The sequence below is a fragment of the Micromys minutus genome, assembly GCF_963924665.1.
Source record: "Micromys minutus genome assembly, chromosome: 18".
NCBI lineage: Eukaryota > Metazoa > Chordata > Mammalia > Rodentia > Muridae > Micromys > Micromys minutus.
In genome coordinates this window covers 29,852,565-29,924,653 of record NC_137953.1, presented here as the reverse complement: position 1 = coordinate 29,924,653, position 72,089 = coordinate 29,852,565, and positions in this window count along the sequence as shown.

Genomic DNA, 72,089 nt, shown 5'->3' with positions numbered 1-72,089 from the left:
CATGGGGTGGCACCATTTGAAGGTGTGGCCTTGTTGGAGGAAGTGTGTCACTGTGGGCAGGGGATTTAAGACCCTAGCCTTCTGGAAGCCAGTGTTCTCTTAGCCTCCAGATGAAGATGTAGAACTCTCAGCTCCTGCTCCATGCCTGCCTGGACACTGGCATGCACCCAACTTGATGACAATAGACTGAACCTCTGAACCTGTAAGCTGGGCCCAATTAAATATTGTCCCTTGGTCATGGTGTCTCTTCACAGCAGTTAAACCCTGAGACACCGCTCTTCAGTCCCTGTCATCCAAGGTGGGCAATTTACAACTGCTTATAATTTCAGGTCCAGGGGAATCCATGCTACTGGCCTCTCAGGACACTGATAATCATGTGCATGCACCCACAGACTTGTAATTAAAATAAGCTTAAAAGTCCTTAAGGGGTATCTGAGTACACAGGGAGCTTTTAGAACTTTTTTTTTCATTTTGAAATTCAATGTTATCTAAAACCCTAGAGTTTATCAAAAACAAACCAATCAAACAAAGACAGTGGTCCAATGGCACAGTGACCTTTGTTCCTCACTCTTCTGGTACCTTCCAGAACCATGCCCACAGCTCCCAACCTTTGCATTTGAGAATAAAAATGCTTGTTCAATAATGAAAGGCTACTGGTGTTCCATGACATATGTATAATCCAGGGGCACCTTCAGTTATTTTACTGGAGATGAAAAAGGGTCTGGGCCATGTAAATTGGGTTGCTGGAGACAGTACTAGTTACTGGCTCAGCAAGCTAGGTTAAAATCACAGATATAGCCTTTCCGGCATTGCCTGTCCACTGTTCCTTGCTATGCTAACCACCCTTCCCTGATGGTGGCACTGCCAACCTCTAACATGAGAATGAAATCCAGAACCAAGATTTCAGCGGTTTTGCTCACAGCTGTACCCTGGCAACTAACCCCAGATGCTCAGTTGGTAACAAGGTTCTGGTTGCTCAATGACTAAGGGTGGTGAGAGTGAGCCAGCTTCTCAGCACACCCAGCCTGCTGGTTTCCCTAGACACTACTCCGGGCATGCACAACACCAGCAGAAGCCACGAAACCTTCTTGTCTGGCTGGCCCTTTAACTCACTCATGGCCGTAAGTAGGAGACAAAGCAAGACTTTTAACCAAATCATTTTTATAATGAGGTAAAACCATTGACCCAAATGAGGGAGTCCAAACCTGGCTCTTTCTTGATGGTAAAGCCCTGACCTACACCTTTGCATGGATGGTCAGCCCTTCACCCTGTCAGCCCCCAAAGGGTCACCTGCATCCTCATTCAAAATTGGTTACCTCTTGTGAGAATTCAGTGGTTTCATAGTATCTTGTGGACACATCTCTTCACAAAAACTGAGAAAGAAAATCCTCCTTACCAGGAAGCATACATTGTATCTCAAATGAAAAAGAAAAGAACCCGAGTTTGGATCACTTTATTTAAGTGCACAAATAAAATCAAGCTACCTTTTGGGTAGAGAGCTGAAGCGATGAAGTTCAGTGGTCACTGGCGGGAAGGAAGGAGACTGGGTGCAGCTAACAGTCTCAGAAGAGCGCCTTCCGTCAGGCTCCAAAAGTTTTCCCATTCCCCCTTCCGCCATTATCTCCACTCCAACTGAAATGTGCTCAGAAGATCAAGACTTCCCAGAGACACAATACAGGTGACCCCGGGGCTTCTGAAGCTCTCTACAAATGGTTTCTTCCAGAACTGACTTGTCTGTGAGCAACACAGGAGGCTTCATTTCTTTCTTTCTTTTTTTGCTCATCACTAGGTGTCACGGCCTGGCACTCGGACATGCATGTGCTGGGTAAGTGCCTTTGTTAGCGATGGTCTTGTAATTCCTTGACTCTATCAGCTCTCCAGCCACGCTCATAAAAATCACAAGAGGGCAATGGCTCAGGAACAGGATCGAGTTCAATGCCAGGTGCTGCCCCCTGCAGGGCACACTATTGACTGCAACTTGCCAACCACAGCCCACATTCCATTAGGGTCCAGGAGAGCAGTTTCTCTGTGCAGTATCTCATAGCCTCAAAGTAAAAACACTAACCTCATAAATGACTGTCAAAATGCTTTCTTAGAAAAGGTACTTCCTTTCCATTAACAAACCCACTTAAAACACACACACACACACACACACACACACACACACACACACACACACACACACGAAAAAAAGTGAACTGGGCCTAAATCAGACTCAGAACTGAAACTAAATCCCCAAACCCAGTCCTTGAAGGCTCATTTATCTAACAGGACAGTTGAGTAAATGCAGTATTATCTGTGGCTTTGGCACAGATGCATTTCCTTCTTTTAGGGTACAGTTTAAACATACCAACACACTCATCAATAAACTTGTGGTCCTCCTCTCCTTGCTCAATAAGTGAAGCCAGACTTGGCATTTTAAAAATAACCTTGAAAAATACTCAATCAGAAGTCCACCAGGGTGAGAAGAAAATGGGGGGGGGGGGTAGTTACTCTTTATGTGATCTAACCAACTGATTTTAAAGGAGTTTGTCAAGTTCTTCGCAAAACATTTGTCCCCCCCTGGGCTGCCCCTCCCCCAAAAGAAAGGTGCAACGACGTGGCCAACAGGGCCACCAGCTTGGCGTGTCCAGGCCCTCGCGGGGAGGCGGCGACCACAGCCTCTAGAGACAAAGTTCTGTAGTGCACTGACTGCTATCATACTCAGAGTCGGAGTGTCTCAGAACTTTGTCTCAAAAGACCAAACTGGCTGTCTTCCTCTGGAAGTTTCGTCCTGCAGGTGTGCTCCCCGCCACCCCGCCTTGCCCCCAGCGAAGGCAAAGAATAACTGATTAGAAGCAATTTAGCTCAGGATAAGACCAATAGTGGGACCGGTCGTTAATTATGGAAAATTACTGCCAACAGTCAGCAGGAGTAAAAGTTCAGTAGAAAGGGTGTCCTAATACACTCTGGTGGCAATGTCACAGCAAACGGACCGGTGAAATCACACAATGCCCTTCCTACCCACCCTGCACAAGAATCCATGGCCGATCCAGCCCTCACCTCCTCCGGCCCGGTCACTAAACCTTGGCCAGAAGGGAATCCACTCTACTTAAGTTGTGGTAACTTTTTTACCTTCCCATCTGGAAAGTTGGTGAGGGCGAGGAGGACCGCGTAAGGACAAATTCCCAGAGCAGGGAGTCAAAGCCGGCGATCACAAACCGAGGGAGCAGTTTCCCCGCAGATGGGACGTCCCGGGAAAGCCAGGCTTTTCGCGGCCTCCCCTTCCCCCAGCCATTCTCACCACGCTACTCCAGTTATCCAGCTGCCCGCGCACAGACCAGGGAATCCGCGTCCACGCAGCCCTGGCCCCTCGGTGCCACCCACCCACTCTCCCGGTTTCCTTCTGCCCGTGAGGCAGCGCCTCCGCAGCCGATCTGCATGCAGTCCACGACACAGGCCCGGCGCCCCTAGCCCGTCCAGCTCGGACCACAGTGCGGGGTCCCGCACGCCTCCCCACACGCTGCGCGCAAGCAGCTGTTGCGCGCGTGCAACAGGTCCTCAGAGCGCAGTCCCCATCCTGCCCGGTGGGTGCGCGTGGCCGACAGAACCGGGATCCAGAGCTCCGGAGCTGCGGCCGGGGGTTGCATCGGCCTGTCTGGCCTGGCCACCCTCCCAAGGGCCCCCCGCGCACCGCAGCCGGGCCCTCTACAACCCCGGGCCGCTAAGCCAAGCTTCCAGTGGGCGCTCCGCTCCGCTCCCTTCCATCTTGACTTTTGCCGACGTGGAAATTTTGGGTTTGGAGACGACCTGCGCTCTTATTGGCTGCCGGCGGGCGGGGTCGGAGGTCACGGCTGTTCTTGCTATTCCGCGCCAAGGGGAGCTGCAAAACGGCTTGTGTCAAGTCAGCAGGTTCCCTCCGCCTCCCCGGGGTCACGTGCGCGCTGGGCGGGGCGGGGAGCCGCCTCCTTATGCAAATAGAGCGACAGAGGGGGGCCCCCCAGAAGGGAGGGGGCGGAGCCGGCAGATCAAGGGGCGGGGCCTGGGCCGGGCGGGGCGCGACACTCCAGGTGGCCACCTGGCTCCAAGTACGGCCCCACCGGGCCTCTGGGTGCAGCCCCATGGTGGCAATCTCGGTAGACGTGGTCTCCCGCCCGCCCTCGTGCAAGAAGACGCTGAGCACAGCTTTGCCCTCAGCCCCTTCCGCTAGGCCGGGCCAGGGCCCAGTTCGGGCCTGGGTCTCTGCTGGTTTGGGTTGCTTAATTAGAGTGGGAAATGGAAACCTTGAGGAGGACACTTTGCCTCCCCTCTGGCTGAGTGTTACAAGAAACGACAGAGGAATTCTCGGTAAGAGAATTATAGAACAAAGCTAAATCAAGAAGTTAAAAAGCCATCCTTTGGAATTAGCTGCCCACTGTAAGTAAGAAGAGGCCAAGAGCTACCTAAAAGTATCAAAAAATACCAGTTTCTTTTGTAAGGACTACAAGAACTAACTCAAAGATCGGTCTGTCTGCACTCTGACCCCTACTGGACATTAGGCACGGGGTGCGGGGGTGTGGGAGGGGGCGGCATGGAACCTGAAGTCAAGGTCTCCTGCATCTGAGGTGTAACTCAAGGTGCTCAGAATTGCCCATATCCACTATCTGCCCGTGGTTCCCCAAGCACATATGGAGGAAGGTTTTTGTAGAAGAAAGGGGATTGATGAGAGGCTACAACACTAGATGTCTTCCTTCCCTTCTCCCTCCCCAAACAGAAGATAGCATTGTCAACATATAGGTAGAGCCCAGGTTATGGTGAAAACCACAGCCTCTGCCCACCGAAGAAAACGAGCTGCATCCTTTAAAATAAGATATTTCTCAGAATAGGCCTGGTTTTTCTTTGTGATAAAACGTCTGTATCTTTTTTTTTAAATCTTAAGTCTGGCTGGATGATACAGAAAATGAAAGATACATTTTCATGGGGAGGTTCTTACCTGGAAAATTCTTCCCTTCCTGTCTTCTTAATTTACTCGTCCCTTCTCCCCCATTACCCCCTATGGAAAGATAAATCCTTGCTCCTTCCAACTGTTTATCCTCAGGGATCTTTCCACTTGCACACTTGCGTGTTTATCTGACCCTTCCGGGTTTGGGGGTGGGGGGCTGTCCCAGGCATTGTTTCCTCCAGCCTCCCACCCCCTGCTCAACCAAGATCTGCCAGCCGTGCTCCATGGGCCTCAGAGTTGGTCTGGGCTCTGCCGCAGGTTCTGTTGTGTGAGCTGGAATATTGATTTTTTTCAGTGCGTGTGTGCCGCTCTGTAAAAAAAATCAATATTTCAGTAGCTCAAGCACAGCGCAGGGCAGTGTAATGGAGCCAGCCTGCTGATGTAACGTGCGGGGTCCACCCTCAGCGATTAAGGTCAGTCAGAGACTGGCAGTGCGTTTTCCTATTTCATTGTTCGTTTCATGGACAGGGAGGGGGTTGGCCTATGTTTGTGCACATCAGATGCTGAGCTCCTGGGTTGCACCAGAACCAGGTTAGGAAAAACAAAAGGTGATCATTGCAAATTTCCTATTCTCCATTTATGTGAGAACTCTTATGTAAAACATTAGATGACCTGGAGTTATTCTCAGCCATGGGTTTGCCAAACTTCACAATGAGCAAAAAGAAAATAGGCTTGCTCCAGGATGAGTGTAGAGTTTATCTTTTAATTAGTATTGGCTATCTGGCCTCTTATCCTTCTGTCCTGAAATGTGCCTCTGTTTGTAAAGACAACAGATTTCTCACATAATTTCAAAGGGGAAAACAGGTCAAGAAGCAGTGCCTTAGGGCTATCTTGGTGACCCCTGCAGCTGATGGGGCAAACTCTGAACCTCAGTGAGGCATGTGGGTCCTCCAAGCATCCTCACTAGGTGAGCCCAGGTATATCTGTTCACTCACCATCCTCTCCGCTGGTACCCGTAACACTGAGGGTTAATTCAGTGTACAGTTCTACAGAAGAAAGGATGATATACCTAAAGACAAAAACATAATTATATTGAGTGTGGATCTTAGATATAAAAATGAATTAATACCAAGAATGGTATAGAAGCAGAAGGCAGATCATTCCAACTCCAGTTGTCTTTGTTTTAAATTTCATTTCATTGCAATCTTTTTGGATTTGGCCATTTTTAAAAACACACTCCTTTTTTTAAAAATCTAGCTTCTCTCATTCTAAGAGAGTTTCCTTAAAAATAGTACTATTACTTAAAAACAAGTTACTTACAACTTCGTACCATTGAAACAAGCACTGGAAACAACTTAGCAACGTGGGACCTATCACATAAAATACACTAGTGTCCGTTGCATTCAGTGGGGTGCATATATGTCATAGTGGTGCTGACTAAGGTGATGTTCGCACTTGCGGACATGCATGTCACTGGAATCTCTGTCTGTCCAGGAGTGTGTCCCAGTGACCAGGGAAATGGGCTCTGGGAAATCCCATCTTCATCACTAGAGGCCTCACTACATTGGCTCTAAACCAAGTACGTTGGTCTCCTGTTGCCTGTGAAAAGCAGCACAAATGCATAGGCTTGAAGTAGCGCCACTTTGTATCTTATGAGAACAGCTACTGGAAGGCCAAAGAGGGTTTTCCTGGGTAAGAAAGAGGTCAGGACTCTCTCCCTCCAAGGACAACCCACTTCTTTATCTTTTCAGAACGCCTCTAGAACCTGCCGGCTACAGGGTAAGGGGGGTGCGGAGCTCTGATCTCTGATTCTGTCATTTCTTCGCCTACCTCTCACCCTCCTACCTGCTCCAGGAAGGAGCCTTGTGCTTGTGCTGGAACCAGGTCACCTGGATAATCAAGTCGTCTCCGCTAACTCAAGATTCTCTTGTGATCACCACGTTAGCCATCGTTGGGGCTTGTAGCCGTCCTTGAGCTAACATGGAGATGTGTGCAGTACTCACTATATTTCCTTTTCTGAGAACTCCTGAAGTCCCTGATCAGTCAGAGGCTGCTCACATTTCCTCGGCGTTTGGCCGGCAATGGGGGCAACTCCTCTCCATGCCTCAGTCCCCCAGACACTGATTCTTCTACCCCAGTTCCTTTACCCTCGAGATCATGTTGGGCCCAGATAGAAACATTGAGGATGATCTCCATGTTTTAAGGTCAATCAAATATCAAACTTATATCTATTTGCAACCTTATAATTCCTATGTCACATAACGAGTAACCTGACACAATCACGTGTCCCTGGGCTAAGATACAAACACCTGTGGCAGTGGTGGTACTCCCCTTAGACTCCACAGGTGAGTTTGAGGCCAGCCAGGGCTATAAAGTGAGACCCTGTCTGTGTTGGCTGCTTTTGTGTCAAGCTGGAGTTATTACAGAGAAAGGAGCCTCAGTTGAGGAAATGCCTCCATGAGATCCAGCTGTAAGGCATTTTCTCTACCAGTGATCTAGAGGGGAGGGCCAGCCCACTGTGGGTGGTGCCATCCCTGAGGTGGTGATCCTGAGTTCTATAAGAAAGCAGGCTGAACAAGCCAGGGGGAGCAAGCCAGTAAGTAACATCCCTCCATAACTTCTGTCCGCATCAGCTCCTGCTTCCTGACCTGCTTGGGTTCCAGTCCTGACTTCCTTTGGTGATAAACGGCAATGTGGAAGTGTAAGATGAATAGACCCTTTCCTCCCCAACTTGCTTCTTTGTCATGATGTTTGTGCAGGAATAGAAATAAAATTTCAAAAAAGAGAAAGAAATGAATAAAGGACAAAAATATCTTAGGATTGTCTGCCACACTCAAGATAATGGTGATAATCCCTCTTAGAGCGTTGTGAGACAAAATGGTATGAAATATGTAAATGTTTGGCATCAATCATGATAGCACTACATAGTAGTTGTCACACAGCAAGCGTTTCAAGATGACTCTCTGTCTAGTATCACCTGGAAAGGAAACTCTGACTGTGCCGGTAGCATCTGGTAGATAGAGTAATTAAAACTGGTTTACATTTCCTCGTTTTGTAAATGTTTTTTTTCCCCTTTTCCTCTTTTCTACCATGAACATTAAATTTCATTAAATTACCACAAACATCAAAAAGTTTAATGAAATTTGGCTGGGCAATGGTGGCACACACCTTCAATCCCAGCACTCGGGAGGCAGGCACAGCCAGATCTCTCTTGACTTTGAGCAGAGCCTGGTCTACAGAGTTGCAGGACAGCCTGAGATACACAGAAAAATCCTGTTTCTACAATTTAAAAACAAAATGAAAAAAAAAGAAGCAAATAAAGTTATGACAGTATAATAGCAAAACAGTTGAAGCAGGGTCTGAGAGGCCCAGGTGCCAGCCTTGGTCTGGATGCAGAACACAAGTGTGACATCAGCCATGTTTCCTCCCCACCCTCATTTTCTTCTTGGGTAAATCTGAGGGAATGTGAGGGAAGGATTGACATCTTTGAAAAAGATCTTTCTAGTTCTAAATGCAGTACTTCTTTAAAAAAAATTAAAGATCAATAAAGACAACAAAAAATGAAGCATTGCTATTAAAAGTAATCCTATAGTATGAAAAAGATATTCCTATAGATAAAACGATACAGCCTTATAGAGACCAAAAACAAAAAAACAAAAAACAAAAAACAAAAACAAATGGCAAATAAGCATAAAGACGGTCACTAAACCTTGTCAGTGACAAGGAAATGCAAGTTAAAACTTCAGTGAAGCCATGATGCTAGCTCAGACCTGTAATCACAGCAGGAAGTGGAGACAGGAGGATCACAAGTTACAGCCAGCTCAGGTGACATGGTTAGATCCTGTCTCCAAAAAAAAAAAAAAAAAAAAGGATTAAATATTCTATTCTCACCAGGTTAGCCAAAATGCACAAATCTGGAATCAAAACCAGACAAGCATGATGTAGGACAGTTGCTGTTGACATTTCTTTACCCAGCAGGTCACTAACTGACAGCACACCGAATGGCAGTTTCTCACACCATCAGGACTGGGGCTTAGGGACATGATGGAGGACAACAGGGAACAAGCTTTTGCTATCTCTATAAAGCTCAACCACGAGCAAAACTAAGTATGTGCTTGAGGCCCTCAGGAAGTGAAAGCAAAGCAGGAAAACAGTCAGGAGAACATCCAGGAATGTGGCTAGTGGTGGGATTTGGAGAGCAGATCATGAGGATGGAGTACACTAGGTGCAACTGGTTAGGCTCTGATTGACAGCTGGATGGAACACTTATGTGCCTCCGTGCTCACTGCATTATGCCTCCAAAGTGCATTCTTGGTAGAAGGGGAGGGGTGAGAGAATCGTGGTCTTAGGGGTCTCAGCGGATCCAGCATCCTGCTATTAGCATTTATCTATGGAGATGAAATGCTACAGATGCTCCCGAGGGCTGGGTGAAGTGCTAGGCTTCCAACACTCACCAGTAAAGGGGGAATGGCCCCCCAATCATTTACAAGCCACTTTGTAAGAGATCCTCCACTTCGGAAACAAGGTTGTGGTTGTTAACTTTTAAAAACCTTTAGATGAAGCTGGAACAATAGCTCAGCAGATAAGAGCATACACTGCTTCTGCAGAAGACTAGACTAACATTCAGGGGTTCACGAACACCCATAACTCTAGCTCGTGGTTTGTTCTACCCCCATACTCACCTGTGCTCACAGTTACATACCTACACACTGATGTGTAACTAAAAATACATTTAGAAAAAAAATTTTTTTTGCAATCAAAAATTGTCAGAACTCAAAAAGAAACGGATTCAGTCTCAGTATATCCTACAAAAGAGACATAAAATTGTGCAGGGGTTATATTAGGGTTTCTATTGCTGTGACAATGACAATAAGCAAATTGGGGAGCAGAAGGGTTATTTTAGCTTATACTCCCATATCACAGTCTAACACTGAGGGAAGTCAAGACAGGAACTCAAACAGGGCAGGAACCTGGAGGAAGGAGCTGATACAGAGGCCGTGGAGGGGTGCTGCCTACAGCTTACTCTCCATGGCTTCCTTAGCCTGTTTTCTTCTAGCATCTGGGACAATGGGCCCATGGGTAGCACCACCCACAATGGGCTGCCCACCCGTATAAATCATTAAATAAGCAAATGCCCAAAGGCTTGTCTACTGGCCAATCTGATAGGGGTGTTTTCTCAATTGAAATCCCCTTCTCTCAGATAACTCTTAGCTTGTGTGAAGTTGACATAAAAAGTATCCAGCACAGGGGTATAAAGAAATCCGTCACTCGATTTCAGCAACCATTAATGCAGATGCTCACTGGCGCTTCCCCAATCCCCATATTACACTGTGAGGATGTGCTCCCATGAGAGGATCATCAACGGCACCAGCAGCACTACTAAGACATTATCAAAAACTATTTTAATCACACAGATGAGGATGTTCAAGTTGTTTATACTTGAAACTTCCTCTAATGTCTCAGAGGGTGCGTTCCTCAAGTTCAACACAAGAGAAACCAGTGCCAGGGTTGGATGACCGGGAGGAGGGGCCTGAACTTTCTCAGCTTCTGTTTCTTCAGTCCCATCATTAACGGAGTATTGGGAGTTAATGAAATGGCACCAGTCCTACTGCAGTTGTCTTGTTAGTGATGCAAGTTGCTGGTGTTAACTTCCTACAGCCTAACTTTCACCATTGTTTCTATAAACACAAGTGTGCTGGCTAGCTTTTGCCAACTTGACACAAACTAGAGACATGTTGGAGAAAAGGAACACTCATTAAGGAATTGCTCCCATCAGATTAGCCTGCAGACACGTCTGTGGGGAATTTTCTTAATGATTGATGTGGGAGAGACCAGCCCACTGTGGGTGATACCATCCCTGGGCAAGTCGTCCTGGGTGCCCTGAGCAAAGTAAGTAGAGCAAGCCATGGGGAGCAAGGCAGTAACCAGTGCTGCTCTGTGGCCTCTGTGTCGGTTCCTGCCTCCAGGTTCCTGCCTAAGGTCCTGCCTTTGTTTCCCTTGATGACAGACTGTTGAGTGTAAGTTTGAAATAAATGCTTTTCTTCCCAAGTCATTTTTGTCAGGATTTTAGCACAGCAACAGTGAAGCAAAGCAGGATGATGAATGTGTATCATATACAAAGCTTTGTACTAATTTCTGGAGAAGATTCAAAGATGGACTAGATAGAACCACTGTTCCACAATAAGGAAGTTGATTGTTCTCCATGGTAGGCTACTTGACCACACATGAGTAGCTAATGGCTTCGAATGGAGAAAACTGGTCACTATGAAAGGACCAACCATGTGACCAGAGGATTGGGCCTTGTACATGGTGATATAAATCCACTTCCAGGCAAGGAGGAGGAGCTGGAGATTGAGTTCAGTCATGCCACCCAAGATTTACTCAAATGCTGTGATGATTCATCTTGATTGTCAACACAGCAAGATTTAAAAATCACTGAGCATGTCTAGATTAGTGGGGAGTGGGAAGACCACCTAAATGAGAGAGGTACCATTCTGTCATCCCTCCTAGCTCTCTCTGCCTCATAATTCTATCTCAAGATGCGAGCTTTCGGCTACTGCTCTAGAACAATGTCTGCCCATCTGCTGCCGTGCTCGTCACGGTGACCTTGGACTCTATTACTCTGAAACCATAAGCCACCAATAAATTCTTCCTCCTATGTGCTGCCTTGGTCACAGTGTCATATCACAGCATAGGAAAGTAAAACACCAGAGGGAGGAAGGATTACTTACCTCATGTCATTCTAGAGCACAGGACCTGGCTTGGAGCCTTTGAAGATGAATGAGATTAAACGCACAAAAGTCATAGTAAAATATGGCATCTGTTGATAAACATTATAACAAACATACATGCTTGTGTTAGTCATGAACTAAGATGATTAACTTACAAAGAAGGAAGGTCTGGGCACATGGTTGTAGGGGTTCTAGCCTGTGACTGGATATACACAAGGCGTTGGCTCTCTGGTAGGAGCGTGAGAAGGCATTGACAGGGAGGACATGGCGGAGCGATTTGTTCAAACCATGGTTACAGAGCAAAATCGCAAATAGGAAGGATCCAGGATCCCCAAATCCTTTTTGAGCGCATGCTTACATTAGTCCAGTGTCCAGTCGCTGGGCTTCACCTCCTAACGATCCCACCCCCCTTCCACAGTTACCATTCTGCAACACAAGCTAATAACAAAAGAATTAAGCAGAAATAGATGGGCAAGTACTATAGGCACAAGAAATGAGCAGTAACATTAGGTTGGTGAGGTCCAGTCCAAAGACAGACCTTGCCTTAACAGGCAGTGAAAAACCAAAGGTTCTTAGTGTTGGAGTTTTATGGTGGACTTCTGGGCTTCAAGAGACTACAGTGGTGTGAGGAATTAGCATGTTAAAGCATGGTCCCAGCTTCCATCCAGACAGCTGCTCCCCACACACCAATCCCCTGAAGAACAGCACTTTCCATCTGTGCTCATGCTGTGGCACACACCCCACGTGCCAAGGAGAACCTACGTCATTCTCATGTTTTAATCTCCCATGGAAATTGGCTTAATACTCACTTCAGACACTTGAGACTTTGGCTGAATAAGTGGGTTTTAAACTACGTAAAATGATATCAAATCATTGATATTTGACCCTTTTGACCTACAAAATAGCAATCCATTATGGCCTCATTCCGTTTTAAAAGTTGTATTACAGTCATGCTGCAGAGACAGCCTAATAGAGAAATTCAAGTACATACCATGAAAGGGAGTGAAGTGGCAGTTAGAAACTGTAAGCAACCATTCTTTACTTTCAAAGTGCAGATAGAAACTAGCAATAACACATACATACATACATACATACATACATACATACATACATACATACTACACACACACATATATATACACATACAAACATACATACATATACACACACAAACACATATACATACATATATATGCACACAGATGCATACACACATACAAACATACATACATACACACATATACAAACATACATACACACACATACAAACATACATACGTACATAAAGAGCCATGCATATGAAGAGAGACATGGAAGCCTGTCGGTAAGGTTTCCTCTACAAGGATTATAACCATGCAGGATGATCCTGATGTCAAATGGTAAGCTCAAATTCTATTTGAAATGGGTTTATAAGCTTCAGATAAAACTCAGTACAGTAGATCTGATATGAATGAAGGACCTAGGGAAACAGGACAAAGAGAAAGACTATCCGGCAGAACGGAGCGATGGATGAGCAATGGATCATTTTTTAGGCTTCAACCAAGAAGTTAGGTAATTGTGAAAGCTGAGTGTGGGTTACATTAGAGATAGTGCTATCGATGAAAGGGAGAAGACAAGCTTATGTAGGTGTCTTTCTTAAAGCATGAGAACTGTCTACATTAACCCACGGCCTCTTCCCCTTGAGGCCTCTCACTGAGCTAATGGCCAGTTCTATACAAGTCCAAGTTACTCCCCAAAGGATGCCTGTTGCCTATGCAGCTTAAACAGAGGAAGGAGCCAGTGAGCGGAGTTCTACATGGGAACAGAGGGTGCCTGAACACAGTGAACCTATCTTATCTCGTGTTTGTCCAGTGTGACCAAGTAGCAGAGCATTAAGGAAGTTTATTCCTGAAGTAGCCCAGACATGCTTGTTTGCTGACTCTTCTGAAACAGCCCTGGGAACGATTTTTCCTAAAGGTTCTATACAGAATAGAGTGCTCTGAAAGGTCTGTGCCGTGAAGAGTATTATGCCCCACCATAGGCAGTAGATGATCAGGGTTAGAAGAGAGAACCCCACGGCTCTCAGATCTATCCTCTGAGGGTACAGGGTCCCCTGAGACGTGATGTGAAAAACTGTCCACATGGGAAAACATAGACCTTACATTTACAAGCCACATGGAAGTGCCTTGAGAAATGTTAGGCTATTTTGCTTTCCCAATACAGCCTTCTGACTTGTGTGACTCCTTCAATACTAATCACATAAGCAGTCTGCAAAGAAGCCTACTAACCACTCTGCAAGAAGAGACAGGCAGTCCTGCCAGAAGTGTTGGGAGATGCCACCCACCATTGAGGGCCACAACATACATCATCCTTTGACATTCTTTGACCCATCCAGGACAACTCTACTAACATCACCCTCTCATTCTGGGTTTCATTGTGACCCTGGCAGTCTGCTTGACAAGGGAAGAGAGACTGTGCTCTTAAAACCAGGACACCAGCTGCTGGGTCCTCTTAGTCACTGCAAGTTATACAAAACAGTGCCATACCTGGCTCTGCAGTCTGTGCCTGGAGTCTCCTCTGTGTTCCTCCTCCTAGAACTGGAGGGGGAGACACATTTCACTTGCAGCTTCTTCTTCCAGAGGACATCCAGAACTGCCATGGACCCTTAAGAAGTCACAGGCTAGGCTGGAGAGATGGCTCAGTGGTTAAGAGCACCTGCTGTTCTTCCAGAGGACCCAAGTTCAATTCCCAGTACCCACATGGTGGCTCACAACTGTCTGTAATTCCAATTCCAGGGATCCAGTGCCCTCTTCTGGCCTCCTTGGACACCAGGTAAGCACATGGTGCATATACATATATGCACACACACACATATAGAACACCCATACATATAGAATAAAATAATTTTTAAAAAAGAAGAAGAAAACCCAGTCCGTCATAAGGGAAGACCCTTGGCACCCTTGTCTCTGCTTCTGGTCAGTCTGTTGTCTGGGTTCCTTTTCCAGCCTCCCCTAGTGCTCCAGGTCTGAATGAGGCTCATTTCCTGAATACTCTTCTCTCACTTCCCAAACACACACTTACTTCCCATCTTTAGTTTAAAAAATATTTTTAATTATTTATGTGAGTGTGACGGAACTCACCACACCCCTAACCTCACAGCTCACAACCTGACACTCCAGTCTTTGTCTGTAGTCCCTGCTGTCCCCAGGACTGTAAGCTCCCTGAGGACAGGACTTTTAGAACAGGATGTATTACATCTTTAAGACAGCCCCACATACATCATAGAGACTTCCTAATGTTTGGTGGCTGGATAACTGCAATTCCAGAAGGTAAAAAGGAAGGGAGTGAAGGACAAACTTGCACAAATCAGCTTTGCAGATCTTTTTCTGTGAAAAGATAAAATCTTGATAGGGTTGGAGGGGTTGGAAAACTACCCGAGAAGCGCTAAAACTGTTGGGAACATACTGGTCCTGACCGGCAGTGTAGTAAGGGGGAGGAAAATCTACTTTTGCCTTTAAATATATACTGCAACCTGGCATTCTTTGTGGAGATGTTCTATATATGGAACCATCTTATTTAAGACCAAGTTAGGCCACCAAACTCTGGTTCTCCTTTCTTTGTATGATATGCCTCAACCAACATCGAGCTGATGTACCTCTTGGTTTGTTTATCCTTCTGAACAAGGTTCACCCTCAACAAAGTTAACATTCCTTCTTTTGGGCAGTATTACCTCAAATGCATAGTGCTCAGTCCGATGGTGCTTTTCTAAGAGATTCTAAATGAGAAGATGGTTTGTTTTCCTCAAACAGTACAAGGGCCCATAATCTGCCCCCACAGTTCACATTTCCTAATGCTGTCTCCCCACACTCTGTGAAGCTCTGAGCAGAGAGCGTCAGAGTAGCCTGGAGTTGCTCAATCTCACATTAGAACAGCCAGGCTCTCTGATCAGCCCCGTCAGCATAGGGTCAGTTTCTAATGTCAAATGTGAGGGTTAATGGAGGCTCAATACTGATCAATTACTTCTTCTTGTGGGTGGGACTTTGATTATGATAGTCATAGACATCAAACTTCAACCCCACCCCACCTCCCAAAAAAAGCAAAAAAAAAAAACCTGTCAAATTGATACAGAGCTCAGAATGTTCCAGACACTTGGCCTTGGCTCCTCCTGCCAGGAATCCAGACACACCCACCCACCAGGCCACACCCACTGCTTTCCTCCAGGGACCCCTTCCAACAAGTCTTCCTCCAGCCCCACCACAGGGCTTTGTCACCCAAAATTTACCCGTAGGCCCACTGCTAACTCATGTGGCCCATGTGTCAATCAGAGCAAGATACCATTCCACATTGGAGAGTTAAGAAAGATGAAAGAGCACTGGCATCTTTTACTTGATTTAGAAAGAAAATTAGAACAAGAAGGACGTTCATCTTCCCTCCTTGCAGGCTAATACCTATAACTTGACACAAGAGACTCGCTTGGCACTCACAAAAGCGGCTGCTTAGTCTAGTTGCCAGATGCATATTGTTAACGGCAGCGGTGACCATCAAGACAAAATGTCTTCTAGAACAGAGAAACCAGGTCATTGATCTGTGTGAGAAATGCGTCTTTCTGTGTCAGCTACCCACTGATGGCTTACATTTTAAAGAAGGCTGGTTATCGACCGTGATGATGGTTGATCCTGGGGTCTCTGTGAGAGATGGTGTGAGACCATCAAGGTAACCATTTGTCATTTCTCCCGTGTGGAGAGAGACAGCGGAAGGGAGAGGGGAAGAAAGGAAAGAGAGTATTGCTACAGGGGGTCTCAGCAACCCCCTGAAAATGCAGCGTGAGGGTACTGGAGGCCCTCCTCCCTGGCCTCGGCTGAACAAGCAATAGAACATGTTCCCTCTCTGGATGGTACCCCTTCTGCAGCTGAGCTCTTCCTCACGATCCTGTACGGGTTCCACTTTCTTTTCAATCCTGCCCTGAGCAGTTTGTCATAGATACTAACATCCTGGTGAGGTTGCTGCTTCAGGGAACCCACCTTGGAACCTGAGGGGACCCAGGGTTCTCTCTTGTGGTCCTTTCAAACTTTCAAAAGTTGAGACAATGTTTTCACAGAGCAGGCATACCTGTAGGCACACCTATATTTGCATATCTGAAATGCACCTTTTCAGAAATAATGGGTCACTCAGACACAGTATGCACCCCAACACTTTTTATTCTATTCCTCTTTTTTAATGTTGAGTTCAACTTACTGAGTTGCTATTGCGATTTCTTATGAGTCGGAAATGGAAGTTTGATACTCACTGGTTCATGCCAACGGTCTTAGGTTTCAGAGCAGGAAATTGAAGTTAAGAAAGGTTAAGTGATCTGGTCAAGGTCACACAGCTACTGCCTAGTATCAGAGCCAGTACAGAACACAGGTATCCAGATTGTTAATAATATATTATTATTTGTTAAAAGGCTCTCTCCTCAAACAGCAATATCCCAAGACTGTGAAGGGTACATGCCATCAACTACAAAAACACGTGTGTTTTTTATTAGTGGAAAATGAAAGTTGCCTAAAGTAAAATTAAATAGGCTCTCCATCCCTGATCCTCATGTACACTTCGGTTTCAAGCTCAATGTCAAGAGAACTGTCTATATAAATATATAGAGAGTCTGTTTATTTTACAAATGTTTTCAATTATGCCTGTAATTTGGCTCCAGTACGCTGGTTTGTGCCAAGTCTCTCCCTGTCTTCTCTAACAGGAGAGGCAAGACCTCACAGCCAGTTCTTCCGAAAATGGTGGGCTCGGTCTGCTTGCTCCCAGGAGGGTCAGTGGACACCTTTGTGACAAGAGGGGTCTCTCCGTTGTTTCTCAGCTGCTCAGGGCTGGGTTTGGTTTACATCTACAGCAGGAGGCTTTTGGATCAGCAAGTCGTCTAACATGGTGTGAGTCCAGAACCTTCTCTCAAAGCTCATCCATCTCCTAAGTTACCCTTAGACAGTTCCCACTCCAGGGACACACAGTCACCGCCTCTGCCCGTGGTCTCACCAAGCCAGTAGGAGCAATGTTTCCATTAACTTCCATTAGTCTGGAAGAATGCAGGACTCAATGTTAGTAACTGGCATACGTTCTTTTGATAAAGGCATGGGTGCCTTCCTGTTCCCCCTATTTTTAGCCTGTTTTTAAAATGTCTCCTTCAGCCAAAGCAAACACACTCTCCAGCCCCCAGTCCTACCCCCTCCGGCATTAAGACTGGTTGCAAACCCGCACAGGATATGGGAGGCAGGGTGCCTGTTCCCACCTCTTGTGATATTTCATTTTCATTGCCGTGGTTCCTTTCCACCTGTCCTATGTCAGCTGATCAAAGCAGCCATGACCTTTTACAACAATTGGCCTCTGTCTTTACATTGGCTCTTTTCACTCACTGGGACCCACTGGGATTACCTTAGGGGCCCCTTTCAACCTACCCTGTAAAATGGCAACAGGGCAGAAAGTGAGGGCGAAGCAAAGGTGTGCTATCCAAGGGCGCACCGGCAGAGATGCTGGTCCGTTCCAAGTGTGAATGTGAAAATGTCACAGGTCGTTCCTGAGCAAGTTCCAGCTAAGTTCAGGCTGAACATATGGAACACATGTGCAGACGCACTGGAACATAGGCATGAAAGTCATGTATGCAAAATTACTGCGGAAATTCCTTTCTGATTGTTGTGAGTTGCCCGGGGTGCAAGGGTTCTGGCTTACTTTCGCCGCTCCACAGCCCGTTCCCATAAGCCCTCTCCTTCCCCTTCCTGCTGGCTCTTAGAACCCAGTGCAGGTAGTGCCTGCTCCCCAGTGCCTGCTCCCCAGGACTCAAGGGCATCTGCTTTAAAAGTGCTCCCCACTGAGGCGGCAGGAAGGACACGCCATGGGGTGTAATTATGACGTTTAAAATCCAGTTTTAAAAATTTGCGTCTTTTCAAACTGTCGAAAAACACAACCCAGGGCTGGATTGTGTTTGTTTTGGCACACATATGGGTGATTCTTATAGTAGGCAGGTATCTATAGTATTCTATATTTATGGCAAAAAAAAAAAAAAAAAAAAAAGAAACAGTATGTAATGGCCCCAGCACCTATAAAGAAATCAGTGATGACAAGTTCTCGTTCCCTTTTGTCTCTTGTATCATTCCCCCACCCCCCGCAAAGACTAGCATAGAAATGAAGAATATGTCCCCAGAGGAAGAAGAACAGCAGCTCTCACATCTGGGGAGAAGGATGGTCTATGCAATCTCAGATGAATGAAAGAAGACAGGAGAAACGCACGCCTCGCTGATTTTAATGGTCTCTGAGAAGACTTGTGACTGTGGTCACCCCAGCAAGCTTTTACTGGTGGACTGTGCCCAAAAAGCACTTGTGTGTCTAGAACATAAAATGGCGGGTTTGCTCTCCATAGAGATGGATCCATACATTCTTAGTTCCCAGACAAACTCAGAGACACCCAGATGTGTAGCCTGCTGATGGTGCCAAGAGAGACAAAATATGCGAGACCCACAGAGAAGTAATTCGTCCTAGGAAATCCATCTGAAATTAAATCCTGTCAATCTGTCCAGAAAGGTAAACCAAAATGAGGGAAAGAAGGCAAGAAATGAAGGAAAGAGGGGAGAAACAGAGAGGAGGGAGGGGAGGGAAAGGAAGGAAGAGGGGCCATCTCTGAGGTGGCCTTCAATGATCAGTACTTGCTGATGGTCACACACTGGGGCATTTCTTCTTGACCCTGAGCTGGACATACTCTTCTCGCCTATAGATTGCCTGAGACAGGACAGGATAGCACCTTGTCCAAGGTTAGGCTATGAAGGCAGCTATGGTCTTTGTTCATATCAGCCTTGGGCCAATCAAAAAACAAAAAGCTGTTTTGATTTTCAGGACTCAACAAAGCTAAGCTGCTACTGGAAGGTGTTGAGATCGCCCAGAAATTAGCAGGAGCGGGAAGGTAGGATCCAGATGGGGAGGGCAGAGGAGATCAGGTGCTACCAGATTCTGTGAACGCTGGACGGGGTGGGGGAAGTGGGGGGGGGCGCTTAGCCTTAGTGTCTGGAGCCATAGAATGCTGTCATAGATGCTGAGAAAAAGAAGTCAAGGGAAGACCCAGTTCTCTCTTCTTCCTACCATTAGTTCCCATCTAGTTCCTGTTTGGACCCTTCACTGGCCAAACCTGTTTCCAAACCAGCTGACCCAGGATCCCAGGGAGCTCAGCTCTTTGGACTGGGCCTCCTCAATACAAAGGACAGCCAGGGAGCACAAAAAATACATGGCCAGACTCCTAGCTATTTGAGTCAAAAGGGTAAAACCTACCATAATCTTCACACATACAGCAGGGAGGGGCTGCTCATTGCTTCTGAGCACAGGGACTAGTCACAGTTTACATGAAAAAAACAAACTATGCTATGACAAAGTAACACTCCTGGTCCACAACACAAAGTGCAAGGCTACCTGCCAAAGCCACAGATCCAGAGATGGGAGAGACCACACTGGCCTGGTTTGAGAACCAGAAAGGAAAGACAGGATTAGTCAGGGTTTCTCAAGTGTAAGAGAGGAGTTGGCAGATGAGGAAGAGAAGCCATATTGGAATCGTATTAGAAAAAAGCAGAATAGGACGTACTGAAGACCTTGGAGAAAGCCAGGCACCGTCTTTGGACACATCCAGGTATTTAGGACACAGACATAGACACAAAAACACAACACACACACACACACACACACACACCACATACACACAATCATCACAGTTTAAAAAAAAATAAACGAAAGTCTAGAAAAGTACACTCCTTTTGTGGGGGAAGGGAGTAGGTTTGAGCGATGGGTAACCATGGAGTCTCTCCTGTAGGTCAGAAGGCAGGTCACAGGGAGTTAGTTTCCTGACTAGGTACAGTAATACTGTAAAGTTTGACGGTTAATGGAAAGAAAGAAAGAAAAAAGCCTTCAAGGTGCAAAAACCCAGTGGAAAACTGAGCAACGAGAAAGTATCAACAGTAGCAGAGGCCAAGAATCTGAACCATTGGTCTTCAGCCAGAGTCTGCAGACCCCTGGGAGTGGAAAGTTACAAAACACACGTCTTCACATTGCCAGAACCTTGAACAAGGCCTGGCTTATAGAGGTTCGAGACACACAGTTGCTAGATGAGTAAACTAGCCAGACAGAAACCTCAGCACATCAGAGGGACAGAAGCATAAAGAACTCGGGGAAGATGCTCTGAGGTGATGTGGCAGCATGCTGGCCTCTGGAAAACCCCAGCAGCAGCCAGAACAGTGTGGGCAGCTGCCATCCGAAAATGAGATGGTTCTTTCAGGGCAAATGTGCAGAGTCATAAATAGCTAAGACCTATGCAAATTACCACAGCTGCACAGCAAAAGGCTGGAATGTGTGCTCTCACGGATCGCTTTCTGGTCCACTTGTCTCTTCCCGGCTACCACCCTGTGGCAGCGTGAGGACCACCATAGCGAGGACATCCACCACACGGGTCAACTTTTCACTAGGTTATCTTCTGTTTAGGCAAGGTTTATACCTCAAATGTCACTTGCCCAAGGACAGTGTCATCAGGTCCCATGTGACATCTGTGATACTTAATCTTCAGTGCCAGCTTAACTGAATCGGAAATCAGCTTTGAGACTCACCCATGTGACTGTTGGTGTGAAGGTGTGCAGAGAGAAGACCCGTCCTGGGCATGGGTGGCATCGTCCCATGGGCAGGGAAGAACCCCCAAACAAATACAAAGGGACAATCAGGAAATCCTGTTCACCTCTCTGCTACCTGACTGCAGACATAATATAACCACCTTCCTTGTGCCCACCCCCCCCCCCGCTTCCTTTCCCACCACAATGGACTATATCTTCCCTCACGCTATGAGAAAAAAAAATCACAAACCTCCCTTAAGTTGCTCCTTCTGGATATTTTTTTCATAACAACGAAAGTAAGTTGTTAGTACAACATCTTTAGCACGGGAAAGGATACCTAGTCTTTAAGCTCAGGGAAAATCTCCTTTATAAGGTATGTTAGCAGAGAAAACAACCACCTACAGTATTAGCACCTTAAAACCTCTTATTAGGGCCAAGACAAAGATGAATCCCTTAACAAGTCCAGTAGCTGCTTATAGAAGAGGAGGAGGAGGAAGAGGAGAAGGAAGAAGAGGAAGAGGAGAAAATGGGAGGAGGAGAAAGAGAAAGAAGAGGAGAATGGGGAGGGGAGGAGAGAGGTGAAGAAGAAAGAGGAGGAGGAGGAAGGAAGGGGGTGGAGCACCTCACTTTTCTCAAGTTGTCTTTCCTGTTGCTAAGGAGCTAGCTCAGCATTGCCTTGATGCACACACATCCAAGTATCTGTCAAATGAAATGATCCCATTAGAAAACTGACAGTTCTCCAACTCAGATACTAAAGTAAACCTTGCAGCTTATACTTAGTTATAAAAACAAGAGCAACTGTTACAATTACTACCAAAAAAAGTTCTGGGGACTGGCTAGGTTAAGGTAATGGCTGTGGCATTTCACAAAGTCACACTTAGGAGACCGGCTGATTGTAACTCAAACTCCAGTGGCATTTTTATTCAACTGTCTACCTTCTTATTAAAAAGATTTGAAGTGACTTAACAAATATATATCCGTCAAAATATGGTTTTTTAAGAAGCATAGTTTATGAGAGTTGCCATGACAGAGTTGGGTGGCTTGCAAACAGAATTGTTGCCATGGTTTTGGAGGCAGGAAGCCAAGACAAAGATTTGGTTGGGGACCATTTTTTTCTGAGGCATCCAGGGAAGAATGTTTTCCTCTTTCTGTGGTTTGTGGCTCTTTAACACCCACCTCCACGTGCATTCTCCCCATTCATCCACCCCTGTGTTCACCTTCCCATGCATTCTTCCCGTGTGTCTCTGTGTCCATCTTCATATAAGTTCTTGCTGTGCATTCCTGTTCCCAGATTCCCCTGTGCGAGGATGCTAGCCATGTTGGTTGGAGCTCACGCCACTCCAGTATGACCTCAACATTAAGATCAGCCTTACATATTGAAAGGAGATCACCCCGAGGTACTGCAGGTAGTGCATGAAGTTTGAGAGGACATGATTCAATCCATAAGAAAAAAACAGGAGGCATAGGGAGAGTGGAGGGGTGGCTTAGCCTCTGAGAGCACTCACTGCTCTTACTGGGGACTGGCTTCAGTTCCCAGAACCCACGGGGTAGCACATAACCATCTGTAATGCTAGTTCTGGGGACCTGAGACCTCTGACCTCCACAGGTTTCTTCACGTACCTGATGCACTGAGGATCACAGCTGCACACAAAACATAAAATAATCATTTTTAAAAGAAACAGAAAGAATGATCCAGGGAAACCGAGCATGCACGTCATCTGGTCTCTGAAACATCTATAAAACAATTAAAATAAGGCTGGGGAGATGGCACAGTGGACAAATCTCTTGTCATGCAAGCCTGAGGACCTGAGTTTGGGATCTCCAAAGTCCTTGTGAACAAGCCAGTGGCACAAGCTTCTAATCCTAGGAGTGAGGAGGTAGAGACAAGAGAGTCCCAAGACTCTCTGGGTACCCCAAATAGACCACTTAGTAAGATCCAGGCCAGTGAGAGACACTGTCTCAAGGAAAAGGTGGACTGTGCATAAGGAAGATCACCCAGAGTTATGCCCAGCACCCATACCTGACCCCCACAGGGGGGGAGCAAAACAACAAAGTTACAATTACAGGGCTTCAAAAAGTCAACTGTGCCCACAGTGAAGTTAAGAGAGAAGGAACCGGCAGGGAAGCATTGAGTTGCTAAGAGCCACCCACCCCCTAGACAATCAAAGACCCTGAACTTGGAGATGCTGTATGTGAGACAGGCCAATGGAGGGTATGATGTAGACACTGAATCACTTTTCTGCTACTTCATACTTCCAGATGACAGGCTTTCCCCATAGCCTCCTAGAAAACTCATAAGCTTATTCCGAGGCAGGTAGAATAAAAGACATTCAACCCAGAGAGCACCAGACCTATAAGAGGGCTGGTATAGGGTGGGGATGGGTTTTGATGTGTGTGTGGTCCTGCTGTTGCTGGAGTGGTCGGGGGTCATGGCCATGGTCCATGTTAGCACCAAGGTTCATGTGGATATCCGTGGCCTATGCTGCCTTTTCTTGTGCTGCCACCAAGGCCATGATGGTGTCCGTTGTCTGTGCTGCAGCTGAGGGTCATGTTGATGTCCATGGTTTATATTGCTGCCAGATATAGACCATGCTGAGGTCCAAGGTCCACACTGATGCCTGAGGCCATGTGGATGTCCCTGGTTCATGCTGCCGAGAATTGTAAAGGGCAAGGAAGCTTCTTTTGCAGTGGTATTGATCACCGCAGACACACAGTTGAGAACAAGAGACATAGAAGGCTTCTGTGGCAATCTTTCTTCCCCTAAAAACAGAAACTGTCTAGACAGAAATCACTGAAAGAACTCTTAAAAAATTGTGAAAGGGATCCTGAAGTATAGCTCTTCACAGCTGATAGATTCTGGTGGGGGTTGGGGTAGGGGACTTAATTTTTCTAAAGGTCCAGTCACTGGGGGTTTGACTATGCTCCAATGATATGCTCCAATGAGTATATTGGCAATACAATTTGGATCTGGTGTTTCCTTCTCCTCCTCTTCCTCCTTCTCCTCCTCCTCCTCCTCCTCCTCCTCCTCCTCCTCCTCCTCCTCCTTTTCTTCTCCTTCTCCTCCTCCTCCTCCTCCTCCTCCTCCTCCTCCTCCTCCTCTCTCTCTCTCTCTCTCCTCCTCCTATTCCTTCATCATCATCATCACCATCTTTTCATCTTTTTTTTTCAGAGAGGAGGTCACGAGATTGGAGGAAGGACCTGGGAAGACTGGGAAGTGAATGTGATCAGGATACATTATGTGAAATTACCAAATAACCAATGAAAATATTATGTTGGAAAAAAACCCTCCTGGAACAAAATATCCAAGAAATCTGGGATGCTATAAAAAGACCAAATCTAATGACAATAGGAATAGAGGAAGGAGAAGAAATCCAGGTCAAAGGCACAGAAAGCATTTTCAACAAAACCACAGAAGAAAGTATTCTTAACTAAAGAAGAAGATACCTATCAAGGTACAAGAAGCATACAGAATGCCAAATAGACTAGTCAAGAAAAGGAAGTCCCCTCAACACATAATAAGCAAAACACTAAATGTACAGAAAAAAAAACAAGAAAGAATATTAAAAGATTCAAGGGAAAAAAGACCAAGTCACATATGAAGGCAACCCTGTTAGAATAACACTTGACTTCTCAGTGGAAACTCTAAAAGCCAGAAGGACCTGGACAGATACTCTACAAACTCTAAGAGATCACAGATGTCAGCCCAGACTACTATACCCAGAAAAATGTTCAATCACCATGGATAGAGAAAGAAAGACATTCTGAGACAAACCCAAATTTAAACAGTATCTATCTACAAATCCAAGTCTACAGAAGGTGCTAGAAGGAAAATTTCAACTAAGGTTAACTACACCCGAGAAAACACAAGGAATAAATAATCCCAACCAGAAAATCAAGAGTTCTTCCAAGCTCAAGGACCAGTAGGATTAGTACAATAAAACTGACCATCCTACCAAAAATACTCTACAGATTTAATGCAACCCCCTTCAAAATTCACACACAATTTTTCACAGACCTTGAAAGGGCAATCTTTATTTTCACATAAAAATACAAAAACTCTAGAATAGCTAAAAGAAGCCTGAATAGTAAAAGAACTTTTGGAAGTATCACCATCTCAGATTTCAAGTAGCAGTGAAGAACTATAGTAATAAAACCAGCATGGTTTTGGCATAAAAACAGACACATTGATAATTGGAATAGAACTGATGCCCCAAACATAAATCTACACACCTATGAACATCTGGGTTTTGATAAAGAAGCCAGAAATACACATTGTAAATTAAAAGAAAGGAAAGGAAGGAAGGAAGGAAGAAAGGAAGGAAGGAAAGAAGGAAGGAAGGCAATCAAACTGGATGGCTGCATGTGGAAGATTCCAAATTCATGCATACTTACCACCTACACAAAACTGAAGCCCAAATGGATTGAATTCCTCAACATAAAGTCAGATATACCAACCAGCCAGAAGAGAAATCAGGGCATATCCTTGAACTGACTGGCACAGGAGACATCTCTCTGAACAGAACACCGTTAGCACAGGTAATAAGATCAACAGTAATAAACAGGACCTCATGACACTGCAAAGCTCCTGCAAGACAAAGAGCGTGATCATTCAGACAAAATAACAGCTTACAGAATGGGAAATTTTTTTTTTAAATCAACTTCACATCTGATAGAGGGATAATATTTAAAATATATAAAGAACTCAGGAAACTAGACACCAAGAAAACAAATTACAGGCACCGTAGTTAAAGGCCCTTCTCTTTGGGTGAGTGTGGTGATAACTCAGGGCGAAGGGGTGGAATCCCTGGGCTTGGCTGTGAAGCACTCTCTGGATTCAGCTGAGGATAGAGTACCACCTACACTAACTGAGGGAGGGGCCATTCTACGGGCTGGGTCCTGGACTGCACAAAAGAGAACGCAAGCTGAGCACAGCATTCCCAATCTCCACTTTTGCACAACAGACCCTGTGTCCAGACACCTGCTCCTCCACTATACATTCCCCGTCACAATGCACTCTATCCTCAAATCATGAGCTAAAATAAACCCTCCTGTAAGTCGCTTCTCTTTGGTGTTTTGTTGCAGCAGTGAGACAAGTGACTAATATAATGTCATGTTGTGACGGCCTGAATGTGCAAATGTCCGTGTTGTTCAGTTGTATCTGTTCAGGTTGTGTTTGGTACTAGGTTAAGAAGGCCAGTTGTAGCAGCCTCAGCATATGGGATGTTTACCTCACAGAATCAGTATATCCACTTAAAAGCCAAGTATGCATCTTTCTAGACCACATATTCCATGTATAATACCGAAAGGGCAACTGCCAATATAGGATTTATAACATGCATCAGGCACAACATAAAAGATTACAGGGAGCTGGGCAGTTGGACTTCCTAGAAGTTCTCCTAAACTTGTGCTTCCCTTCCATTGGATACCACTATGTCATGTTGTTAAGTCTTAATTATCCGATGACATTCAAATGGTTGGGAATATTTTTAGCACCTGAGTACCATTTCAATTGGGGGCAAGGGACAATGAAAATGCCATAGTTATGGTCTAACACACACACACACACACACTCACTAGATTGGAAATAAAATGCCCCATTTATTATTTAATAGAAAAGGAATTGCTTTTTTGGAGCAGGAGAGATAGGTGAATGATTAAGAGCACTTGGATCCAGGTCCCATTCCAAGCACCCACATGGCAGCTCATAATCGTCTGTAATGCCATTTCCAGGTGATCCATCACCCTCTTCCGACCTCTTCCAGCACTAGACACACACATGGTGCACACATACACATGCAGAAAAACACTCATTCACAAAAACTAAAAATTAATAACTCTAATATTTCTGTTTTGTCATGAGGGCTCCCCATCCTAAAAAACACATTGGCAAGTGGTTGAGGGATGAATTAATCAGACTTTAGCTACCAAACAATGTTTCCCAGAAAAGTGGTACACAGTGATAAAAAAGTCGAAATTTTTACACTATTGTGATTATTGCTTCTTGCTCATTGAGAATGCACAGACTGACAGCTAGCATCCTGAATCAACATGGATCTGGTGTAGTATGTTGTCCCTACTGAATGGCACAGGTGGCCTTCCTGCCTCCAGGTTCTAAGCATCCACAAATCCCACAAGATGTAATTGAGATCCTGGGGTGCCATGTGCTCTCCAAATCCATCCCCACGGCATCCTTGTGAGAACTGTGACTTCCAATTCTTGCTTATCATCCTGGTTTTTCAAATATAATGTCAAGTCCTCTTCAGTGTTCGCATGTGTTTAGACTGCCTAGTGACTAAGGAATCAACCAGAACCGATTCATTCTCCCGATCCTGGCTCAGAAATACCTGGTACGAATGAGTCCCCTTTATCTTGTAAATTGAATTTATTGCTTTTCCTATCATTTGATGGCACAGTAAATTGTCCATAAAGAACAGATCATTCAGAAGGCAGGGGTGAGAAAAAGAGAGTGGGAGGGATGATGATGTATCCCAATCTCTCAGTAGCGACTACCCAGGGCAATCAACAGAACTCAGTGGCTACCTGTGTGGCTTCTGCTTGCCATCAGCATCACTCAGAGGGATGATTTGTACCTCTGATCTAGTGGTCCCGGTGATGGGCTCTGGGACCATTACATTGGCCTCTCCATACCTCAGCATCCACATGTGTAGAACGAGAATAACGATGGTTTCCATTAGGAGGCTGGTACTAGAGATGGAATGAGGTACCAGAGGCCAGTGTGGGAGACCAGTACTTGGCATGTGGCCAGCAACCAATAATATTCTAACACCAGTCATTACTATTATCTTTTCTATAAACTTGTTTTTACACCAAATGTTGTATGTCATGACTCTGTGTGTGTGTGTGTGTGTGTGTGTGTGTGTATGTGTGTGTGTGTGAGAGAGAGAGAGAGAGAGAGAGAGAGAGAGAGAGGTGTTTGTGTGTGTGTGTGTGAGAGAGAGAGAGAGAGAGAGAGAAGAGAGAGAGAGAGAGAGAGAGAGAGAGAGAGAGAGAGAGAGAGAGAGAGCTGAAGGTTCTGAGAAGGCCAGAAGGTTCTGTGGAAGCTAGAAGAGGGTGTTTGATCACCTGGAGTTACAGTTTAAGCTGGCTGAAATGCATGCTGGGAAATGAACTTAGATCCTACCAAAGAGCATCCGAGAAGTGCTCTTAACCTCCTCTCCAGGCTCACAAGTTTCATTTTTAAAATTATGTCTTCAAGGGTGCTGAGACCCTTGAGAATGAAACAGTGCTTTCCTCCCCTTTCTGTGGTAAATTTCGTAGACTCTGAAAGACAGAGCATAGCAGTTCTAAAGCAGCTGAGGGGCTGATAAAGAAACACACCTACCCAGACAGATGCACCATATGGTGACCCTCCCAATGGGCCACACCCTTGAGAAGCCTTCTCTGTTTCAGGGTGGAAGGAACTGGGACTCTATATTTGTCCTACAACTAGAAAGAGAACAAAACAGAAAAAGGATCAATTCTGTTCCAAGCTAACCCTCAAACCAAGAACAGGAATGATGGACTGTGGAGGTCTTCGTCTGGTGGCCCATGACAACCAGGTCCCCCATTCTGAAACAAGGAAGTGTATTACAATCAACCTGCTTAAAAGTAAATTTAGAGTTTAGAAGTGGATGCTTCTCTGGACCATCTCAATGAGAACATCATTAGGCCAGCACTGACTGTAGCCTGCAGAGGCTATGCAGGGGACTCACAGAGCCACAGCCGGTCCATGGAAGTTGTGATGTGACCAAGGATCTTAAGGATACTCAGCCTATGACAGCCTTCTACACATCAGTAGAAGATGGACACACCCGCTCTCGGGTCTACTGTGCCCCAAATTGTGCTCACACCAAAAGATGGCAAAGTCTTAACTCATATGCAGTACCTGTGCATTGTACTTGTGCTTGGCCTCAAACTAACTCTGGCAATTTATTCTACTCTCCTGGCTCCTTCTTATTCTCTGGCTTTAGCTGCCTCTGCTGATCTGCACTGAACTTCATGATCTTACAAATGAACTCAACTCCAGTCAACTGCATGCACTGTACTGACCCCCAACCAACTGAAAAGAACTGACTTCTGAGTGCTGGGGTTAAAGATGTGAACCTCCATGACTGGACCTAAGCTTTTCTGTACCTGGAACTTGCTCTGTACCAGGATGACCTTGAACTTAGAGATCTGCTTGCTTCTGTCTCCTGAGATTAAAAGCATATCTGTATTCCACACAGACCTAGACAATCTTTGGACGTGATCCCTTACCAGAGCAGCCACGTTGCTGAATAAAAATTTCTCTACACCCCTAGATAACAGGGCAGTCAGATCTGTGGGCTGACAGGCACCACCCAGCGCAGAAGCCACCAGCCCAGCATGGCTATTGCTCACTTGAAATGTGACTATGTGTAACTGAGACACGCTATGAATACAAATACACTCTGGATTACACAGTATGGGAAAGAAGGAAGGCAAAGGCAATGGCAATGCATTCTGTTACTTGAATTCATTACATTGAATCAGCATACTTAAATATTGGGTTCAGTACAATACTCCAATGGGATAGTATCATCTGTGCTGTCTTTTAAAAAATACGGCTTCTAGAAAGTAATGTATCACACATAATATGTTGGCCACAAAGCAGAGATCTAATCCAAACATGAATCCCATTCCATCAGCAATAGGTGTGTGTGTGTGTGTGTGTGTGTGTGTGTGTGTGTGTGTGTGTGTGTGTGTGTGATGTCCATCTGACCAATGAGAATAGAGAATTGGCAGCAAGATTCTGGGGGAGTTCTCCTTTCTCTTTAAAGTGAGCATAAGACAAAAAGAGGCATCCCTTTTTCTGACATTGATGTCAGAAATGGCATCACTACCTAGAGTCATGAACGTCATTTTGAGACACAGAGAACAGATCTGTATACCAGACATGGAGCCTCATACCTATAAACTGATGGGAGGCAGGCAGAGGCAGGAGGAAGTAGGGAGAAAGAAGATGAGGAGAGGAAGAGAAGAAGACAAGGAGGAAGAGGAGAATGAGCTGGAGGAGCAGGGGGAAGAAGCAAAGGTGGGAAGTCAAGAGAAACTGCTTCTTAATGAAAGTTGGATGGAGTCTGGGTTGGTAGCATACAGTTTTAATCCCATTACTTTGGGGCAGAGGCAAGAGGCCTCTGAATTTGAGGCCAACTTGGCCTATATAGCAACAGCAGGGTATGCATAGTAAGACTATAAAACTATGTCTCAAACAAAACAAAACAAAACAAAAACAAAAAAAAAACAAAACAAAAAAACCCTTTATTAGAGATACCCAGATATCCTAAAGCTGAGTTTAACTGTATTTTCTAGTCATGTAGATAAGGAGTTGGTCCATCTTTCACATCGATGTCGAAAACATAATATTTGCTTCCTCTGCTTTGTTAATACTGAAACATTCCTCTGGAAATAACAAAGCAGAAACAAAACAATATCCTCATCATTGTGTGTGAGTGTGTGATTTAGTCTAAAATGCTACTGTTCTGTGCCCATGAAAGTCTCAGGGGCTGACTGGGTAGGGTGGCTTCTTGATGAACTCTATTGCTTTCTTTACAATCTGCAAGAACGGATTTGTCTTGGTTCGGATTTCTGTTGCTGCAATGAAACATCATAACCAAAAAGCAAGTTGGGAAGGGAAGGATTTATTTGACTTAGACTTCTGCATCACTGTTTATCATTGAAGACAGTCAGGGCAGGGACTCAAACAGGGCAGGAAACTTGAGGCAGGAGCTGATGCAGAGGTCGTGGAGGAGTGCTGCTCAGTGGTTTGCTCCCTGTGGCTTGCTCAACCTGCTCTCTTATAGAACCCAGGACCATCAGTCCAGTGACCACCCACAATGAGCTAGGCCCTCCCCCATCAATCAACATTCAAGAAAAAGCCCCCACAGGCTTGCCGACAGCCCAATCCTATGAAGGCATTTTCTTAAGTGAGGTTTCCTCCCCTCAGATGACTATACTGTGTCAAGTTGACACAAAATTATCCACCACAGGATTAGTCCTGGGTCAGGCAGTAATGAGGTGGTTTATTGCTGTAGCAACATGCATCCAGAGCCCTAGATAGCTGTCAAATGTAGGGAGGAGCCATTGCTCTAACCCACCGTCCCTGTGTCTTTCAAACTTGGTTGTGATTATCTTTGCAGGCAGCTTTGTAGCTTCAGAGAGAGTGGGTTTTGATGTGCTAATCACAATCCACTGAGTTTTTAGAGCCAGTGTTTTTACAGAAATCTTCTCTGACTCTTGACTGTGTGTTGTTTTGACCAATGTGAAGTTTTCCGTGTCCCTGACTTCGACCCACAACCAACTGCTTTCTTATCTGTCCTCCCAAGGTCTAAGCAGAATGAGCAGCCAACATCAGAAGCCGGAAGCACTGAGAACTCTGCTTGGGCGCTCAGGCCTGAAAGAGAGATGTGCAGAGAGGGAACGAGAGAACACCAGTGCAGCGGGGAGAAGAGAGCAGGAGAGGTGTGGGGCACAGCACTGGGCTGGGAGCCTTTTGGACCTGTCCCTCCTCTTTAGCATAAGGTGACAGGCCGGATCTACGAAGTCCTCTCTCTTCACTGTTTTCCTGAAGGTATTTCTCATTCTTTCTCATCTTGACCCTGGGAATGGCAAGGATTATGCATTGACTGGATTAACAACCAAACTACTGCAAAACTAGAATACATAAGCTTGGCCTTCCCCAGGAGTCTCTCAAGTGTCACCTGTTGCTGAGCTCTAGGGAAAACAGAAAGCAGGGCAGATTTGCTCCCCCCCCCCCCGCCCCGCTTCCCCCAATGGGTACCTACACTGATGACAGAAACACTGAAGTGGAAACCCAGCACACTTAGGAGGCCACCCCAAGGTAGATTTCTCCCTCAATTACTTTTCACCTTATTTTTTGAGACAGGGTCTCTCGATGAACCTGGAACCTACCGTGCCAGCTACACTGTTAACCAGAGAACTCCAGAGATTACTTGTCTCTGCCCCCCCTTTGCCAGGTTTGTAGATACCTGCTACCGAGTTTCAGTTTTCTCCTAGGTGCTAGGGAGCCAAATTGAGGATCTCATGATTGTACGGCTGGTCCTTTATTAACTGAGCCAGCTCTCCAGAGCTTCAGTTACCTTCTGAAACCATGAATTAGATATTCAGCGTGGCTATCTCTCGGCACCAATACCATCTGTGTGATTTGCTGCCAAGTCCCTCCCCAATTTTGAGTGTCACCACTTGCTCCCCAGATCTTTACAGGAGCCACCTGGACTTCTTCAGATGCTTGGGTATCTGACCCCACTCTTGCCCACGGACTTCTGTTCACACCAGTCTCCTTCCAGCTCCTGCTATGGCCATGTTCAGAGTAAAGCCTTCCAGTTCCCTTCTCTGAAAGTCAGCAGCCACACATCTGCTCTTGCCTCCCTTCCTTCCTCTCATCACTACTTAATGGACCTGGATGACTCGTTTTTCCTCTTAATTGAGACACAATATTTGCATGTCTTATGGTATGTACATCCTGGTAATTCAGTATACCCATACAGTGCGTAACAGTCAAATCAACACACCCATACAGTGCGTAACAGTCAAATCAGAGCAGTGACTGCTCCCAATTTTTCAAACATTTATCGTCTTACTGGAAACTTTGAACTCATCCAGTGATCTTGAAATAGATCACATGGTTTGATCAGTAGTTACCCTACCATGACAAAGAACCAGCAGTAAGTCCCCACTGCTACCAAAGGGTGGGTGTCCCTTGAACTTCTTGCTGTTCCCACCTCCCTGCCCAGCCCTTCCCTGTATGATAGTGACCACCATTCCACTCTGTTCTACAGGACTGACAAATACTAATCCACAAATGCCCAAAAACATTTTTTCTTGCCAACTTTATGTTTATCATCACCAACAAGCCTGAAAACTCTACCATGCAGGGATCACACCTTTCTTCTTTGAAGCTATAATCATAGGACCCAAAACAGAGAAAATGCCCCCCCATAACTACTTGTTGGATGGATAAATGGATGGATGGACAGATAGATGAGCAAGTGAATAAAAAATTTGGGATGACCCAAAAAGGCCAGGATGAGGATACCAGACCAGGGTTGCCATTTTTCAAATAAAAACAGGGTTTGTTTTTAGGTTTTTGAACCTTAGAATAATTAATGAGTTAATTGTATACTAAGTTATTACACACATGTATCAGACCCTGCAACCTACATAAATTAGATATACCTGTCATATCCAAACCAACCAAGTATCTGGGTGAGTGGATTAGAGCAAAGGGGCCCCTCCGACTCTGACCTGGTAGCCCTGCAGGCTTTGATGGACATAAGTCAGCATAAGAGTTGCTTTATTTCCTAGGTTGTGTGGGAGGGTGATGCTTTGGGCCCTGAATTTACCACCCCACCTTCACCACAGAAGGTGTCAAAGAGATGTAATGTGGTGAACAAAAGCAGGTACAGCAACAGGAGCCACAGGGAGATGGGGCTTTTTTTTTTTTTTTTTTTTTTTTTTTGTGGCACAGTCACCTCAGGGATACCCTCTACCAAAGGAAAGGAGAACAATCCCCACACAAACCTGTCTCATTTCATGGGGAAAGGGAGTCCCAAAGGTGACAATTTTCAAAAATGGATTAAACAAATAATTTCCCTTAAACCTAATAATTAAGAGAAATATTATTTTAATACACGAAAGCATTTCAGTTCTTCGAATCCCAAGGATCCCAAATCTAGGGGTCCTCTGACTGAACTAAGCTGTGCACATTTCAGCTTTCTCCTCCTGTGACGTAAACAGGCTCAGATGAGAAAAGAAAACATAGTATTAAACTTGTTTGTATTCTGATATCCTCCCAAAGTTCCAGTCTCAAGTTTCTTTTGGTTTTGTTTTGTTCTCTAGCCTTGGCTTCAAAATTCTGGAAATCAGAATAATCCAGCACACATCTGATCATATGCATAAGACCCCAAGGAGGCTGGGGAAAGACCTGGATTGAAAAGAACTACAATGAACGTACACGTTCTGTGTATAGAACCAGTCAAGTCTCTCCCTGAGCACAGTGATGGGGTAAGACCCTCCAAAGAGTCTGGGGAAGAACACAAAGGCAGAGAAGACTGTAACTTTAATTTCTTTTAGCCTTATTTTTAATGATGGTTTTTAAACACTTTAACCTCCCTTGCAGTCTACCACCCACCCGAGACAGTGGGAAAAAAAAGGACGCAGGGCTGGGAGGGTAGGGAACTAGACCTGTTTTTTTTTTTTTTTTAACAACTTTATTTTACAAAACAAAGATAAATGTACAGATTTTAAGCATTTTTTGCATAAAATTATACAATACATTTTTGTCAGTACTTTTTTTTCAGATTTTAAAATAATTTTTACATAAAACTGTATGAATATATTTTTTAGTCAGTACTTGATTTTTTTAAAGGTTTGATAGTATGCATTGAAAACTTAATAGTTACAATGAGCATAAAGTACATGTAAAACAAAATGTAACATGGAAATAGTCAAAGTTTTCTTGTTGTATAAAGATTTTTTTGTTTTGTTTTGTTTTCTTTATTTCTTGGACTTCATACAGTCTGTGAGTTGTTTCTGGGGCAGTGGGAGCCTCTGGGGTTAGCATCCCATTATCAGTGACTGCATATTATGTCTGTTCTTTTGTGACTGGGTTACCTCACTCAGAATGGACCTGTTTATAAAGGTTCTCTGGAGCAACTCCTGTGTGTGTTGTCTGGGAATCAGCAGTACAGTTCATTACAGATACACCAGCAGTCCAGTTTAGTAGGGTGTGAATAACAAACAGGAGTCACCAGTAATGACACATCCTAGCAGAGACAGCCAGGCTTCAGCCTCAGCTCCAATCAGCAGGAGGGACCAGGGCAACAGGAGTTCTCAGCTGTGCCCCTCTTGGCAAAGCAAAGATGAGTAAAGACTCACAAATGTTGCACAGCTAGCTCTATAAGCAAGCCTAGCCCAGACTCTGTCACTGTCCTATTTATACCCTCCAAATATTACGTGTCCTCCAGGTGCCTTTCCTCAGCACGGGTTTTGCCTCAGCACATGTGCATCCAATCATCCCGAGTCCTTAGAAGTGGCAAGAAACTGCAGCACACCACCAGAAGTTTTTTGGTGCGTTTCTCTCTATGGAGTCCTGACAAATGCAGCTCAACTACACAGTGTAAGGTGGACCAATACATCCATTTTGTTAACGAAGACTCCTTCATCGAATGTCCTTTCATATGCTTGCTTAAGCAGAACATCCTCTCTCTAACATCTGCTTCATTGAAACATTCCTCCACAAGTCTACTTTAGCCTTTCACACCTGTGCCCACTTTAACAAAACACTCCTGTATGTGTTTGCCCCTGCAAAACACCATCCAACACAACTGACTTTTCATAGAGTCATTATGTTTCCACTTCAGAGACCATAACAGACACGTTTTGACTTCTCTAGTCCAGCCCCTGAGCATAGAGAAGGCTAAAGCCTAGTGTTTTACACTGTTCAGAGGCTGCCCTGGGTCAAGTTTACTCCCAAGAGCCTTCACTTAGTCTATAAGGAACACCGAGATTTTGTACCAAATCTCACATTGACAAACATCTAACCTAAAGCAAAATGTGAAATACATACTCTTCTTTCTTTCTACAGGTTAGCAAGACTACCAGTCATCAACAGTGAGTCTTCTTTGGGTTGATACAGACATTTCCAAGAGTCATGGAATTATTTCTACATTTTAACTTATTTTCTTCACAGTAACTATCCAAGTGATTGGATATTGACACCCCCTTGCTGGCATTTTATGGACTGGAAAGGTGCTTAAAAATTTTAGTGATCTACAATGTATTAGAAGCACAAACCTATTGGGTGGAACTCAACTTAATCTTTCAACTCATCTAGGATTTGTAGAAGATACTAAGAGAGGCACATCAACCTTATCCATCAGTCATATCCAAAACCCACCTTGCCTCATGAATAATTCTGTTATATATTTTATTTTCACTTGTTATTGGAGCACAAACCACAAATAATATGTAAATTTTATTACAAGTGCAAAAAACAGTTGTTTAAAAATCTTCCAATACCTTCTTGGATCTAAGTGTTTAGAACCTTCTAGAATAGAGACTTAGAGAATCGTCAACTTGTAAGACACTAAATTAGCACTATCCTAGCTAGTTTTATGTCCACTTGACACAAGCTGGAGTTATCTGAAAGGAGGGGACCTCAACTGAAAAAAAAAAAAAAGTGCCTCCATAAGATCCAGCTATAAGGCGTTTCTTAATTAGTGGTTGATGGGAGGGAGAGGAACTAGCCCATTGTGGGTGGTGATATCCCTGGGCTGCTGGTCCTGGGTTCTGTAGGGAATCAGGCTAAATAAGCCATGTAAGTCAGTAAGCAGCACCCCTCCATGGCTTCTGCATCAGCTCCTGCTTCCAGTCCTAAATTCCTTCAATAATGAACACTGATATGGAGTGTAAGCCAAATAAACCCTTTCCTCCCCAACTTGCTTTTGGTCATGTTGTTTCATTGCAGCAATAGAAACCCTAACTAAGACAATCATAATACTTAGCACTGAAAATAGGAACCTTAAATAGGACTTTTGGGTGTGGCTGAATAGATGATGTAAGCAGAATCATCACTAAAAATAAGACCAACAATATAGGCAAGCATGAAAACAGAAGTGTGGATCCTAAGTGCCTTTCCTGATGATTGAACCTACACTTCTAAATTGGAGATCTTGTGAACTCTCATTTGTTGCCACTGAATCATTTTATCACAATATCTAGCATTTTGCCAAGCAGATTGAGACTCTGCTTCTGTAGCTTCCTGGAGAAAAGGCATAAGAACGCCACAGAATCAAAATAGACTCCTGGAAAACTATCAACTAAAATTAGTTAATATGAACCATGTTTTAAATGAATAAGGTGAAGTAGAAATTTCTGCAGTGTTTGGAGACTCAGTTGCATCCTGTGGTGTTTTTCTGGAAACTTCCTGGGAAAATGACATGTGATGTTTAGCTAGAGCAGACACTCGAGAGGACACGTGATGTTTGGGGAAAGTGAAAGTATAACTCAACAGACAGTGGGCAGTGCTGTGGTATTGGTTCGCCTTGCCACTCTTTGCTAGTCTTCTTTGGGCTTTGCTGACTCTGGTCCTCAGCAAAGATGCTGTGGCATTTGTTTACCTTGCCTTCTTCACTGATCATCATTTGTTGTGACTTTGTAGAAAGAAACATACCCAAAATTTTCTCATGCTATCCTGAGGCAGCTTCTTGCCACTTCAGTGGAGTCAGGCTGATTGTCAGAGCCTTGCAGTTTCTTCTGGATTGAATTGTCATTGCTAATTTTGAATAGTGTTTGTGAGTGAATCAAGTTACCACTGCTGATTTATGTAAAATGAACTTTTGATATCCTGACAATAGAGATTGGAATTGCTCCAAAGAACTATTTCTAAACAAGTCCACATCCCCTTTTGACCTATTAACATTTCCTTTCCACTACCTCTGGTGGAAATTAGGAGATTAAAGCATTTAAAAACCCCAATCAAAGTAGGTTTAAAAAAATCTAAGCCTATAATACGGTGTGAAATGAGAAAGAAGGAATTTTATCAACAGTCCACACACGTTTAAAAAAAATATACTTTTATTATTATGTTTTAATTGTTCTTTAATTTTTAAATACAATATATTTTTGATCTTATTCTTTTTTCTCCTTCAAGTCCACCCATATCATTTCTACCTCTCCACTCATCCAACTAAATGTTCTCATTGTCTCAAAACAAAACAAAACCAAAAATTATTTAAAAAAAAACAATAACAGACAAAAATGTCATACAAAATAACAAGTGTTTTTTGTGTTACCCAGCTATTGCTGAGCATGAGGTCTGCCCTGGAGTTTGGTTAATATTCCCAGTGTTGCTCCACTAGAGAAAACTAGTTTTTGCTCTACCATAGATTCAATGGTAGTAATTCTTGGTTAGGAGTGGAACCTAGAGTCCCCTCCTCCTTCTCTGGGCTGTGATTTTACTGTTTTAAAAAACTCCTCAGCATCAGTAGAGCATGTGCTTAGGGGGCCAAGGGTACAGGACCTGCAAAGCTTAAAACAGACGCTAAGAAGATTCTACCTTCCAACACCTCTGATCTGCACTGAGAATCCACTTACCTTCTAAAATAGTTATTAAGGTCTCAATAAGTGAGGGGTTTAGAAAAAAAAAACACTTTTGATAAAAATTTAATCTACATGTCATAAAACTGTTTATATTTAATTTGCTATTCATTATTTTGATTACATAACTAACAGTAATGCACGCTTGCCCAAGATTATAGAGATGTACCAAAGAGTCGGTTGTCTTCCGGTAGCCTCCCTAATCTCAGTCGTCTCCTTCTCACTGCAGATGGTTGGACAGTCTGATTCGACTCTCCCACCTACTTCTCAGGAAAGTATACGAAATATTCACATGAGCTTCTGAGACTTGGTGGCATTTCAGTTCTTACCCTCTTTGTTTTTATTAAACAGTTAACTATGTTCAGTAATTTTTTTTCTCACGGAGCAATATGGTACAAATGCGTCCCCTCCATTGGTCCACCCAGTTCTGCCTTCTCATGATTCATAACAGCCAATGCTATCAAATAGTTCACAGCGTAACTTTATCACAATTCACTCAACCATGTGCCCTGAGTTGGACACTCTGTTTTTTCCTTCTCTTTGTTCTCCACTCCAATGTTCGTGGCAAGGAGTACCGCAGTTCAGCCCCTCGGCAACAGCCGCACCTGGTACTTTGCCTCTTTGTAAGCTTCGAAGGTACAAGACGCTCTTCTTTTTCAATGACTGGACTAACTTAATAGAGAACAAAGCTTTCTTGTAGAAATCTCCCCATCGTCTGTGACTGTGTGAGTGTGTGCTTGTGCATGTGAGTGTGTGTTTTACAGGACGGAGCCTACACCCCATCTTTAACAAGGCAGTTGCTCCTGGCTGGAGGCAGGAAGTATTCCTGGGTCTTTGATCCCCGTAGCTTCTCTATGCTGGGAACCGTCATTTCTCATCTGCAGACTCCACACCCGCTGTGCCAACTTGCACTCCTCGGTAAACATACCGACACGCATAAAAGTCTAACGTTCACCGTCAAACCCTCTTTAGAATAGAGTCTACTGTAACACTATATCCTATTTATTCAACTGGGAAGGTAAAATTCCAGTGGAGCATTAGTGTGAGGACATTCATGGACTGGAGAAGGCAGAGCCAGCCTCCTCTTGACTCCCAAGAGCCTACCGAAGCTTCACCAACCTTACGGAGAGGTCACATTTCTTTCCATTCTGAGCTAGCAGAGCTGCAAAATTTAGGAAATAAAATAATATATCCGTTTAAATATAAATTTCAGGTATACCACAAGTATCTGGCACTACATTAGCAATTTGTATTTTGTTACGTTATATAACATTTTATTAGTGTTGTGCAGGACATATTTAGAGTGTTGTTCGTGCTCAAGGAGAATTCAAGTTTAATCAGAAATCATACATTTTATCTGACAACTCGACAGGACAGAAGGCTTTCACTGCCTCCCTGTCCCACTATCTCAGAACTTTCTTTGCTTTTGCCTCTGGTTGGGAATACACAGCCAAAGGATTAGCTTCTCCCGCTTTGCTTTTCTGCAGATGTGGTCAACTCTGGCTCTAATCTCCGTTCCTGGTGGTCCAGGCTGAACAGTAGTTCTACAGTGCTTGCTTGCTTCAGCACTGAGTTCGAGTGTACAGCCCATAGCTGAGCCCTCTAAACTCAGTCATTAATCCAAAACAAAAAACAAAAAAACAAAAAAGCCCCACAGACAAGCCCATTGGGCAGTCTGATAGAGGCAATTCCTCCATTAAATTTCCCTCTTCCCACGTGACTCTAGTGTGTATCAAGTTGACCAAAACTAACCAACACTATGACCCATGTCAACTTGGCACACAAATATGTTACTATGAAACCATAGCCTTTCCTTTTTCGTTTAGCTTCCAGATCCTATGTAAACATTGCATTCATGACACACAGTCCCACAATCTTTAAAAACTCAAACAAACATTATAAGAGTTTCATCTCTTTGAAAACATCCAACAATCCTTTAAAAAGCAAAGCCTCTCAACTGTGGGTTCCTGTAAAATAAAAAATAAGTTACATATTGATTGTTCCAAGGGGGAAGCGTCAAGACAGTTTCGGTGGAGGCTCCGGGATTGGAAGAGTCACTGGGTACTGGAGAGCTGTATAAGACAGCTCGCCTTGCTTTTCTAGGAACCGCCTTACCCCATAAATCCGCAGCACAACATTTAGTTGAGTAATACACTCACCTATTTGTCAGGGGTGGTTACAGAAAATGTCTGTGCAGTGTGAGTTACTGTGTTGTTACACATCCAACTATCTCCACATCTGCACAATCAAGTTACTGTGTAACTGTCACAGCCCTGCCTGAAGAGCAACTGATAGGTGATGACCTCGGGAGAAGGGACAGGCGGGTTTCTATTTTTAAAAAAGCCTTTTTAAAATGGGTGTGTGCATGTGTGTGTCCTTTATCTATATGGGGACTGTGTGCTTGCTCCTGTGGAAGAGGGGCTGGGTTCCCCCTGGAACTCTGATTCCCAGAGATTCTAAGCTGCTTGATAGGGTGCTGGGAACAGAACCAGGGTCCTTCACAAGATCAAGAGCTTCTAAGGGTGGAGCCCTCTCTTCAGCCTCAGGGTCAGTTTTGTCTTGCTCTGTTTTTAGGGTTTGGGCCCTGGTTGTTCAACCACACTCTGGTGAATGGCCTCACCCCCATTAATATATGAGAAGCACAAAATGAAGTCAATGGACTATTAAAAGTGGGGGGTGGAGACCAATCATCGGGAGAGAGGCAGGGTGGATCTGGGAGAAGTTAGGGGAGGACAGAGAATGAATCTGATTAAAATGCATTGTGCACATATGGGAAGTTCTCAAAAAAGGTAATTAAATATTATATTTAAATTTGTTTTCTCACAAAGAAAATCCCTTACCCAGAGAGCCTCAAGGTAATCAACATTTAAAACATTTAAATAAACATTTAAGGAAGAAATAATGCTTATCTTTATATAAGCTTTTATTTTAAAAGTTGAATCAGAAAGAATAATTTACAACATATTCTGAGTTGAATATTACCATGTAATTTAATCACATAGAACACTAAAAAAAATTATATCACCACCAAGAGAGTTTTATGTCAGGGTGCAGGTTTAAATTAGCACTCACAATTAAATCAGGGGCCAGCAAGATGGCTCAGTGGGTAAGAGTGATTGCTGCTAAACCGAATGACTTGAGTTTGATCCCCAAGACCCACACTACAGGAGAGAAAGAGCTGACTCCTGCTGGTTGTCTTCTGACCTCTGCATGTGCTCCAGGTATGCACGCACACACATATGAGCACAAACACATGTACAAAATAAATGAATGCATTGAAATTCAAAACTGTAATTAAATCAGTGCAGTTTAGAACAGAAAGGTTAAAAATCAAAACCATACAATCCCCTCAGCACGTGTGAGAAAGAGCACTTGACAAAGGTCAAGCACCCATTCCCGACTGAAAATGAAGCTCTTGCCAGGAAGCACTAACACCTGGAGACCAGAGCAGATGTGTTAGCACAAGTTCAAAGTCACTTTAGCCTACACAGTGAAACTCTGTCTCACAAGCCAATTTAAAAAAAAAAATCAAGCAAACTCAGATAACTAGGAATAAAAGGAATCTTTCTCAGCCGGAAAAGGCCATTGCCAAGCAATATATACTTAAAGAAAACACCATATTTAATTCAGAAATACTGAATGCATCCCTGAGATCCAGATCAGGGTGGTCTTTAGGTTGTCCCCACTTCCAGCCAACACTGTACTAGGAGTCTGTCTCATGCAGTCAGATTAAGAAAAAGAAAATAATTTGTCTAGTAAAATGCACTAAATGAAATCACTTTTAGTCACAAGAGATATGAATATATGGCTATAGAAAATGGAAAAACACAAAAATAAAATGCTATAGAAGGTCAGGCCATAGTTGGGGGGATACAGTGTTTGCCCAAAACATGCAAGACTCTGGGCCCCACCTTCAGCAACATGCACATGTTCGCACAGGCAAACACACACACACACACACACACACACACACACATTCTGAATGGTATTTAAGGTTTTTAGTTTTGGACTATTTGTTGCCAGTATATAAAAATACAATAAAGTTTTGCCTGTTGGTCTTGTATCCTACAATTTTAAATTTAATTATTGATTCTAGTAAGGAGGGAAACATGATATGTAAGTGTGTGTGTGTGCCCATTTGTGTGTGTGTGCCCATTTGTGTGTGCTTATACACGGTGCAGAATTACTTATTCACAAAGAATGAAATTCTGTTCTTTGAAAAAAAATTAGGCGTACCTAGAGATCATCATGGTACATAAAAATCTCATGTTTTTGGTTTCACTTTGTTTTGTTTCATATGTGTATATAAGACATTTTTGAAGAAGGCTATTTGCGAGGTGAAAGGTGAGGAAAGAAAGTGGGTGGGGGACCCAAGAGAGGAACCAAGGTAGTAACTATGATCAAACTACATTACATACATGTCTGACACTGTCACAAGGAAACTTGTTATGGGGTACAATTATTATAGCCTAATAAACTTTTCCTATTGTTTTGCCAAAGAAAGATGACAATAAATTGCTTATACTATGTTTAGGTATAGGCCTTGAATTCCTGATCTTTCCAAGACTTTTAACATGAAGAGATGTAGAATTTTGTCAAATGCTTTCTGAGCATCTAATGAGATGATCATGTGGTTTGTTTTTTTTTTTTTTTCACTTTGTGTTTGTTTATATGGTGGATTACGTTGATGGATTTTTGTATATTGAATCATCCCTGCATCCCTGGGATGAAGCCTACTTGAGCATGGTGAATGATCATTTTGATGTGTTCTTGGATTTGGTTTGTGAGAATTTTATTGAGTATTTTTGCATCGATATTCATGAGGGAAATTGATCTGAGGTTTTTTTCTTTCTTGGGTCTTTGTGTGGCTAACGTATAAGCATAATTGTGGTTTTATAGAATGAATTCTTCATAGAGTTGGAAAGAGCAATTTTCAAATTCACTTGAAATAACAAAACCCCCAGGATATGAAAAACTATTCTCAACAATAAAAGAACTGCTGGGGAATCACAATCCTCAACCTCAAACCGTATTAAGCAATCACGATAAGATCTGTATGGTGTTGGTACAGAAACAGGCAGGTAGATCAATGGAACAGAATTGAAGACTCAGAAATGAACCCATATACCTATGGTCACTTGATCTTTGACAAAGGAGCTAAAACCATCCAGTGGGGGAGAAATCGCATTTTCAACAAATGGTGCTGGTCCAACTGTCATGTCAATAGGACAAAACAGCAACCAATAGATTGGAAAAGAATCTTTACTATTCCCACATCTGATAGAGGACTAATATCCAATATATGCAAAGAACTCAAGAAGTTAGACTCCAGAGAATCAAATAACCATATTAAAAAATGGGGGTACAGAGCTAAACAAAGAATTCTCAACTGAGAAATAGAGAATGGCTGGGAAGCACCCAAAGAAATGTTCAACATCCTTAGTCATCAAAGAAATACAAATCAAAACAACCCTGAGATTCCACCTCACACCAGTCAGCATGGCTAAAATCAAAAATTCAGGTGACAGCAGATACTGGATGTGGAGAAAGAGGGACACTCCTCCATTGTTGGTGGGATTGTAAGCTGGTACAACCACTCTGGAAATCAGTCTGGTGGTACCTCAGAAAGTTTGACATAATACTACCTGAGGACCCAGCTATACCACTCCTGGGCATATACTCAAAAGATGCTCCAACATTTAACAAGGACACATGCTCCACCATGTTCATATCACCCTTACTTATAATAGCCAGAAACTGGAAAAAACCCAGATGTCCTTCAACAGAGGAATGGATACAGAAAATGTGGTACATTTACACAATGGAGTACTACCCAGCTATTAAAAGCAACGACTTTATGAAATTCTTAGGCAAATGGATGGAACTAGAAAAAAATCATTCTGAGTGAAGTAACTCAGTCACAAAAGAACACCCATGGTATGCACTCACTGATAAATAGGTATTAGCCCAAATGCTCGGAACACCAATATACAAGCCACAAACATCATGAATCTCGAGAAGTTGGAATACCAAAAAGTAGATGTTTCAGTCCTTCTTAAAAGGGGGAACAAAATATTCACAGGAGGAAATACAGAGACAAAGTGTGGAGCAGAAACGGAAAAAAGGAGATCCAGAGACTGTCTCACCCAGGGATCCATTCCATATACAGTCACCAAACCCAGACAGTATTGCTGATGCCAAGAAGTGCATGCTGACAGGTCCCTAATATAGCTGTCTCCTGAGAGGCTCTGCCAGAGCTTGGGAAATACAGTCAGATGCTCTCAGCCAACCACTGGTCTGAGAATGGGGTCCCCAATGGAAGAGTTAAAATAGTACTGAAGGAACTGAAAGGGTTTTCAACCCCATAGGAAGAACAACAATATCAACCAACCAGACCCCCCAGAGCTCCCAGAGGCTAAATCACCAACTAAAGAGCACACATGAAGGGACCCTTGGCTCCAGCTGCATATGTAGCAGAGGATGGCCTCATCGGGCATCGAGGAGAGGAGAGGCCCTTGACCCTGTGAAGTCTCAATATACCCCAGTGTAGGGGAATGGCGGGACGGGGAGAAGAGAGGGTGTGGGTGGGTGGGTGAACACTCTCATATAGGCAGGGAAAGAGGGATGGAAGAGGGGGGTTCCAGAGGGAAATCCTAGGAAAGGGAATAATATTTGAAATGTAAGTAAAGAAAATACCCAAATAAAATAAGAAAACATAACAATAGAAGAACTTCCAATTACATTCTGCCAACCCCATAAATCAGTGCCTCACACTGCCTTCATCAAAGAAGCATCCTCCTGCAGTAGATGGGAGCTAATACAGAGACCTTGGGACACTCAATCCTAAATGGGATGATGTCATCAAATCCTCCCCTCAGGGATCAGGGAGCTGTGGATGAGGCAGAAAGATTGGAAGACCCAGAGAAACCAAGGAAACAGTATCTTCCAGACACAACAGAGCTAACACACATATGAACTCACAGAGACTTCAGCAGCAGGCACAGCTCCTGCGCAAGTTCAAGCCAAATGGGACCTCAGCTTTGAGAGGGGAAGTAGACACAAGCCCCCATGCCTAACCGAGAAATTACCTCCAATTGATAACCGCCTCAAAGGAAAAATTAATTTTCTCCAATAGAATCTTACAAACCACATTTAAGGACAGACCCCACATCCAGCAGAAGACAGCGAACACAAAATGAACTCAATGGCACTTTAGAAGATTGTTTTTTAACCTTACAGGTCCTTTGCTTGTATATTATGGTTTTAGATTTTGTATATTTATGAATTGTGGGTTCGTGTGTGTGTGTGTGTGTGTGTGTGTGTGTGTGTGTGTGTGTGCTTCTTATGCTTTTTTTGTTGGTGGTGGTTTTAAATTCATAGTTGTTGGTTTTTTTTCCTTATATACCTGTTTGTTCTCTAAAGAGAGAGAAGGAGGAGTCGAGGGCTGGGTGGGTGGGAAGCGGGGAGAATCTGGGAGGATGGAGGAAGGGGGGCATGATTAGGAAATAGTGAATAAAAAAGAGATTCATTTTTGTTTTTATATTTTAATTGATTAAAACATTTTTAAATGTACATAGTTTGATCATATCCTTCCCCTTCCTCAAGTGCTTCCAGGTCCTCTCCTCTTCCTTACCCACCCAACTTTAAGTTCTTTCTCAAAAAACAACCAAAAACCCAATGCAACAATGCTCCCAAAGCCAAGAAAACAAAAAGCCACACCCAAAAAGAAAAACAAATCTCCAAACTATAACCAAATAAAATCACACACACACACACACACACACACACACACACACACACAAACTATGGAGTCCAATTCTGCATCAACTACTCCTGAACGTGAGACTTTTCATGGACTGGTTGATAGACCCAGTGCCCCTCCACCGGAGAAACTGAGTTTCACTCTCCCAGATGATGTAGGTTCAGCTCAGTTATTAACCTTTACCGTAGTGGCTTGGTTTTCATTCATTCATTTAAGAATATATAACAGTATAACATATATAAATAAAAAGGTATTATATTGAAGTTGGACAAGGCAAGCAAACAGAAGGAAAAGAGCCCAAGAGAAGGCACAGGAAAGCTCATTCACACACTCAGAAATCTCATAAAAACACTACACTGGAAGCCTTGTATATACATATACATACATACATACATACACACACATTATATATATATATATATATATGTATGTATGTATATATATATACATACACACACACACACACACACACACACACACACACACACGGAGGACCTGGTGTGGACCTGAGCAGGGCCTGTGCATGCTCTGTGAGTCCATATGAGCTTAGATCATGTTTATTTAGAGGGCCTTGTTTCCTTGGTGTCCTCCATCCCTTCTGACACTTACACCCTTTCCACAGCCTCTTCCGCAGGGTTCCCTGAGCTTTGAGGGAAGGGATTTTATGGAGACATCCCATTTAGAGCTAAGTGGTCCAATGTCTCTCACTCTCAGCATAATGTCTGGCTGTGGGTCTCTATATTTGTTCCCATCTGCTGCTGGAGGAGGCTTCTCTGCTGATGGCTGAGGAAGAGCCTGGTCTCTGAGTCCAGCAGAACGTCACTAGAAGTCATTTTATCACTACATTTTTTAGAGTAGTAGTATTGGGCTTTACTCTAGATCCCTAGGCTGTCTAGTACCAGGTTCTTGGTCACCCAAGTTGTGTCAGGTATGGGTTCTATATTGTGGAGCAGGACTTAAGTTATATATTGTACCAAAAAAAAGGTTATTTTCAGTTAAAATAAGATTTAAGGATATATATACTAAAGAAAACTTTTTACTCAGAGTAGCATCTTCTTTTGTGACCCTGGGTGTATATTTATATAAAACAGGTATACATTTGCCTGCACATTTGCCAACAGGAAAGAATTTATCTTCAGAGAATTATTTGATACACATACAATTCTAAAATTGATTAACAATTACAAATTTTAAATACTGATGAGATGTATGTGATTATTTTCATATAAAGAATTAAATCTTGATCAAATGTTTGAGACTGCAAGATTGGTCCATCTTCCATGTCTGTCAAAGTTGTTTGATATTTTGATTTCATAAACATCAATGCTGGGGTAAATGCATAGATAAAATATAATTTATAAATCCATAGAATAAAATGGCAGAAGTAGGTTTAGGGCCATTTCAGAAATTGTTCTGCTAGTCCCATGCCAAAATTCATCTGCAGCTTCTAACACCAAATAATCTCCAGTCTGGGCCAGGAGTTTCAAGAAGTGTTGGTTAGCGTTATGTGCCATGATGACCTAGACGTGTAGTATCCATGCTCAATTTTGGAAACCAAGGCTGCAGTAAAGCATCCATGCAGCATGGATGGGCAAGCTGCCAGAAACACATCAGATTCATCACAGGTTTGACTTTTAATTAATCTTTGGCTGTTGAGCGTTCAAAGGCCTCTTTTTCCTGTCATTAGTCTTTCTGTGGCCCCATTAGGTTATGTGACTATATAGAGTCAAAACTCACAGTCCAAGAACCCTAGCCAAGTTGACAGATAGAACTTGAGAGGACACTGTTAACCCAGTGTAGTGGGTACATTACTTACTCTTTTGAGTGCTCAGTATGATGTGCAAGAGAATGGAGGTGCTAGTCCCCACCACGAGGCTTTAATATAAAGATTAAATGAAGGAAGGCGTGGGAAAGGCGGCAGTGCAAAGCTAAGATCTTGTCTGTTCAACCTGTCTTTGTTCTGAGAACAACAGCCTATCACTCAGGGACCAGCGTGATGAAGGGTGTGACTATCCTTGTCTTCTACCCACAGCTATAACAACACCCCAATCCGTTTCTTCTCCATTTCTCTCGTCCCTGACAGCAGATATGGGCTAGCCAGACAGCCAGTAGTTGGAAGCTTTCAAACTGAAGTCAGAAGCCTTTTGATCACTGGTGGTGAACCAAAGAGCGGGCCAGGACTTACCAGTAATGGTTCTAACTGTGGGAAGAAAGTTGATGTGAGCAAAAAGAAACTTATTGTCAGCTTTTTAAGGGGGGGGGGTATAAATGGAAATACAAACTACTCACATTTAAAATGCATAATTTGACCAAAGTTTTGATATACGGTCGTGTTCCATGTCCACGGGCAACACACCCTCCATGCCAAAGGCTCTCCGTGGTCTCCCTTCCTTCTTGCTCCGCTCAGCCCCAAACAACCACAGACCTATTTTCTGTCTCTGTAAATTACTTTGCCTTTTCCAGCTTTATTTATATGAAATCTATATTCTAGGTCTTAATTGCAGGGTTTAGTATTTCGCTCCACTTCTCCTTTGAGCTTCGGAACCATTTCTGGAAGCCATGGCCGCTCCTACGTACTAGAGGACAGACATGGCGGTTCACTTAACCAGCCACCCGCTACGGACATTTGGGTTGTCTGAAAGCCGGCCTCTTAAACTGTGAACTGTGAGCCCACAGTGTGGGGAGTTGGGGGAAAAGCCAAGAATAAATGGTGGTTGAACACAACAACTAACAGTTCAAACTAATACGTGAAAGGAATTTGAAGTGCTTCGGGCAGCACTCGGCCATACTGTATCATGTGACCCTCACTGTCACCTTGTTCTGAACGGACTATGTGGGCACTTGGTATTGTGCATGCTAACCCACCACCAAATGCTCTCAAAACCTCACACTTCAGCTCCAAGACTGCCTTATGTATGCACCGCCAGGTTTTCACAGCCAGGTTTCTGCGCTTACGGAAACACCATGGTTTCCTATAGGACAAAAGGACTTGGCACCCACTCCTTCCTCTCAGCATCCCTCAGCAGAGTGCCTAACGCTGGGGTTTTTTAAGTTTCCGTTTGAGTTGCTGATTTGAGTTTCATAAAATACCACTAGTTCGATGATTTGAAGACTTGGATATAAGACAGAATGTCTAAAATGGCCCTAAATGGATGCCTGCCACTTTGTGTCTGTATTGACACAAAATACATACTCATAATTAACAAATGGAAAACCAAAATGTCATTCAACTCTGAAAAGGGCTCATGATGGTTTGTGCTGCAGTATTAAATATCCTGCCAGGATTTCAACTCTTCATGGAAAAATAAACAATCAAATCTACCTTGTGCAAATTCACTTTCATCTTTGATACAATGGTAAAATCATACAAATGCCAAATAATTGCTTTAAAAATTATTTAAAGTCTATTTTTAAGTGAATATGTGTTTGTATGTGTGCAGGTGTGTATGCGTGCACAAGCACACTCGAATAAGAATGCAGTAGCGTGCATGAGCATGCATGTGTGCTCATAAGCATGTGTGCACGTGGAGGTCAAAAGACAACCCCAGGAATGTTATCTATTTCTTTTGAGACAGGATCTCACTGTCCTGGAACTCACTAGTTAGGCCAGATTAGCTGGCCAGCAAGCCCCAAGTGTTCTCCTATCTCCATCTCCACGGGGACTTGTAATCCTTGGGGTTACAAGTGTGCACTGACATGCCCAGAATTTTTACATCAATTTGTATTTTAATGATGGAACCAGGTGCTCAAGCAAGGCAAACCCTTTACTGACCAAGCCATTCCCCAAGCCCTAAATTAAATTTATAATTTACTATCAGTAAATCTTTAATTCATATGCCTACTCTGTACCTCTACACATCCAGGGTCACATCAAAATTTCTCAGGCAAGAAAAGGTCACAAACAGAAAAACATTTAAAAGCTCTGTTACCAAAAAGATGGCTATAAGCAATCATTGATGTCCCTTAGGACCATATATTTCATTTCACGTGGGGTAAAATATATGACGAAAGTGGCTGGACCATATGATATTTGTCCAGCTGTGAAGGTTAGTACTAAATGTCAATTTGAGAAAACCTAATATCACCTGGGAGTAAGTATACCTATAGAGGGTTGTATTGATTACATTAGTAGGAACTGACCACAGTGGGTGGCACTATTCCCTAGACCCTGGGCCTATAGGGATGCTGGACTGTGTGAGAGTGAAGAAACCTAGCTGAGAACAAGCAAAATACATTCAGTGCTGTGCTCGCTTATGTGGATGTAATGTGAACAGCTGTCTTGTGCTCTTGCTGCTATGACTTCCCTGCAGTGGTGGACTGTAACCCAGAACTGTGAGCTAAAATAAACCCTCCTCTAAGTTGCTTTTTTACTCTCTCTCTCTCTTTTTGGAGAATTTTATTAAAGCAACTAGAGAAGAAAATAAGACAGATTTATTTTGCACTTTCCTGATGACTAATGTTACTGAGATTTTTTTTTTCAGGTGCTTATATGCTGACCCTGTTTTGTGTTCCCAGTCATCATTGTGATGTATTTGGTCAAATCATTTGTCCATTTTTATTGGATTGTATTTTTTCTTATTGTTGAGTGTTCTTTATACTCTAGATATAAGTGCTTTATCCGATAAATGCTTTACAAATATTTTTCTCCTCATTCATGGCTAGGTTGTGGTGCACAAATATTTTGTTCAAACACCTATGCATGTTGTCATACCAATAAATAAACAAACAAACAAACAAAGTGAGATTAACATTAAATCCAGTGGTGTCTGAGAAAAATGGATCTGTAATGTAGGTGGGTCTCATCTGACCAGTTGAGAGCCTTCAGGCTGGCCTTTGTGAGGAACAAATTTGCAGGGGGCTGCAGTACATTGCAACCTCTCTGACTGACACTCTAAGCCTGTTTCTCCAAAATCTCTCCGTTTCCCTCCTCCTGCCACTCACAGCCTCACGTACTCAAGCAACACACACGTCCTGTTGGTTCTGGTTTTTAGGACAGCAAGTGACTCACCTGGGCAAACCTGCTCCCCTATTAAATCACTGTTTATCAGATCTTATTTCAAAACTCTTCCCTTTGGCTGATGTCCACCAGCCCTAAACAGTCCCCTCATAAATGGTGCCCGAGTCTATCAGGGACCTTAGCTGACAGACCCACCTTAAACCACTCGAGTTCATACCCCAGACTCTCTAACACTCTGTTCTGAGACACCAAGACCCTATTGTTACTTTCCCTTTTCGTAGAAAAGAGCTAACTCATCTTGGTGAGGGATTTTGATGTCTTTTTAGAAACACCAGCAGTTGACACCTAAGATGGACTCGGTGAGGATAAAATTAATCAAAGAAGTTGTGCGGCGTTACTAAGATCAGGAATAGTGGAAACCCAATAACAGCCAGCGTGAGACATACACCTAAGGCTAAGGAGGCAAGGAAGGAGCCAGCCCCAGAACACAGTGGAAATGGGAACTGTGGAGTCGTGGCTGTCCAATAGAGATCACAGTCGTGGGGTATATAGATACATAATGGTAGCCCACAGAGGGATCACAGAGGAGACACAAGTAGGGAGGGGGAGGGGCTGCGTCCTTCATTGGTCAGATCACACTTCCTGAGAGGATCTGGAAAGGACAGCTACTTTGGAAATACCACCAAAGAAGAAGGGGCGGGACGACCCATTTTAAAACCTTGAGCTGGTATTAGTCATAGCCCAGGAAGTTGATTAGCCCTGGGAGTTATGTGCCGTCTGACAGGCAGCCCCAAGGTAATACGTGTGAGCAAACCGTGGTTCTTCAATAAGACTTGAATTTCACACTTGCTCCAGGAAGCCACTTGATACCCGTGCCTCCGTGTCTTCGTGTGAGAGATGGGTATATCATCCATCCCATGCCACTCTGGCTGTTGTTTTTGGCAACAGTGTTCAGCATCTTGCATGTTCCATATCTTTTTCCTGTTTCCCAGGGCTTTAAGCCTGGTCACATGTCCCAGAAACAACCCTCCCCTCCACCACACACCCTCTATAGCTCTTGATAAGAAGGATATTTGGGCTCCAACAGATGTGATATTTCACAGCAAAGTCAAATTTTCCCTTTCTAGTTACCACCCTGTTGCTGTGACCCTGGTGACCATGAGCAACAAATTCCTATGGCTTTTTTCCCCCTTTTATTAAAGATAGAGGGTTTTTTTTTCTCATACAATATATTCTGATTATGGGTTCCCTTTCCCTACTCCTCCCAATTCCTCGTCCCCTCCTCTCCCATCTGGATCCACACCTTCTCTGTCTTTCCTGGAAAGTAAAAGTTTCAAAGGAATAATAAAGTAAAATAAGGTAAAACCGGAATGGGACAAACCTACCAAACAGGGAGAAGCTCACATGCACAGGAGTAGCATAAGTAAAAACATAACTGGGAGCCATAATATATAAACAAGGAACCTATAAGACTTTTTAAAAGCCCTGACTTAACATTGACAAAGAACCTCCAAAGACTTCATTGAGCTTCTTTTGTGTTGAGCTGTGACAACAGGGGCTTGCAGTTAGGCTGCCATGGCAACCTGAACATGGGAGTGGCCCCCTCTAATCGTTTCCTTCTTTGGCCCTTGTAACATTTTTTTTTTTAATTGCTTCTGTTAAATCGATTTCTTCGTGAAATAACTACATCGGTTTCCGTTTTTCTGAGTGATAACCATTAGAGTCTAAGGCACATTCCCAGAGTACACCGTTTGTAGAAAGGACCCTGGAATGGATGGTGCTTGGAAGTCCTTCAGCAGTACTTATAGATAGTTTATGGGTCTGAAAACTCCAGAGCTCCCCAGAGCAATGGTGAGGGAGCAGATGTGTTTGTTGTCACAGGGACACTTTAATTTAAAATGTTAGTTAGAACGGCTCTTCTACCAACTCAGTGTAGAATTATGTAACAGTGTAAGCGAGGGGTGAGTGAGATGTCTCAGCAGGTAATGACCTGCATTTGAACCCCAGATGTGGAAGCAGGGAACTCCACACATACACCACAGCACGCTCGCACCTCCCACACACATATCAAACATAGATGCACATCATACACATACATACAGATCCAACAATTCTTCTTTTTCACCTTCTAAATACTGATGTTTTATCTGCATGTTTATCTGAGATCCAAAGAAGGTGTCACAACCCCTGGGGCTGGAGCTACAGATGCTTTCAATCTGCAATATAGAAGTTGAGAATCAAACCTATGTCCTCTGGAAGAAGAGCCGGTGCTCTTAACCACTGGGCCATGTCTCCAGTCCCTACATACATTAAAAAAAAATTTTAAAGTATATAAGCTGAACTAGATTTCTTAGCAAGAAAGGGAAAGCTTACAAAATCAAACGTGGGCTGTGGAAACGGCTCAGTGTGTAAAGAGCTTGCTATGCAAACATAAGGACTTAAGTTCAAGCCCCAGCACTCACATAAAAAGCTGGGTGTGGCAGCACAAGCCTGCAACACCGAGCTTGGGGAGCAGGGAGAGGAGAGACAAGCAGATCCCAGGGGTCACTGGCCGGTCAACCTAGCTGAAATGGTGATGTCCAGGCTCAGCGAGAGACCCTGTCTCAAAATATGAATAAGGTAGAGAAGTAGCTAAGGCATCCTGACATCAGCCTCTGGTCTCCAGATATGCTGTCTGTCTGTCTGTCTCTCACACACAAAACATACCACACCCCCCACACACTAAATAAATAAATAGATAAACAAATAAGTAAATAAATAAATATTGTAAGCATAGACCCAGGAACTCAGTGCTATTTCCCATCCCAAAGTCACTGATAGTCGCTTCTGAAGACAAACTCATTTACCTTAAGTGACCAGAACCCTAAGTGCAGGAGGAAGCCCTGTCTCTGAGAGGACCAGCGCTGGTTACGTAGCAGAAAGCCCTGAGGAGCTGCACCGATTTCCGCTGAAGACAGAGCAGTCATTCTTTGTCAGCTATGCTAAGATAAAGTAGGATAGAAGACGACTCCAGGCTTCCCTCAGATCAGCCTTGCTCCTGGGCCAGGGCTTTCCACACACTTCTGCCCTTCCCAGAGGAGGCTGGTCTCTAAGGCAGGCTCCAGGGCTTCCCCATGGGGGAGTCTCCTGCGCGGTTCTGCACGGTCCAGGCAAAGGAGGCCCGGACTTTGAGATACTCAGAGAGAAAGAACTGCCGTACCACCCCAGCCTCAGAGCAGCTTGCTCTCCTGCCTGAGTTTTCAAGGCCAAGTCCAGGCCGGACTTTCCCTTATTCATCTAATTAATCTTATCTCTCAGCTAATGAAACTGATCGCATGGCACTTTGTAAATATCCTCGGTCCTCCCCAAAAGGTAAACATTGGCAATGGTCAAGATCAAAGTCTGGGGGATGTAGCAATGATATTATGGCCTGGGGCACGCCTGTCTGGGAGGAACAATAAACACGGGCTGCCTTTGATCCTAACATTTCTAACACACAGCCGCACAGCTTCTGGTGGTCCCATACTGCCCTCTAAAGCCACACTTCTCGATGGACTTGACCTCTGTGCCTCTGCCCTCTGGTCTCAAACAACCCTCTCAACCTGACCTCCCATGGTCTCCACATTGTGAGCAAGATCCCTGGGCACATAGCATGTGTACCTGCACCAGTGGCCTCTTGCCCTCAGAGTACTCCCTCTGCCTCTCTTGACCTGCCATTTCCTCTCAGAAGTTCCATGAGATGTTCCACCCACCCGCCCACTGTAAGAAACAACCATGAATATGTCTTGTATACAGACCTGCCATTTCTTCTCAGAAGTACCATGAGATGTTCCACCCACCCGCCCACTGTAAGAAACAACCATGAATATGTCTTGTATACAGATGAGCTCTGATGGGCAATGGTTCAACTTAATGATTCGCAGCCTGGCAGAGGTTTAAAAGTGATTGGCAACCAGCAGAAACTGTGCTCTGAATTCTTATTTATTTATTTACTTATTTATTTATTTATTTTTATGCTCCACTGTACAGTGTGTTGCTGATAGCTCAGGTTCTGTGGGCTGGGTACACTCATGGGAAGGGATACAGGAACAAATAGAGGAGCAGGGATTGAAGAAAAGATCATTCAAAGACTGCCTCACCTGGGGATCCACCCCATATGCAGCCACTAAACCCAGTCACTGTTGCTGATGCCAAGAAGGGCTTACTGGCAGGAACCAGACATGGATGTCTCCTCAGAGGCTCTCCCAGAGTCATACAGATACAGATGAGGATGCTTGCAACTAACCATAGGACTAAACATGGGGTCCCCAATGGAGGAGCTAGAGAAAGGACTGAAGGAGCTGAAAGGGTCTGCAACACCATGGGAAGAACAAAATTATTAACCAACCAAACCCTCCAAAAACTCTCAGGGACTAAAATATCAATCAATGACTACACATGGAGAGAACCATGGTTCCAGTTGCATATATAGCAGAGGATATCACTGTCTGGCATCAGTGGGAGGAGAGGCCTTTGGTCCAGTGAAGTGTCGTTTTCCCATTGTAGGTGAATGCCACAGCACTGAGGTGGGAGAGGGTTGTTGGGAGAGGGAGCATCTTCATGGAAGCAAGGAGAGGGGAGGAAGGAGAAAATATTTAAAATGTAAATACAGAGAATATCAAATTAAAATTGTTTTAAAAAAAGAAAAGAAATAGTTGTATTCTGTGCCCATAACAACACTCCTCACAGTAACCAAAAGGTAGAGACTATGAAAATGTCCATAAACAGATCAATGAGACAAGCACAGTCAGATGTGTACATCAGAAAATGTAAGAAGCTACTCACCTTTTAAAAAAAGGGATGTTGATCCATGCTACAACACAGGTGAACCACGAGGACATCATAATAAGCCAATCACAAAATGATAAATACTATATGGTTCTATTTATATGTGAAAGCTGGACTCAGACAATCACAAATTACTGGTTGCAAGGGGCCAAGGAAAAGGAGCCATTGGATGTTGTGTGAAACAGCAATAGTTTCTCTATGGAAAGATGGATAGCTACCCAACAGCATGCATGTGCTTAATGCCCTGGACTGTACAGGAAGAAATGTAAGCAAAAATAAAAGCTCTAGACCAGTTTCCAAGATAAAGATAAACAAATATGTCGGAACCCAGCACACTAACAAAGGCTGTTCACACGGTGGAGTGAAAGTCACCCCAGGGACAGAAGTATGGTTTGCCATTTACAAACCAGTAAGTATATTATACAAGATCAAAAAAATCCATATGTTCACCTCAATAGATGCAGAAATGCAGGTGATACATTTTCAGATCTCTTCATGATTAAAAAAAGATAAAATAAGACCAACTTGGTAAGGAATCAGATAGAAATCCATCGAGCCTCAATACAGCAAAGGAAATATACTAGCAATAGAAGCTGACCCTGTAGTACATGGGGAAAGCTGCAAACTTTCTCTGTATGGAGCATGACAAGAATGCTATTTTCATGTAATGAAGTACAAAGGATCTTAGCCAGATTAACTAGGCAAGGGAAAGAAAAGGGGCATCTATACTGGAAAAGAGCAAGTCAAACTGTCACTGTCACTGCTGGTGACGTGACTGTTCATAGATTAAAAAATAAAATCTAGCAAAAAGCTATTGGATAAGGTAAAAATCTGGTAGATAGACTCAGAAAAGTTGCAAGATACAAAATAAACATATAAAAAATCACCAAGGTTGCTATTCCATAAGAGTGAAATATCTAAAACAGAAACCAAAGCAGGTCATCTCTCTGGCGATACTTCAAAATAATAATAGTAAAGTGCCTTTGGACACATTTAGCCAAAAAGATGGAAAACCTCTGCAATAAAACTGTTAAGTATTGATTAAATAAACTGACAAAAAACAAAATCAATGCTGTAAACATGTCTACAATGATCCAAAGTGATCTGCAGATTTATTACAATCCTGACCAAAACACCCAACACCATTCTTCAGAGAACAGCAAAAATCCTAAACTACATAGTTTGCTGAGAAAGCCATACAAAGCCTCTTGCTCATCACTGCCTATTCCCCCTCCCCTGCCCCATATCCTCCCTACGTCTTCAGAAGAGTCGCCCTGGAACAGACATCCTCATCCTCTGACTCTCAGAATCATTACCAAAATAATCTTGAGCAAAAAGAACAAAGCAGGCAGCATTAAACTGCTTTACTTCAAAATATACTACAAAGCTAACCAAAACAGATAATATTGGCATAAAAACAGACAGAGGGCTCCAGTGGACAGAAGAGAGAAGCAGCCAGAAGCAAACAGAATCTTCAGAAAGGCGCCTTCAGACAGTGGGGGAAACCTGACTTTCAATAAGTGTTACTGGAAAATGAAGCTAGACCCCTACTGCACACTAGTTACAAAATAAGCTCGCAAAATCGATTAAAGACTAAAAGGTAATGCTGGAGACTCTGAAAACACCAGCAGAAACCAGAGAAAGAAGCAAAGTGGAACAGGCCTGTTTTGAACAAGACTTTAAAAGCGATGAGAAACAAAGCAAAGGAGACAAATGGGTTGCTTAAAATTCTGAAGCCTCTCTGCTGTAAAGAAAACAGTCAACACAGCAGAAAGGCAACTTTCAAGGCAGAAGAAAGATTCGCAAAGCACACATCTGACAAGGTGCTAACGCTACATATAAGGATCTTCAATCTCAATAGCAATGGGACAATGAACAAATGAATGAACGAACGAATGAATGAATGAACGAACAAATGAATGAATGAATGAACGAATAACCTAGCTATAAAAACGGGCCGTAGACTTCACAGATGGTTCTCAAAAGGAGACAGACACATAGCCACCAATGACATTCTAAAATGCTACATATCACTAACCATCACAGAAATGCAAATCAAAGCCACAGCGAGATACCATCTCACCCAGAAAGGCTGTTATCAAGAAGACAAAAGATATCGGCCGAGGAGCTGAGAAGGGCACCTTCAAATACCATTTGCAGATCAGAATATAAGCACAGCCATTATGAAACCAGCATGGGGGGCTGTCAACACGCAGAAAGTAACCAGATGATCTACCAGTCCCCTATTGTGTATGTATCCATAGGAAGTAAAAACAATATGCCAGAGAAATATTTCCCTCCTCTATTTAGTGCAGCCTAGTCACAATAGACAAGAAATAGACACTGGCAAATGGTTAAAAAAAGTGTGTTGTCTGTCCACAATAGAATATTAAACCATCAAAAACAAATGAAGTCCTCTTATCTGTGACAACATGGGTGATGCCAGAAATCAATGTGTTTAGCATTAAATGCTCTAAGCCAAGCACAGGGAGATAAGCAGTGTGTGCTTGGAATTTTTAAAAGCCAGACTTGCAGCAATCTGAAAAAAGGGATGGTAGTGACCCAGACACGAAGGAAGACCCTTCAGTGGGCATTAGACACACTCAGACAGGAGCAGGAAGCGAGCTATTGCGGAGGATGATGGCATGCATGACAATCGTATACAATGCAGTCCAAAACGAGATACCTCAACAACATGGCTGCCTAAACACGACCTGAATAAGCACCCCACCGATCGTCAGACAACAGAGAAGGGGAGCTCTCACGGGGAGCCCCACTCAGGAAAGTATCTTCTGATAGCTAGAGTACGGAGATGTGAGACACGGTCTTCCACGGGGATGAGCCTGTCTGATTATCCAGCGCCAGTGTTCAGTGCTGAGATCATGTAATACAAGCAACACTAAATGGACTCGGCAGATTATATTTATATGTAGGTTTTCCTGTGTCTATGTAACAGCAACAACTAAAGAAAAAGAGACCATGAATTCCAGAGCCGGAAGGGTGAGTGTAAGGGAGGGGTCAGATGGAGGAAGGGGAGGAGGAAAAGTATATGATTATACTTTCATTTTTAAAAAAAGAATGTTTATCCTGATCCAAACATAACCTAATACATACATGTATCAGAATATCACATCATAGCCTATAACTACATATCCATTTTATAGTTTATTATATCTATTTTATTATCTTGTGAGTGTTTCGCCTGCATGTATGTCTATACACCACCTACATGCCGAGCCTGGTGCCTGGGGAGGTCAGAGAACATCGGATCTTCTGAGACTAGAGTTCCAAATGGTCGTGAGCTGCCATGTGGGTGCTGGGAATCAGACCTGAGTCCTCTACAAGAGCAACACGCACTCTGAACTACTGAGCCAACTCCCAGGCCTACTCCATACTCTTCTGTGGATTGATTTAAAATGTTTAAAGAACTGGGATAAGAAAAAAAAAAGAGAGAGAAAGAAAATGGGCTGGAGAGGTGGCTCAGTGGTTAAGAGCACTGACTGCTCTTCCAGATGTCCTGAGTTCAAATCCCAGCAACCACATGGCTTACAACCATCTGTAATGGGATCTGATGGCCTCATCTGGTCTGAAGACAGTGTATTCAAATACATAAAATAAATAAATATTTTAAAAAGAGAGAGAGAACATGTTTTTAACTCATGTGTTTACCCTTCACAAACACCTTGTAGGGATGCAAAGATGGATATTGTTTGTTAAGACACAGGCTGGAACGAGAACCCCAGGCACATATGTAACAGACAGGCAGCTTAATCTTCACAGCTACCCTGTCTGGCCTCAGTGGGAGAGGATGCACCTAATCCGGCAGGGACTTGATATGCCAGGATGGGAGGGTACCCAGGAGGAGTCCTGCCCTCTCTGAGAAGGGGACGGGGGATGGAGGAAGGGACTCAGGGAGGGATGAAGGAGAGGGAGAACAGCGTTTCGATGTAAGCAAACAAATTTTAAAAATTAAAATAAAAAAATATAGACAAAAATACATTGAGAGTGAGATTCAGAGAAGTTGGGTGATGCATTCTGCATCTGTACTGGGTCTGGCTACTCTGCAGAACACTTGGGTTTGCACAGAGCCAAGACTCTGCTGCAAGAAACCTGTTCCCAGGCCAAGGTCACAGTCCTTAGTCAGCACTAGCATGAAACAGGGCTCACTCGGCACCTGATTTCCTAGATTCAGTACTTCCACGACTTCTTGTCACTCTGTGAGTTTCTCAGAAACGCCACTGAACTTCACAAAGAGTCAGAGGAAAGGGGGATGATTGAGACCACAGAACCTCTTTATCTCCATGGACTGACCCCCAGACGCCCAGGGTCAGGCTCAGCTGCGTGTGACGGTTCAGAGCACACGTAAGGCCACCCAAGTTACACCCTATTTTTATATTTCAGATATTAATTTTTAAAGGACTACCTGTACTTCAGCTAAAGCAAAACTATGATAGACCTGTATCAGAAGTTCTGTTTCTCGACATATGGAAAACACCTGAAAGTTCGCTAGTCAGTTTGTTGCTTTTAAATACCAGTGTCCTAGACTCACCCCTGCCCCAAGACCATTGGCTTAGTTTTTTGTCTTGTTCTGTGTCCTATCTAAGTTCCCCGAGTAGTTCTAATAGCAGTTGAGGATGGGAACCACTGACCTAAGATGAAATGGGAACCTAAATCCAAGATATTTAAGCCAAGATTGGGGGGTAAATTCCTGTAATCCCAGCATTCAAGAAGCTGGGGCAGGAGGATTGCTGTGAAGAGTTCAAGGTAAGCCAGGGCTATATAGAAAGAGGTGGGAGGAGGGAGAGAAAGTGGGTGGAAAGGATGGAAGGAGGAAAGAAGAAAGAAAGAAAGGAAGGAAGGAAGGAAGGAAGGAAGGAAGGAAGGAAAGCAGGCAGGCAGGTAAAATCTCCTAATAGTGGCTGGGGAGATGACTCAGCAGTTAAGAGCATTGGCTATCCTTCTGGAAACCCTGGGTTCAATTCCCAGTTCCCACATAAAGCTATTCATAACTCCAGTCCTTGGGGATCGACACCCTACTGTGGCCTTTGTGGGCACCAGGCATGCATGCAGGTAAAACACATATACATACATACATACATACATACATACATACATACATACATACGTTTTTAAGCTGCATAGTAAAGTATATTGGCCTCTACTCTTGGTTGACATTCCTAGAGAGCAGAAGAAATTTCATCTTATTTTATTTGCTAACTTCGAAGGTAGATGGGATAGTTCGGTTATCTTACTGAGTCGAATTTTACTTTGGTAGCAAACTTTACCAAATAAAGCCGATTGCTAGCTTTCCTATAACCCCAGAAACAAGCACAAAGGTCACTTTGGGCAACATTAAACTCCCGAAGCTAGCAGTCTGTACAGCTGTGGTAAGCACAGCATGCTAACTCCCATCAGTAGCTACTTCTGCTGAAACACAACTTACCACAGGGCCATGTGCATAGTAACTTCCTTCTTCATCTTTATCACTCACATTGAACTATAATTTGAATATTGCCAGCCGACACTTCCAGCCAAGGACACTTCAAGATAATGTATATAAATCGTGTCTTATTGATCAGAGAACATCTGCTAGCGCTCAAGTATGTTCACATATAAACACGAGCAGAAATTTGCAAGCCTGCATTTCTAATGCTCATAAAACTGTAATTTATAACAAAACAAGCACCATTCAGCTTTTTAAAAATCACATTCATAAAGATAAAGTGATATAACCGGGAATTTTAAATTATAGAGCCATTAAAAAGAATATAAAGCCCTAAAAGGTTTTCTCCGCATGATTTATGGAAAGAAAATGTCATTATTTTTCCTTGACACCTGAAACCATCTCATTGTGATTTGCCACTTGTATAATGAAAACGGATGGCCAAATTATAATTAGCAAGATCAGACATTACAATACAATAAAGCGGGGTTTTCTGAAGCTCAGTACATATGTCTTCTCATTTTAAGACTTCAAAGGAGGTCACAGGAAGATCAGTGTGATTGGTTTCTCAGGACAGGCTCCAAGCCATCAGCATCCTGGAGCGTTATGAAATAGAACATACGCAAAGTCTCAACTCTGTCGTGAGGTGAAGACTGTTAATATCAGTCTATATTAAGAAGTTAGCAGCTGCCTCTTTCCCATAAAACACAAGATAAACCAGGCAAACAGTGAGCAGGTGCTGACTGTCCTGGTACTTGCTTCTTGGAGTCTACGGAAATCTGGGAGAATCCATAGAAAGACGCCTCCCACCTCCAGGAGTGGAGGGGACAATTCACTCATGAGCACCTATGGGGGAGCTACGGTACCCGGCTTTATCCCTTGGAGAGAATAGCTAACCCTTGCTAGAAGTGCACACCGGTCTCCTGTGCTAGGAGACCTGGCACACACACCTGCACCAGGAGTGATGTTTGGAAAACACACTTTCCCTAGTTATATTCCTTTGGACCTTTGGCAATCTTGGAGAAGAGGGAGAAGTGTTACTTGTCATAGTAGAGGGTGGTCTCGAGCCCTCACACTAGCAGAGGAGCTAGTGAAAGTCCACAGCTTCTAGGAGTGGGAAAGCTGGTTTTCTTTAAGGGTGTGACCCTCAGAGTGTCAACCAGACTCCAGTGGATAGGCCCACACCCGTGAGCGTATTGATAGCTCAAACTGGACGTGGTGGGTTATAAAAGTGAGAGGAGAGAGGGGGCGGGGTGTAAAACCTGGAGGGGAGAGGGCTAAGGATGGGTCTGGGAAGAGTTGGAGGAGGAGTGGAGGGTGAATAAAATCAAAATGCATTGCATGCGTGTATAAAATTCCCAGAGAGCCGATAAAACAGTCTATTTTTTTAAAAAACGACTACAAACCAGGGAAGTGTGTGGATCAGATAGGATGAGTGGTAAAAGAAAAGCTGTGGCTTCCAGGACAGAGAGAAAGTGGCAGAGCAGACAGGCTGAAAAGCCTATTCCTGGGTGGGGGTGGGGGTGGGGTGAGGGTGGGGGAGCCAGCTTCCATGTCCATCGGAGGAAGGTAGATGGCAAGGATTTTGATGGCTCAGGAAGGGACTTCCAGAACTGGAGCTCATTCTGCCAACATGGCACCAGTGGGACTGACTGAGTGACAATAGTAAAGTGTCCTCAGCCACCGTGCATGCACCTGGGGACAGAGGTGGAGAAGAGCCCTGCGCCAGCACACATGCATCTCATTATGTTCTCAAAATCGAAATTCAGAGGTGTCTACTGTCCGTAGAGAGCAAGGTGGAGAGTCAAGGCCAGGTTGAAACGGTGAGGCCCCGCAGGGGAGCCCAGACATGTCTCGAACCCTCCCCTCACCTTGGCTGTATTTGGGCCAGGTAACTGTTTTGCTGATTGTAAGGCCTGTGGCAGCACGCCTGTCCCCCACCCACTGGATGCCAGCAGTACCCCAACTTAGCAAGTGAGCACCAGTAACAGTTGCCACTTGTGCCAAGTGTCCCTTGGGGGACAAAGTCACTGCAGCTTGACCCCCACACACAGCTTGGAGATAAAGGCAATGGCAGAGGCTGAGCTCCTGAGCATCCCTCCGGGAGACAGGACTCCACCTGGAGACCCTCAGGGAGGGGAAAAGAACCACAGGATGGGGTGGATCGAAAAAGGAAGAATGAAGAAAAGGCAAGATGGAGCAAACGTGTAAAAGAAAAATGGGGGTCCAGGCTGGAAGAAAAGGGATGAATCCGGCAACACTGAAGAGCTGACTCTAGGAAAGAAGGCTAGGGGTGGGGTAATGGGGGAGAGGCACACGGAGCTGCTCGGCATTGGATTCCTGAGTCACGGGAGACACACTTCCCGGGAAGGCGGTGGGAAACCTGGAGAGTGCAGAGAAGGAGCCTCCAGATGGGTGCTTATACCACACAACTCTCAGCCATGGCACAGGAAGGGGACGAGGGCTGTCTGCGTCAGGGAGCCCCCGTTCTGCTACTTGAGAGCTCTAGGCCACAGGAACAACACTGTACAGAGCATCGGTGTCTGTGTCCTGCCCCCCCACCCTCCAAGCCTCTGGTCTGGAGACTGATCATTCATTCAGGCAGAGCTTCGCACCACAGCAGGAAGAACTTCCAGGGTGTGCTGCAGCAAAAGCCGAGGCTTACCTGAGGTCTTCTAAATGACAAAGCTTTGTGTGTGTGTGTGTCTGTGTGTGTGTCTGTGTGTGTGTGTCTGTGTGTGTGTGTCTGTGTGTGTGTCTGTGTGTGTGTGTCTGTGTGTGTGTGTCTGTGTGTGTGTCTGTGTGTCTATGTGTGTCTGTGTGTGTGTCTATGTGTGTCTGTGTGTGTGTATGTGTGTGTGTGTGTCTGTGTGTCTATGTGTGTCTGTGTGTGTATGTCTGTGTGTGTGTGTGTGTGTGTGTGTGTGTGTGTATGTGTGTGTGTTGTGTGTGAGACACAATGACAGAATCCTGCAGGGTGTGAAGTGTGGCGCCAGCACAAATGCAGTCTCCTAGGGAAAGCAACCCAGACCTCGGCTGGCAAGATGGGATAGCCTGGGGACAGAGGGAGCTAACCATTGTGCTCTGTGTCTCATTCACCCACCCGATACTTTGTTGATCATCTACAGTGTACTGTGGACCCACATTGCAGGGCCCAGGCCATGACACAGCAGAGAGTTCTGCATCCTCATGACAGGAACACAAAAATCAGACAAATGAGCAACGTATGTGGCGTTAAGAGAGTGAACAGTGTCTGGGGTCAGGGGAGGGGGAGGGGAAAAAAGAGGAAGTGAGATCAGGTTGGGAACAGAGCGGCCAATCCTGGTAGTCAGCGAGATGAGCCGATTTAGAAAAGGAAACAAGCCAGGTGCACCGGAAGCAGAAGCAGAGCTGGGCCTGGAGCTCAGTGGAGGAGCACTTACCTAATACGCGAACGGCCTGGGTTCGAGTCCCAGCACCAAGCAACAAGAAGCTGTACACGATGAAGCAGACAAAGCTGTTGTGATAATCCGGGAGAAAGACGGTGGTGGCTAAAGCCAGGGCACCAGTGCCCTGCCCGCTCAAAGGTTTTTCAAACCAAAGGAATAGTTGATAGAGTCAGAGTCAACCGGAGCTAATCTTTATGGTGAGTCGTTAACTTGGAAGAACCAGCTGATGGCTCAGCTTCCGGGAATGTCTGGTCCACGAAGAAGACCCCACCATGTAGACTATGCTGCAGACACATCACTAACACCTGCCTTGTCCAAACTACAGTCTCTAACTACTGATGTCTGTATAAATAACTGTCTTTACACTGTTCTAGACCTTTCCACAGGAGTTGGGCTGGACCCAGTTCTTTCCCAGATGAGTCTTTCCCTCAAATGAGTTGTCTTGGTACCCACGAAGTGTTAGCTTTTAAGGAGTCACTCTGGCTAAATGTCTAAGGTGTACACTCTGCTAAGCCATGTGCACAGTACTTGCTGCTAAGCCTTGTGCAGGGTGCTTGCGTTTCTGCTATACTTTTGCTGTAGACATTATTGCAGATGCCGCTTCGCGTTTTCTAGGTCCTGCAGAAATGCTCTCCGCTAGTGTTTTGGTTATGAAGTGCAATACTCATTTTAAAACTCGGTTCTTTTGTGCTTTGTCTACGAGAGGAAAGAACGTCTAAAAGTCTTAAAGGGGAAATCGAAACGTGAATGAAATCCAGTATTTTATCTGTTCACTATTCAACAGGATGATAAAACAAAGATCCAAAGCAATTGAAGATCTGCGCATGCAAGCCCGCTCCCTCACAGCCCTGAGTCAACTGTCTTCTCAGACTTAAATTACTCAGAGTTTGTTAGTGACACTGCCCCTCCAGGGCTGGAGAGCCTGTAGCCCCCTCACATACACTGGAGCTTTAAGAAAAATGAGTAGAAGATGATCCTGGGCCTTGGTAAGCCCAGCCTCTCTTCCTCTCCCCTGCTCTCTGCTCTGGTGAGTGAGCAGATGAGGAGACTGTGACCACGGCTCAGAAAGCTCTTCCTCTGCCTTCACGAGTTCAACACTGCAGCCTTCAAGCCCTAGGCCTTATCCACGAGAATTCTGGAGAACATTCTGTGACTCCTGCCAAGGCTGGCCAGTGACCCCCCACTTCCAGTGATGGAGTTTGTGCTCTTGAGAAGTGGAAAGGGGGCTCTGCTATTTGTCAGCTATTCAGAAGCAATGTACAATTGCCTGGACCCTGCATTCTGAATTCCCTGTCCAGTGGCTTCACAGAGGGTAAAACTCCCAAAGCCCCATTGAGTAGTCTGATCCTGGGGCCACCCTAGATCTGCGCAGAAATGCCCAGCATAGGGAAAGAGACGACACCACCCTTCCGCATTACCGAGAACAGGAGACACCTCTTCATACTTAGCGTATGAGGCCTGGAGTCAGTCAGTTTGGATTCTGGCCTCAGACCTGGGGCAGGTGGCCTCTTCTCGAGTCACCTTGGTGTACTCGTGTGTAAAATCCGACTTTGTAAGCTTCTGGGGAAAGCCCAGGAATCCTCACACAGCCCAAACGAATGATTAGACCACACTCAGAACTGCATTTGGTGCTCCTTCGTGCTACTGAGCAGTGGGAGCTGCTGCAACTTGCAACTGACAACATTATAGTAGACGGAGTATGCAGGGGTCCTCTGGTGGCCAGCGCGCTCTGCCCATCTGCACTGGTGCCAGCCTGGACTCAAACTTACCCTTTGATGAGACCTACCTATGATCTGTCAGCCACGAGCCCTCCATGTTTCCTCCAGTCTCCTATCTTTCCTGCCTTGCCCTAACAACCATGGTGATCTGGTGACCCTCCGAGATTCACCAAAAGCCCAGATAAGCCCAGTCGGTGGTTGGGAACCTCACAAGCTGTGAAGAAATCCAGATTTGGCAAAACACAAGGATCCACTTAGTGTTGGTCTTCTTGGCTTTCCACTAAGATTTCAGGCTGGTTCTAAATGGTGACATTTGGCCTACAGAGGTAGTGTAACAGGAAGAGCAGGGGAGGCTTTTGACTGGCGTGTTCCCAGCGCTGTGTAGTGACCTCAAATCCTACACACCATTTCTTTCCCACCATGGATAAGAGGCTATTCTTTTTGCTTGTTCTCCTGTGGCCTCTGCTTGATGTCTAGCCAATGCAGCAGGATGCTTCCTTACTCCAGATGGGTCTGAGTCCAAAAAATGCAGTTCTGTGTTTGTCCAGGCTCAGATAGTTGAGGAAAAGCCCTGGAGCAAATATGCAGTTAATATTTCCCCAGCGTCCGTGCAGAGACGGGGATCTCTGATTTCTCAGCAGCAGGACAAGCCTGAGGCAAATTCGGTTCCGTGAAGGAACCTGCTCTTCTAAACCTGGAAGACCTTACCATCCATGGGTCTGTCCACCTTCCCTGTGGAGATGTCCTTCTTCCTGTACCGTATGTTCTCTCTCCTAAATGTGACCTGAGTTTCCTGGGAAAACAAAATCATCCTTGCTGTGACTTTATGCCAAGTTTAATCTGGAGTTGGTGGGATGGCTCAGTGGGTAAGGGAAATTGCCATCAAGCCTGTTGGGTGACCTGAGTCTGATCCCCAAGACCCACGTGTTCTCTGACCTCCACGCGTGCAAACGTGTGTGCACACACAATAAATCAATGAAACGTAAATTTTAAAATGTAAGTTAAAAAAAAATCCACATCACCTTGATTAACAAAAAAGAAAAAGAAAAAAAAACTGGAGGGGACAGAAGGGTCACTTGATTACTCCCAGGGCCAAAGGATATGAACATTTACATAGTTAGAGCTCTTTCTCAAGAGCCTCCGACCCCAACGCCCACCTCTTGATGTTTATTAAAGGCTGTGGTTCGTGAGCCCACCTCGAAGACCTCACTGCTGGGTTCACATTGCAGTTAGTGGTTTGCTTCTTCAAGCCACTAAGTTTGAGCTAGATGAAAAGTATGATTCAGGGACTAGGTTTGAGTTAAGGGGATTGGGAAGGGGTCTTGATTTTAAATGCATGTTATAAGTTTGGGACCATTGTGGAAACAAATATAATCACGGGTGAACGTTCGGAGTAGACATCCAGAATGCATTCCAGCTGTTGGATCCCTGTTGTTGTTGGCTGGTCTTGTTCTGGGGGCGGGAGGAGTGGAGCCCACTATCCAAACTGTCCCTGTGGGACTATGCTTCCCTCAGCATTTGTTTTCTTAACATAGCAACAAATGCTCCTATGTTGAAAAGGGAGAGTTAACGCTGCCTTTGTTTCATTGTGTCAGTCAGTAGTTCTACACTAAGGGGTTTTCAGCTCTGGTCTTCAACCTTGCTTACAGCAAGCAAGAACTAGAAAAAATGCCTTTGTGCTCAGAATTTACATCAGATCAGGAGGAAGGCACTAAGCTCCTTTCAACAAATGCAGGGATATTTTCTGCCCTGTCCCCTTCCCTTCCTGCTCCCAGCACACATAGGTTTGTCTGTCTGTTTGTTTGTTTGTTTGTTTTGGCTGTTCTGTGTTTGCAGTTACTCCCCCCACCAGTTAGTTAGTCAGATGTAGATATGGAAACCTCAGGAACCCCAAGTAGAGAGAGTGTCAGGTTCACAAAGACACAAGACAAAGACCATGACTGATCCTGCTTTGTGCATGTGTGTGTGTGCGCGTGCACGTGCGTGAGTTCAAGTTTGTACACATGTAGCCATGCATGTATGTGGATATCAGAGCTCAATATTGGATGTCTTAAATCAGCTTCAGTTTTATTTTTCGACAGGGTCTCTTAGGGAATCAGGAGATCACCCATTTGGGTAGACTAGCTGGAATGCACCCCCAAAACCCTTCTCCCTCTGCCTTCCCAGCCCGGAGATTGCCGACATGTGTCACCACACAGCTTTTTAAGTGTATACTGGGATCAGAACTCGGGTCCTCAAGCTTGCAAAGCAAACTCTTTACCCAAGGAGCTATCTCCCCGGCTCCCTGCTTCCATTATTAGTGTCTGTGTGGCCACTTCAGTGTCAACAGCCTCTACAAACACTCTGGATCTCCCAGCATGCTCCAGGCACAGTGCAAGCCAAAGAGGCCCAGAATGGTGACAGGGGACATCTGGAAGAGCCCCAGGCACACTCAAGATGGGGATTAGGTAAATTCGACATCTCCCACCCCTCTCCTGACTCTGCGATTACATTCAGGATTCATTCCCGTTTGTGGACCCCTGAGATTGCAGAGGCCATAAATTATAAATGCCTCCAAATGTCGGGAACCCTGGGAAGAATATCTGGAGACCAAAGGGTGTGGTTGCAGAGGAGAATGCAGAGGGGAGACTTCTCTTCATCTTGAAATATACATATTGGGAAGATGAGTATGCAGACCAGAGTGCTGGGCCAGCCACATGAGGTAATGCGTAGAATACACAATACAGTATCTGGCGCTGTTTTCTCTCAGGCGTCTGTGTGGACAGAGGAGCAGTGAGTGAAAACCAGCACTGACTCTCCAGTCCCTCAGTTTCTGCAGAGTGAGGCTGCGAGTGCTGACCCACAGACTCCAAGCTGACCACTCACCCCACGGTGTCTACCACCCTTGCCACACTGTCACCGAAGGCTGCCCTGTCCTTGCATGGCCTTGCCTTCTGGAACACTAACTTGAGGCAAAGGGGGAGATGAAGAAAGGACAGACACAGAAAGGCTGAGATTGCATGGCTGGGCTCTCTGTTGGAGAAGCCATGATACCCGAGACTGACTGTTATATACAACCGGACTAGGGAGCAGAGTTATTGCGTATGGCTGAACCAGGAGGTGGGGTATTTCCGGGCACACAAACCTGGAGGCAGGTGGTTAATCTTGGCAGGAGCAGCCTTTGCAGGGGCATTTCTTCAGGCTCTCAACCCCCACAGGAAGAAAGCCTTGGTGGGCATCTTCTGCACACGGTCAACATTTACAGCTGGACCTCGGAGGGCATTGTCCTTCCTCCGAGCTTCACCCAGGCTAGGCTTTGTCATTCCCGTGGGTCTGCGGTACTGGAGTCACTTCAGGTGACAGGTGAGAAATCATTAAGTCCAAGCTGCACACAAACCATTTGCACTTCTATCTGTTATTCAGCCAGCATCTACGCCTCCACGTTTCCCCATTAAATATTTATTGTGAGTTTCATTTCGGCATGTGCTCTAAGGATGCTAAATTTTGCATCGAGGCCCATTAAGGGAATGCTCAGCAGGCTTTGCAGGCATCTGGAGGAAAGAGGCAGAGAATTAAGATGCACATAAGAATTAAGAAGCATCACAAGCATGCAAAGGGCTAAAGAGAATTCTACAAACGTGCACCCCGCCATGGAGCAACAAGAAGAGGGGCTCAGTGGGAACGGAGAGGTGAACTACCGCCGCTCTGAGAGGATCTTACTGGAAGGGAAGACACGTAGCACAGTCCAGAGAACAGTCTACATTGCAAACAGAAATTTTGCTCACCACCATGGTGCTGACTCTGGGAATTTTCAAGCGTTATCGGCATCCTCTCTCATGGTAGCTCTCCGTCTGTGGCCACAGGCAGCAGATTCACCTGGAGGTTGGAGCTGAGTCAAAGTACATTGGTTTTTGTCTTGGCTCCGGAACAGGACAACCAAAACTCTTGGGGCCTCCTAAGTAATAAGAGCAACTTCTCTGTTGTTTTGTTGTAGCTTTTAAGTTGTGCATGTGTGCACGTGTGTGTGTGCATGTGTTTGCACTTGTGAGTGCATCTGTGTGTACATGTGAGTACAGTGAGGCTGACACGGGTACTTGGAACAACTCAAATCTTCAGGAAGAGCAACTTTTAACAACGAAGCCGTCTCTTCAGCCCCAGGAGCATCTCTTTATGCTGTATAAAGAGCACTTTACGTCAGAGTTCTGGGGACATGGTTCATTCAGTAAAGAGAATGCTAACAAACATGACGACCTGGGTTCAGATCTAAACACTGACATAAAATCAAGGTAGCAGAAACAGAAGGATCCCAAAAACTTGCTGGCCAGCCAGTTTAACCAACTGAAGACACCCTGTCTCAAAAAGTAAAGTGCAGAGTGATTAAAGAAGACATATAACAGCCTGTGAGCTACACCCATACTCGGGTACATGCATGAAGGATTACACATGACACACATACACAGCACATTACAAAGTACATTAGCTAGTAAGATGGCTCTTAGCAGGTGCTATGGTTTGAATGAATGTGTTCCTCCAAAACTCATATGTTAGAATCTAAATCTCAGTGTGTCCATATTAAGAAGCAGAGCCATCCTAAGCAGAACACCCATGAATATAATTAGGACCCAGACAAGGGAGCTTTAAGGAATGAGCCAGACTCTGCAAAAAGACACAGGGCTGATCCTGTTCGGAAGTCACAACAGCAAGGGGCTCCTGGAAGCAAGTGCGGCCCCACCAGCCCCACATCTGCAACAAGCCTGACCTCGGACTTTGCAGCCTCCAGAACTATACGAAATAAACCTCAGTCTTTATACATGATCAAGTCTGCAGCATTTTGTTGTAGCAGTACCAGTGAGCTGAGAAAATGGGCCCTTATTATAAGGGAAGGGCTAGCCGACCGTGTCTCTGGAGGATCAGAATGTTCAGCCAACCCCTAACTTCCATAAGCAGAACTAGGCCGGAGACTGAGTTTAGTCACCGGTGGCCCATGGTTTGATCAATCTTACTTATGTAAAGAAAACTGATTAAAAACTTTGGAATAAAGATCAGGGAGTTTATGTGCTGGAATACTGGCTGATAGTCTGGATAGAGATGGCCCAGAAATGGCATGGAAGCTCCGTGCCCCATTCCCTCCCCTCACTCTATAGATCTCTCCAATACCGCTGACCTTGCATTACATTGTCAGTAAGACAATAATTGTAAGAAAAGAGCTTTCCAGATCTCTGTGAGTTACCCCCAGTAAGTTACCAAACCTGAGGGGTGTGCACCCAAAAGGCCAAGCTAGACATCAATGCAGACTGCTGAAAAGGTGCCGGAAAACAGCAGGAGGGACATTCGCTGAAATACACGTTCCTAACCCAGATACGGTGGTGCACAAACATCACCCCAACATTCCGAAGCTAACGCAGGAGGACAGTTCAACTAGGACAGCCTGGGCTCCATATGAGCAAACTAATAAAAATAAAATCCTGATTCCTAGGCACAAGGCATGAAGCCTGAGTCAGACTGTGGGTGGGGCCATGACCCAACAGAATGCAGGATTACCAACAAAATTTTTGCCCTGTCAACTTCTACCTCAAATCCAGAAATCAGTTGCCTAAGGTAAGCCCTGGCAGAATGAGGCTTGCCATCTTACATTA